General features: G+C 49.0%; 1 protein-coding gene across 1 annotated transcript; it reads right to left on the bottom strand.

The window, feature by feature from the left end:
* Window positions 1-36,458: 36,458 nt before the first annotated feature.
* Window positions 36,459-55,704, bottom strand: LOC103643600 (shewanella-like protein phosphatase 1). Its single transcript, XM_008666763.3, has 11 exons — window positions 55,318-55,704; window positions 55,133-55,236; window positions 54,880-54,993; window positions 39,351-39,566; window positions 39,128-39,263; window positions 38,689-38,864; window positions 38,473-38,564; window positions 38,287-38,356; window positions 37,585-37,688; window positions 37,216-37,337; window positions 36,459-36,831 (listed from the first exon to the last, which is right to left on the bottom strand). The coding sequence occupies exons 1-9, from the start codon at window positions 55,511-55,513 to the stop codon at window positions 37,602-37,604; spliced, it is 1,191 nt and encodes a 396-aa protein (XP_008664985.1). The 5' UTR covers window positions 55,514-55,704; the 3' UTR covers window positions 36,459-36,831; window positions 37,216-37,337; window positions 37,585-37,601.
* Between the last annotated feature and the right edge of the window lie 16,385 nt (window positions 55,705-72,089).

The raw sequence follows: 72,089 nt of genomic DNA, 5'->3' as shown, positions 1-72,089 counted from the left end.
CAGCATTGCAACCACTGCTCAGGCGAAGATGAAGCTGTGGAAGGAGACTTCCAGGAGTTCCAAGACTACGACGAGTTCTAGGTGTGGGTTAGCGGCAACCCCCAGTCGGCTGCCTGTGAAGGCCGCAGTTATCTACGTTTCTTTTCCGCACTTTGATTTATTGTAAGAACTATATGGACGTCTCAGACGCATGATGTAATCAACTATTATTCCCTTTTAATACTATTTTGAGCACTATGTGATGATGTCCATATTATGTAACTGCTGTGTACTTGAATAACTGATCCTGGCACGTACATGGTTCGCATTCGGTTTGCCTTCTAAAACCGGGTGTGACATAAGTGGTATCAAAGCCGTGCTGACTGTAGGACCGCTAACCTAGAGTAGAATGGTCGTTCTAAGGACTATAGACCTCTGTCTCTGCCTTTGACTTTGATATCCCTTCAAAAGTTGGTCATACCGACCAAACCTATGTTCTACTATATACTATACCTTGCTGAAAATCATGTTTATCCTAATCCTTCATTTATTTATGGTTCATTACTTGCTGGTCATATTGATTCTGTTCTTACCCTTTTGCTTGCGATGTCTGTTGTAGATGGCTCAACTTAGACACACTGCACGAAAGTCAGTCATCCCCTTCTTACCCTCCCGCCTTGCTGAGCGTCCGCTTCGCCGTCCCGTGGCCGGACAGTCCAGCCACTTGGAGAGACTGCACCACCGCCTGCATGAAGAGCAGGAGAGTCGACGACAGGAGCAGCAGGGCTCTTCTTTCTCGCTCCACCAGGAGATAGAGTCTGTGAGGAGCTGCTCCCCTGTGCTTCCTCTGGAGGTGCCCCCTGCACCACCACTGGGCGTCCCAGCTTCTGGAGTAGCTGCTGGAGGAGACCCAGACGACGGAGGAGGCGACGACAGCTCAAGCCACGACACCGACTTCTCTGCTAACCCTGAGCCGGAAGGATGGGTTGCTCGACCCATCACTCGCGACGCTGCTCGCGGGTGTCACTTCCACGATGCGCTCGACACCCTGCTACGTCGGGCATTTGACCGGCATACTTGGTCCGTCGAGTATCGCTGTGTGGTCTACCAGCACAGTCGCGGGGTCTACCCGGACCGCTGGGAGGCGACCTGCTTGGTGCGCTGCCCGGAGAACAGTCTCCAGGGTGCGGAGGCCTGCTCAGAGTACTATTCTATCTCTGAAAGGGACTCAGCTGAGGCAGCCATGCAAGATGCTGCACGGCGTGCGCTTTCGCACTACTGCTCGGTTTTCGGTGGGGCAGCTGACGGTCTTGACCTGAAGTATTACCCCCGCCGTCCATCCGGCAGCACAGGAGGCGTGATTGTCTCACCTGTCGGTGAGGGCAATCCTAGGTTGAGCAGCACAGTCAACCTAGCCGCCGTGCTAAACACGGAGCTGGACCATGCATTAGACGAGCTGAGTAGGGCTCGTGCTGAGATCGCCCTGCTGCGGGCTGAGCGCGCGGAACGTCGTCACTTGGATGGTGGTTCCCCCGCTCCCGTCGGGACTCAGCACCCGTACCGCTCACCTCAGCGTGGACACCAGTCTTATGGCAATCCCGACTGCAAGACCAAGATAACTCTAGAACCATAGATCGTTAGAGTTGGATCTTGTAATTAATACGAAATATATACATAGAAGCTTCAGTCTTAGCGTTAGTCTCGGTCTTAGTTAGTCTTAGTTAGACAGGGTAGTTTGCTATATCCTATGCATTCATGTTTGTCATGATGAACTATGTTTGGTTTGGATCTTTGTAATGATTGTCACCAGAGTGTGGGTATCCCCTGCATTTTGGTTTACCTATTATGTTAATGGAGTTAGCTATATAGTTGGGAAACCTTTTTATTCCACTTTCCTCTTTATCTGAGAAGCTGTGTGGTCTGTGTTGGAGATCAGTGAAGATGCTCATCTGTTCAGTGCTGTTGAAGAATTCTATTCTCTTTCCTTATGCTGCAAGATTTGCCAGATCAGTTCTGATGTGTGGTTGCATTCTGCAGATGTCAGAGAACAGGCGCAGAGGAGGAAGGCGTGCTCAACAGGAGCGAGCCGCTCCGCAGGATGAGGTGCCCCAGCAACAGCACCTGCCGCCCCCGCCCCCGATGTCCATCGAGCAGATGTTTCTGATGCAGACTCAGGCAGTTCAAGCCATCGGTCAGACTTTGGCCGCCATTCAGCAGCAGCAGCAGCAACAGCAGCAGGCCCCACCTCAGCCTCAGATGCCTCAGATGCCCAGAGATAAGCGTGCTGAATTCATGAGAGGTCATCCACCAACGTTCGCTCATTCTTCTGACCCCATGGATGCTGAAGATTGGCTGCGCACTGTGGAGCGGGAGTTGCATACCGCTCAGTGCGATGACAGGGAGAAAGTTTTGTATGGTCCCCGTCTATTGAGAGGAGCAGCCCAATCATGGTGGGAGTCTTACCTCGCCACCCATGCCCACCCTGACGCCATCACTTGGGAAGAGTTCAGAGGTAGCTTTCGTCAGTACCATGTTCCTGCAGGTCTGATGACAGTGAAGAAAGAGGAGTTCCTGGCTCTCAAGCAAGGGTCATCGTCTGTCAGTGAATACCGAGACAGGTTCCTGCAATTGTCTCGCTATGCTCCTGAAGATGTCAACACTGACGCCAAGCGACAATACCGTTTCCTGAGAGGCTTGGTTGACCCTCTGCAGTACCAACTGATGAATCACACCTTCCCGACATTCCAGCACCTGATTGACAGAGCAATCATGACGGAGAGAAAGCGCAAGGAGATGGAAGATCGTAAGCGCAAGATCAGTGGACCCCAGCCTGGAAGCAGCAGCCGTCCTCGTTTCTCAGGCAATCAACCTCAGCAGTTCAGGCAGAACCAGCGTCCACCTCAGCAGCAACAGCAATTCCAAAGGCAGTATCCTCAGCACCAGTACCAGAACCGTCAGAGCAATCAGTCAGGAGGTCAGTTTCAGAAGCAGAATCAGCAGGCACCTCGTCTTCCTGCCCCAGCAACTCAGCAGAACAGTCAGGCAGCACCAGCTCAGGTTGGAAACAGAGCATGTTTCCACTGTGGAGAGCAAGGCCACTGGGTGATGCAATGTCCGAAGAAGGCAGCCCAGCAGCAGTCAGGCCCCAATGCCCCAGCGAAGCAGAATGTGCCTCAGTCTGGAGCAGGCAATCGCCCTCAGCCGCGCTATAATCATGGAAGACTGAACCACTTGGAGGCTGAAGCAGTTCAGGAGACCCCCGGCATGATAGTAGGTATGTTCCCAGTCGACTCCCATATTGCAGAAGTGTTATTTGATACTGGAGCAACACATTCTTTCATTACTGCATCATGGGTAGAAGCACATAATCTTCCAATTACTACCATGTCAACCCCCATTCAAATTGACTCAGTCGGTGGTAGAATTCGAGCCGATAGCATTTGTTTGAATATAAGTGTGGAAATAAGGGGGATAGCGTTTCCCGCCAACCTTATAGTAATGGGTACTCAGGGAATAGATGTCATCCTAGGGATGAATTGGCTAGATAAGTACCAGGCAATTATCAGTTGTGATAAAAGGACAATCAAGTTGGTGTCCCCACTAGGAGAGGAAGTGGTGACCGAGTTAGTCCCGCCTGAGCCAAAGAAAGGAAGTTGTTATCAGATAGCTGTCGATAGCAGTAAAGCAGACCCAATCGAGAGTATCAAGGTTGTGTCCGAGTTCCCGGATGTGTTTCCAAAGGATTTACCGGGTATGCTACCAGAGCGGAAAGTTGAGTTTGCCATAGAGCTTCTTCCCGGAACCGCCCCTATCTTCAAGAGAGCTTATAGAATATCTGGACCAGAGTTGGATGAACTTAAGAAGCAAATTGATGAGCTGTCAGAGAAAGGTTACATTCGGCCAAGCACCTCGCCTTGGGCCGCCCCTGTCCTATTTGTGGAAAAGAAAGATGGCACCAAGAGGATGTGTATTGATTACCGAGCTTTGAATGAGGTCACGATCAAGAACAAGTATCCCTTGCCCAGAATAGAAGATCTGTTCGACCAGTTGAGAGGAGCCAGTGTGTTCTCCAAGATTGATCTGAGGTCAGGTTATCATCAGCTCAGGATCCGACCTTCGGACATTCCGAAGACGGCATTCATTTCCAAGTATGGTTTGTATGAGTTCACAGTGATGTCTTTTGGTTTGACCAATGCGCCAGCGTTCTTCATGAACTTGATGAACAGTGTATTCATGGATTACCTTGATAAGTTTGTGGTGGTATTCATTGATGACATTCTGGTTTATTCTCAAAGCGAAGAAGAGCATGCAGATCATTTGAGGATGGTATTGCAGAGATTGCGAGAGCACCAGTTGTATGCAAAGTTGAGCAAGTGTGAGTTCTGGATCAGTGAAGTCCTGTTCTTGGGTCACATAATCAACAAAGAAGGTTTGGATGTGGATCCGAAGAAAGTGGCAGACATTTTGAACTGGAAAGCGCCAACAGATGCTCGAGGAATCAAGAGTTTCATTGGAATGGCCGGATATTATCGGCGATTCATTGAAGGGTTTTCGAAGATTGCGAAACCAATGACAGCGTTGCTAGGCAACAAGGTTGAGTTCAAGTGGACCCAGAAATGCCAAGAGGCCTTTGAAGCGCTGAAAGAGAAGTTGACTACAGCGCCTGTCCTAGTCTTGCCTGATGTGCACAAGCCCTTCTCGGTGTATTGTGATGCTTGCTACACAGGTTTGGGATGTGTGTTGATGCAAGAGGGAAGAGTTGTGGCTTACTCGTCCCGACAGTTGAAGGTTCATGAGAAGAATTACCCAATCCATGATCTAGAGTTGGCAGCAGTGGTTTACGCACTGAAGTCATGGAGGCACTATCTGTATGGACAGAAATGCGATGTTTACACAGACCACAAGAGTCTGAAGTACATATTCACTCAGTCAGAGTTGAACATGAGGCAACGAAGATGGTTAGAGTTGATCAAAGACTATGAGTTGGAGATTCATTACCATCCAGGCAAAGCAAACGTAGTGGCAGATGCTTTGAGCAGAAAGAGTCAAGTCAATCTAATGGTCGCTCGTCCGATGCCTTATGAGTTGGCCAAAGAGTTCGACAGGTTGAGTCTTGGATTTCTGAACAATTCGCGAGGAGTCACAGTCGAGTTGGAACCTACCTTGGAGCGCGAAATCAAAGAAGCGCAGAAGAATGATGAGAAGATCAATGAGATCCGGCGACTGATTCTAGATGGCAGAAGCAAAGATTTTTGAGAAGATGCAGAAGGCGTGATATGGTTCAAAGACCGCTTGTGTGTTCCCAATGTCCAGTCCATTCGGGAGTTGATCCTTAAGGAAGCTCATGAGACAGCCTATTCGATTCACCCTGGCAGTGAGAAGATGTATCAGGATCTGAAAAAGAAATTCTGGTGGTACGGAATGAAGAGGGAGATCGCAGAGCATGTGGCTAGGTGCGATAGTTGCCGAAGAATTAAGGCAGAGCACCAGAGACCTGCTGGATTGTTGCAACCGTTGCAGATCCCTCAGTGGAAATGGGATGAAATCGGTATGGATTTCATAGTCGGATTGCCTCGCACTCGAGCCGGCTACGATTCCATCTGGGTAGTAGTGGACCGCTTGACCAAGTCCGCCCACTTCATACCTGTCAAGACCAACTATAGCAGTGCAGTATTGGCAGAGTTGTATATGTCTCGGATCGTTTGTCTTCATGGTGTGCCAAAGAAGATAGTGTCAGACAGAGGAACGCAGTTCACCTCTCATTTCTGGCAGCAGTTGCATGAAGCCTTGGGCACGCATCTGAATTTCAGTTCAGCTTATCATCCGCAGACAGATGGCCAGACCGAAAGGACCAATCAAATTCTTGAAGACATGTTGAGAGCCTGTGCATTGCAAGATCAGTCCGGATGGGATAAGAGATTGCCTTATGCAGAGTTTTCCTATAACAACAGTTACCAAGCCAGTTTGAAGATGTCACCATTTCAGGCGCTCTATGGAAGGAGTTGTCGAACTCCGTTGCAATGGGATCAGCCTGGAGAAAAGCATGTGTTTGGGCCAGACATTTTGCTTGAAGCCGAAGAGAACATCAAGATGGTCCGAGAGAATCTGAAGATAGCGCAATCGAGGCAGCAAAGCTATGCAGACACAAGAAGAAGAGAGCTGAGTTTCGAAGTCGGAGACTTTGTCTATCTGAAAGTGTCACCGATCAGAGGAGTCAGAAGATTCGGAGTGAAAGGCAAGCTAGCACCCCGCTACATTGGTCCGTATCAGATTCTTGCGAGACGTGGAGAAGTGGCCTATCAGCTCAGTTTGCCCGAGAATTTGTCTGCTGTGCATGATGTCTTTCATGTGTCTCAGTTGAAAAAGTGCTTGCGTGTGCCAGAAGAGCAGTTGCCAGTGGAAGGTCTTGAAGTCCAGGAGGACTTGACCTACGTTGAGAAGCCAGTGCAAATCCTTGAGGTTGCAGACAGAGTCACCCGAAGGAAGACCATCAGAATGTGCAAAGTCAGATGGGACCATCACTCTGAGGAAGAAGCAACCTGGGAGCGTGAAGATGATCTGATGGCTAAATACCCCGAGCTTTTTGCTAGCCAACCCTGAATCTCGAGGGCGAGATTCTTTTAAGGGGGATAGGTTTGTAACGCCCTGAATTTGGGGGTAGAATTTTTTCTTCTTTTCTCTCACCAAATTCGGGCGTTACTCTCTTTTCTCTTTCCCCGTTTGCTCCTTCTTCCCAATTTCAAACCAGTATAGCGGCATGTGTCCGTGTCATGTATAAACCAAAACCTAAGTGTCATGGGTGTTGCATCATGCCGAAGCACATTTCTTTGTCTGATGATGAGTGTTCGTCTCGTTCCGTTCCGGATTTCGGTTCGCGATTTAATTCCGTTTAGTGGTCGCGCTCGTCGTGGGTTTTCGATCCGCGAAGTGGCCCGGCCCAGCCCAACCTAGTCCAGCCCAGCCAGCCGGCCCGGCCCGCCCCGGCCTGTGCGCCCCTGGCGCCTAAACCCCCCATGCGCCCCCCTCCCCTCTCTCTCTCTCATTTGGATCTCCCGCGCAACAACCTCTCCTCTCCCTCTTCCACCTCTCTCTCCCCGTGGTGCCCTAGGATTTGGAGACGGCGATCACCGGATTTTGGACCCCGAGGTGAGCTCCCCTCCCCTCCCCTTCTCCTCTCTCTCTCTCTCTCTCCCTCCTCTTCTCCCCCGCGCGCGCACCCTCCCTCTTCCCCCTGCCCGCGCCCGACCCCGTCCCTGCCCGGCGCGGCGGCGCCCCTGCCCGCCCGCTTGGCCCCTCCCGCGGCGGCGCCCCTGCCCGCCCGCTCGCCCTCCCCGCGGCGGCGCTCGGCTCCCCGCCCCCTGCCCGCCCGCTCGCCCTCCCCGCGGCGGCGCTCGGCTCCCCGCCCCCGGCTCGCCCGCTCGGCCTCCCTCCCGCGGCGGCGCTCGGCTCCCCGTCCCCGGCCTTTCCCCCCCGCTCGACCCCTCCCCGGCGCGGCGGCGCCCGCCCCCTGCCCCTCCCCGCGGCGGCGATCCCGCCCGCCCCCTGCCCGGCCCCGCGTGGCGGCGCCCGCCCTCCCCTGGCCCGCGGCGGCGCTCGCCCGCCCCTGCTCGCCCGCGGCGGCGCCCGCTCGCCCGTGCCCGCCCGGCGGCGCTCCCCGCCCCTCCCCCGCGCGCGGTGGCGATCCCGCCACCCAGCTCGGCCGCCATGGCCGGCTCGGCCGCCCCCGCACCCTGCCCCGTGCCCGCCCGGCTCGGCCGCCCCTGTGGCCGTCCGGCCTCGGCCGCCCCTGGCCGGTTCAACCGCCCCCCTGGCCGGTTCAACCGCCCCGGCCCCAGCTCGGCCGCCCGTTCCCCCGTCCCGGCCTCGCCCGACCGTATCTTCGCTCGCCCGCGCTCGCGGTGATTATTTGTTAATTAGCGTGTTGCGTCACGCGCTTCGCCGCGCGACGGATTTGTCTAAAATTCAGATTCTATCCTGTGTTGCGTCGTGCGCTTCGTCGCGCGACGATCCATTTTGTTTCAGGTTGTTTAAGGTGTAACGCCGCGTGTGTATTCACGCGACGTTCCACTTTGGACTCAGTTTAGTCGACGTATGCCGTCGTGCGCTTCGTCGCGCGACGTTTAACGTCTCCTCATAACTAAGGCGAAGTGCCTCATTGCGTGCTCGGTCGCGCGACGAGTCGCTAGCTTCTTAATTTGTTTTAGAGTGCTTTGTCGCGCGTCTCGCCGCGCGACCATTCTTTTTATTTATCTCCACCTGCTTATAATGATTAGGCATGAAACATGACTTTACTTTACGCTAAACATAGTGTCTACATTAAATTTCCTTCCATTAAGCGAGTGGTTAATTTATAATCATGTAACGTGATCGTTTCTCGACTGTCTTTTCCACTTTCTCTCTTAACCGTACTCGCGAGCCCGCGTAGAACGTCTGTTTACTTATTGCATTCTATTGTATGGTGTACTGTTCTTTTGTATTAAATATGTGGATGTATGTATGTTTGCGCTCGCATAGAGAACGATCCGGTTGAAGAGCCCGAGGAACTCGCAGGAGAAGCCCCTGAGCAGCAGTCGGTTGGTGGAGGCAAGTGTCCCTTGACCTATCTATGTCCTATTCATTCTTTAATTCACCTCCCGCTTTACACATTTATGCCTAAGGATTGACTAGCTTTTGTTATCCCTGTCCTTGATTACCTACTTGGGTTGGATTATTACTGTTTAGCTTTATGCTATTGCTCAAACTCTAATCAATGAACATGATGAGATTATCTATGATACGCTGTTTTCCCTTCTCTTATTATGATGTTGTACTTGTGACCTTCAAGGGGGCTCGAGCGGTTTCTCGAGTGCCTCTCCGTAAGGACCTGTTCTATGGATGACCGCCCGGGAAAACAGTGCAACCATGAGGGTAGAATGGGGTGCCCTTAGCTGAATAATTAGAGGATCCGGGGTGTAGTTCACTTAGCCGTCGTGCCGTCAATGGGGCTCGGTGTATGCGGCTCGCTCTGCCAAGGTTGATTTGTCCCTTGGGGAGGAGTGCGGTACATTTAGGAAACCTAACGGGTGGCTACAGCCCCGGGGAATCTTTGTAAAGGCTACGTAGTGATGCCCTGCTGGGTCACCTTGGTAGTGATCAATGGAGAGTCATGATCTCCGGGCAGAATGGGAATCACGGCTTGTGGGTAAAGTGCACAACCTCTGCAGAGTGTTTGAAAACTGATATATCAGCCGTGCTCACGGTTATGAGCGGCCAAGGGAGCTCCAGTGATTAGTGGTACTTGATCAGAGATACTTTGGTACAGGTGGTTATGAGATTGATGGTTTTGGTTATGACTATGGTGCTGGTAAGTGGTATTCTTTCCGTTTGGAAAGGGTACATCGGGTTAATAACTTGGGTTAATGCTAAAACTTGGCTTTCTACTAGTAAGTAATAATCTGACCAACTAAAAGCAACTGCTTGACTTATCCCCACATAAAGCTAGTCCACTACAGCCAAACAGGATACTTGCTGAGTATGTTGATGTGTACTCACCCTTGCTCTACACACCAAACCCCCCCCCCCCCCCCAGGTTGTCAGCATTGCAACCACTGCTCAGGCGAAGATGAAGCTGTGGAAGGAGACTTCCAGGAGTTCCAAGACTACGACGAGTTCTAGGTGTGGGTTAGCGGCAACCCCCAGTCGGCTGCCTGTGAAGGCCGCAGTTATCTACGTTTCTTTTCCGCACTTTGATTTATTGTAAGAACTATATGGACGTCTCAGACGCATGATGTAATCAACTATTATTCCCTTTTAATACTATTTTGAGCACTGTGTGATGATGTCCATATTATGTAACTGCTGTGTACGTGAATAACTGATCCTGGCACGTACATGGTTCGCATTCGGTTTGCCTTCTAAAACCGGGTGTGACAAAAAGCCTCAACCATGCCTCCATAAAAGGTAACATCCAAGGTAATAATCAAGTCACACTTCATACAAATAGAAATAAGAAGTGTAGTGAATGCTTTGAAAAGGGGCACTTGATTAGATCATGTCCCTATATTAAAAATGGCTTGATTATTAACAAGGATGATAAACTTTGTTTTAAATGTTCAAAGAAGGGACACTTTATTAAATCTTGTCCCCATTTGAAACAAAAAGGCATAGGGCTAGAAAAGAAAATATTTACTAACCATGTAGCAAGCAAGAAACAAGGAAGGAAGAAATCTTCAAGACTTGAAGATCGCCTTTGCTACATATGCCGAAAGAAGGGACATCAATGCAAGGATTGTCCCATTAGTAACAATCCCATTCCTAGCTTATCAATTAATTCTCATGTAACTAGGCAACCCAAAATTGCAACTTGTGTTAGAAAGGTAATGAGTTTACCAAGTGCTAACACAAAGGACTCTTGGGTTCCTAGATTTTTGTTGACTAACCATGATGGACCCATCAAGCGATGGGTACCAAAACATGCTTGATAAGCTTTGCAGGAAAAGGGGATGGTATGAAGCCTTGGGGGCTTAAGAGAGTCAAGACAATTCTTGTTAACTCAAGCTATCAATCTTCAAAGATCGATATCTATGATTGACCCAAGGTTATTTTTCAAATTACTATATCTTAAACTCATATCATCTCGAAGGAAGATATTGATGTTGTAGGAAATGAAGAATTATCCTTGCCAAAAATCAAAACCTACAACATGGAAGAAAGACAAAGGATGATAACATTTATGGTTTTAAGTACAAGAATCTTAGAATATCGTTTCTCATGTGTCTTGTGTAGTCACATTAAAAAAAAGCACTTCAAATGTTTTTAAATTATGTCACCATTCTTTGAAGAAATTCCTCTCATATGGTATATTGCATATTCATCATTTCTATACCATAGCAATCTTCATGCTTTAAATTGTTGTAAGTTCCTCATGGCATGTTTTACACTTATTATCTTATTATTTCCATGATTCTAGATATAGAGAGATATTCCATGTTCCTAAAAGAATAGGGTGTCATGTAAGGAATTCAAATCTCTACGACACCCACAAAAGGGAAGATTCTCTCTATAACTAGAATAGTGAGACCAATGCTTTTATCCAAATAACCCATGTAGTCTCACTAATAGAGAATATGTTTCTCTTTGGAGATGCGTAATTTAACATAAAAGGAAAAGTCAATCCAATGTTTTATGTTGTTTTGCTTCTTGCTTATATTGGATATGATTCTTCTACATCTATCGCTCTCCATGTTATGAATTAGATTTATTCCCATAATCTTAAAAGAACTAACTACGCTTGTTCCATAAGATAAAACTGAGCATACTTCTAGGAATAATCTAGTTCATATTATAAAGTTTCCATGCTTTAGTAATCCACCTTTCATTCCTTATCAAAAATGATTACAAAAGGGAAACTAGTGCTTGTGTTGCTACTAACATTCATCTTGAGATCACTTATGAAAATCTATAAGAGAATAAGTGCAAGTTCAAAGCCACAAGCCTAAAAGGGTTGATCTTCACCCAAAGGAAGAAAGGTAAAAGCAAAGGTATGGGAACTCATCTTCTTAATCAATATAGTTCCCATCAATGGTTGTTTACTCTAATATATCATACCTATGTAAAGAATAGATTCTTTATTGGACCAAAGTCGGATAGATGTGTATTCAATCTCACTCTAATAAAATGCACTTGTCCATTAGAATCTATTTCAAGCCTTTTCTATATTTGTTCTCATATTGATTTGTGTCGGGGACCATAATTAAGGGTACCCTCAAGACGCCTAATTCTCAGCTGGTAACCCCCATCAGCATAAAGCTGCAAAGGCCTGATGGGCATGATTAAGTCAGGGATCAGTCCACACGAGTGACTCGATCACGCTTCACCCGAGCCTAGCCTCGGCCGAAGGCAGCCGACCTCGAGAGACTTCTGTCTCGCCCGAGGCCCCCTTTTTATGGCGGACACATCACCGGCTCGCCCAAGGCCTTGGCTTCGCTCAGAAGCAACCTTGACTAAATCACCACACCGACTGACCAAATTGCAGGGGCATTTAACGCACAGGAGGCCTGACACCTCTATCCTGACACGCGCCTCCGGCAGAGCCGAGGTGACCGCCGTCACTCCACCGCTCCACTGGCCAGTCTGACAGAAGGACAGCGCCGCCTGCGCCACTCCGACTGCAGCGCCACTCGACAGAGTAAGTCTGACAGGCAGTCAGGCCTCGACAAAGGCGCCACGGCGAACTCCGCTCCGCCCGACCCCAGGGCTCAGACTCGGGCTAAGACCCGGAAGACGGCGAACTCCGCTCCGCCCGACCCCAGGGCTCGGACTCGGGCTAAGACCCAGAAGACGGCGAACTCCGCTCCGCCCGACCCCAGGGCTCGGACTCGGGCTAAGACCCGGAAGACGGCGAACTTCGCTCCGCCCGACCCCAGGGCTCGGACTCGGGCTAAGACCCGGAAGACGGCGAACTCCGCTCCGCCCGACCCCAGGGCTCGGACTCGGGCTAAGACCCGGAAGACGGCGAACTCCGCTCCGCCCGACCCCAGGGCTCGGACTCGGGCTAAGACCCGGAAGACGGCGAACTCCGCTCCGCCCGACCCCAGGGCTCGGACTCGGGCTAAGACCCGGAAGACGGCGAACTCCGCTCCGCCCGACCCCAGGGCTCGGACTCGGGCTAAGACCCAGAAGACGACGAAACTCCGCCTCGCCCGACCCCAGGGCTCGGACTCCGCCCTGGCCTCGGCCGAACGACTTCCGCCTCGACCGACCCCTTGGCTCGGGCTCGGCCACGGCAACAGAAGGCAGACTCAACCTCGGCTTCGGAGGAAACCCCACGTCGCCCTGCCTAGGGCACAGACCGCCACGTCAACAGGAGGCGCCATCATCATCCCACCCCGAATCGACTCGGGTCACGGAGAACAAGACCGGCGTCTCATCCGGCCAGCTCCGCCAGAGAGGCAATGATGGCGCTCCACAAGCTCTATGACGACGGCGGCCCCTAGCTCTCTTACGGAAGCAGGACAACGTCAGCAGGGACTCGACCGCTCCAACAGCTGTCCCTCCATCAGGCTCCGCCGCACCTCCAACAGCCACGACATCACGCCAGCAGGGTGCCCAGATCTCTCCGGCTGCCACATTGGCATGTACCTAGGGCGCTAGCTCTCCCTCCGCTAGACACGTAGCACTCTGCTACATCCCCATTGTACACCTGGATCCTCTCCTTACGACTATAAAAGGAAGGACCAGGGCCTTCTCAGAGAAGGTTGGCCGCGCGGGACCGAGGACGGGACAGGCGCTCTCTTGGGGCCGCTCGCTTCCCTCACCCGCGTGGACGCTTGTAACCCCCCTACTGCAAGCGCACCTGACCTGGGCGCGGGACGAACACGAAGGCCGCGGGACTTCCACCTCTCTCGCGCTCGGCTCCGGCCGCCTCGCCTCTCCCCCCTTCGCGCTCGCCCACGCGCTCGACCCATCTGGGCTGGGGCACGCAGCACACTCACTCGTCGGCTTAGGGACCCCCCTGTCTCGAAACGCCGACAGTTGGCGCGCCAGGTAGGGGCCTGCTGCGTGCTGACGAACAGCTCCCCGTCAAGCTCCAGATGGGCAGTCTCCAGCAACCTCTCCGGCCCGGGACGGTGCTTCGTTTCGGGACTCTTGAGTTCATGTCCTTCGACGGCAGCTACGACATGACACTTCTTCCACCGCCGCGCGACTACGACAATGGCGGCCGACAACCCGCCCGCCGGCGGCGGAATCGACGACGTCTACCCCGCGTGGTGGAAGAGCAACATTCGGGCTCGCTCCGTTCTCTCCCCCGCCAACGGAGGAGGAGGCGGGGCCGTCAAGGCCAGACGGGAGGCCACGCTTCGCCGGCCGTCGAGCGAATCGACGCCCCCGACGCCCCGACGGAAGGCACGCCGGACGTCGACCTCGCGTTCGAGACGGAGGCAAGCGCCGTCCCCCCGCGGCACGCTGACCCCGAGCAAGAAGACGACGCCGGCGCGCTCGCGGAAAGCCTGCAGGACGTCGCCCTCGAACCAGAGATGACGGCGCAACCAGTCCCCAATGTGACTACGTCGCTCCACGTCGACCAAAAGGTAACGACTAACTCCCATCTTGCGTCATTTCGACTCGGCCTCAACCCGCCAAACGACCTCGTTTTGGCGGGCGCTCTCATTGAGGCGAGTGCAACCCCACTGAGGTTCTGTATGCGGTCGCCTTGGGACCGACTGACGGACGTCTCGACCTACGGGCCCTCCGGGTCCGAGGAAGATGACGATCCCAGCATCGGTTGGGATCTCTCCGGACATGGCAACCCCAGTGCCATGCGGGACTTCATGACCGCATGTGACTACTGTCTATCCGACCGTTCCGACGGAAGCCGCAGCCTCGGTGACGAGAGCTGCGGCCCAAGCCGCGAATGTTTCCACATCGAGCTAGGGGATCCCACCGAGGGCAACCATCTTGGCATGCCGGAGGATGGTGATCTCCCTAGGCCGGTGCCTCGCGCCGACATCCCACGGGAGCTAGCTGTGGTCCCCGCTCCGGCGGGGGGTTACGACCCACAACTCGAGCAAGTCCGCGAGGCGCAGGCCAGGCTCAACGAGGGAACAGGGGCGCTTGAGTCGATCCGTAGGGGCGCCGGACAGGCATGGGTGGGCCAACCCCTGGCCGGAGAAATACGTCATCTGCCCCAAGGTCTCCAGCACCGCGTCGCCAACGACGTCAGGATCAGGCCGCCGCCCGCATCCAGCGGGGTCGGTCAGAACCTGGCGACCGCAGCGATGCTCATCCGCGCGATGCCGGAGCCGTCAACCACCGAGGGGCGGCGAATCTAGGGAGAACTCAAGAATCTCCTGGAAGGCGCTGCGGCCTGGCGGGCCGAGAGCACTGCATCCCGGAGGCAAGGATATCCCTCGGAACCTCATGCCGCGACTTCCCGATTCATGCGGGAGGCCTCGGTCTACACCGGGCGCACGCGCAACACCGCGCCTGCGGCCCCGGGCCACCTCGGCAACGAGCACCATCGACGCGACCGTCGGGCTCACCTCAACGAAAGGGTGCGCCGAGGCTACCACCCCAGGCGTGGGGGGCGCTACGACAGCGGGGAGGATCGGAGTCCTTCGCCCGAACCACCCGGTCCGCAGGCCTTCAGTCAGGCCGTCCGACGGGCGCCATTCCCGACCCGGTTCCGACCCCCGACTACTATCACAAAGTACTCGGGGGAAACGAGACCGGAACTGTGGCTCGCGGACTACCGCCTTGCCTGCCAACTGGGCGGAACGGACGACGACAACCTCGTCATCCGCAACCTCCCCCTGTTCCTCTCCGACACTGCTCGCGCCTGGTTGGAGCACCTGCCTCCGGGGCAGATTTCCAACTGGGACGACTTAGTCCAAGCCTTCGCTGGCAATTTCCAGGGCACATACGTGCGCCCCGGGAACTCCTGGGACCTTCGAAGCTGCCGGCAACAGCCGGGGGAGTCGCTCCGGGACTACATCCGGCGATTCTCGAAGCAGCGCACCGAGCTGCCCAACATCACCGACTCGGATGTCATCGGCGCGTTCCTCGCCGGCACCACTTGCCGCGACCTGGTGAGCAAGCTTGGTCGCAAAACCCCCACCAGGGCGAGCGAGCTGATGGACATCGCCACCAAGTTCGCCTCCGGCCAGGAGGCGGTCGAGGCTATCTTCCGAAAGGACAAGCAGCCCCAGGGCCGCCCGTCGGAAGAAGCTCCCGAGGCGTCTGCTCCGCGCGGCGCCAAGAAGAAAGGCAAGAAGAAGTCGCAATCGAAACGCGACGCCGCAGACGCGGACCTTGTCGCCGCCGCCGAGTATAAGAACCCTCGGAAGCCCCCCGGAGGTGCAAACCTCTTCGACAAGATGCTCAAGGAGCCGTGCCCCTACCATCAGGGGCCCGTCAAGCACACCCTCGAGGAGTGCGTTATGCTTCGGCGTCATTTCCACAGGGCCGGGCCACCCGCCGAGGGTGGCAGGGCCCACGACGACGACAAGAACGAAGAACACCCAGCAGGGGGGTTCCCCGAGGTCCGCGACTGCTTCATGATCTATGGAGGGCATGCGGCGAATACCTCGGCTCGGCACCGCAAGCAAGAGCGCCGGGAGGTCTGCTCGGTGAAGGTGGCGGCGCCAGTCTACCTAGACTGGTCCGACAAGCCCATCACTTTCGACCGGGCCGACCACCCCGACCATGTGCCGAGCCCGGGGAAATACCCGCTCGTCGTCGACCCCGTTGTCGGCGATGTCAGGCTCACCAAGGTCCTGATGGACGGGGGCAGCTGCCTCAACATCATCTACGCCGAGACCCTCAAGCTTCTGCGCGTCGATCCGTCCTCCGTCCGAGCAGGCGCTGCGCCCTTCCACGGGATCATCCCTGGGAAGCGCGTCCAGCCCCTCGGGCGACTCGATCTCCCAGTCTGCTTTGGGACACCCTCCAACTTCCGAAGGGAAACCCTGACGTTCGAAGTGGTCGGGTTCCGAGGAACCTACCACGCCGTGCTAGGGAGGCCATGCTACGCGAAGTTCATGGCCGTCCCCAACTACACCTACCTGAAGCTCAAGATGCCGGGCCCCAACGGGGTCATCACCGTCGGCCCCACGTACAAACACGCGTTCGAATGCGACGTGGAGTGCGTGGAGTACGCCGAGGCCCTCGCCGAGTCCGAGGCCCTCATCGCCGACCTGGAGAACCTCTCCAAGGAGGTCCCATACGTGAAGCGCCATGCCGGCAACCTCGAGCCAGCGGAGACGGTCAAGGCCGTTCCCCTCGACCCCAGCGGCGACACCACCAAGCAGATCCGGATCGGTTCCGGGCTCGACCCCAAATAGGAAGCAGTGCTCGTCGACTTTCTCCGCGCAAACGTCGACGTCTTTGCGTGGAGTCCCTCGGACATGCCCGGCATACCGAGGGATGTCGCCGAGCACTCGCTGGATATTCGGGCCGGAGCCCGACCCGTCAGGCAGCCTCTGCGCCGATTCGACGAGGAGAAGCGCAGAGCGATTGGCGAAGAGATCCACAAGCTAATGGCGGCAGGGTTCATCAAAGAGGTATTCCATCCCGAATGGCTTGCCAACCCTGTGCTTGTGAGGAAGAAAGGGGGGAAATGGCGGATGTGTGTAGACTACACTGGTCTCAACAAAGCATGTCCGAAGGTTCCCTACCCTCTGCCTCGCATCGACCAAATCGTGGACTCCACTGCTGGGTGCGAAACCCTGTCCTTCCTCGATGCCTACTCGGGGTATCACCAGATCCGGATGAAAGAGTCCGACCAGCTCGCGACTTCTTTCATCACGCCGTTCGGCATGTACTGCTACGTCACCATGCCGTTCGGCCTGAGGAATGCAGGCACGACGTACCAGCGGTGCATGAACCATGTGTTCGGCGAACACATCGGTCGCACAGTCGAGGCCTACGTCGATGACATCGTGGTCAAGACACGGAAGGCTCCCAACCTCCTCTCCGACCTTGAAGTGACATTCCGGTGTCTCAAGGCGAAAGGAGTCAAGCTTAATCCTGAGAAGTGTGTCTTCGGGGTGCCCCGAGGCATGCTCCTAGGGTTCATCGTCTCTGAGCGAGGCATCGAGGCCAACCCGGAGAAGATTGCGGCCATCACCAGCATGGGACCCATCAAGGACTTAAAAGGGGTACAGAGGGTCATGGGATGCCTCGCGGCCCTGAGCCGCTTCATCTCACGCCTCGGCGAAAGAGGTCTGCCTCTGTACCGCCTCTTAAGGAAGGCCGAGTGTTTCGTTTGGACCCCTGAGGCCGAGGAAGCCCTCGGCAACCTGAAGGCGCTCCTTACAAAGGCGCCAGTCTTGGTGCCGCCGGCGGACGGAGAAACCCTCTTGGTCTACGTCGCCGCGACCACTCAGGTGGTTAGCGCCGCGATTGTGGTCGAAAGGCAGGAGGAAGGGCATACATTGCCCGTTCAGAGGCCGGTCTACTTCATCAGCGAAGTGCTGTCCGAGACTAAGATCCGCTACCCACAAGTCCAAAAGCTGCTTTACGCTGTGATCCTGACGAGGCGGAAGCTACGACACTACTTCGAGTCCCATCCGGTAACTGTGGTGTCATCCTTCCCCCTGGGGGAGATCATCCAGTGCCGAGAGGCCTCGGGCAGGATCGCAAAGTGGGCAGTGGAGATCATGGGCGAAACGATCTCGTTCGCCCCTCGGAAGGCCATCAAGTCCCAAGTGTTGGCGGATTTCGTGGCTGAATGGGTCGACACCCAACTACCAACGACTCCGATCCAACCGGAGCTCTGGACCATGTTTTTCGACGGGTCGCTGATGAAGACGGGGGCCGGTGCGGGCCTTCTCTTCATCTCGCCCCTCGGAAAGCACTTGCGCTACGTGCTGCGCCTCCACTTCCCGGCGTCCAACAATGTGGCCGAGTACGAAGCTCTGGTCAACGGATTGCGGATCGCCATCGAGCTAGGGGTCAGACGCCTCGACGCCCGCGGTGATTCGCGGCTCATCATCGACCAAGTCATGAAGAACTCCCACTGCCGCGACCCGAAGATGGAGGCCTACTGCGACGAGGTTCGGCGCCTGGAAGACAAGTTCTTCGGGCTCGAGCTCAACCACATCGCTCGGCGCTACAACGAAACCGCAGACGAGCTGGCCAAGATAGCCTCGGGGCGAACGACAGTCCCCCCGGACGTCTTCTCCCGGGATCTGCATCAACCCTCCGTCAAGCTCGACGACGCGCCCGAGCCTGAGGTACCCTCGGCTCAGCCCGAGGTACCCTCGGCTCAGCCCGAGGTACCCTCGGCCCCCGAGGGCGGGGCGTTGAACGTCGAGGAAGGGCAGAGCGGGGCCACGCCAGACCAAGATTGGCAGGCCCCATACCTGCAATATCTCCGTCGAGGAGAGCTACCCCTCGACCAAGTCGAGGCTCGGCGGGTAGCGCGACGCGCCAAGTCATTCATCTTGCTGGGCGACGAAGAGGAACTCTACCATCGTAGCCCCTCGGGCATCCTCCAGCGATGCATCCCCATCGCCGAAGGTCGGGAACTGCTGCAAGAAATACACTCGGGGGCTTGCGGCCACCACGCAGCACCCCGAGCCCTTGTTGGAAATGCCTTCCGGCAAGGCTTCTACTGGCCAACGGCGGTGGCTGACGCCACTAGAATTGTCCGCACCTGCGAAGGGTGCCAATTCTATGCGAAGCGGACACACCTGCCCGCTCAGGCTCTGCAGACAATACCCATCACCTGGCCCTTCGCTGTATGGGGTCTGGACCTCGTCGGTCCCTTGCAGAAGGCGCCCGGGGGCTACACGCACCTGCTGGTCGCCATCGACAAATTCTCCAAGTGGATCGAGGTCCGACCCCTGAACAGCATCAGGTCCGAGCAGGCGGTGGCATTCTTCACCAACATCATCCATCGCTTCGGGGTCCCGAACTCCATCATCACCGACAACGGCACCCAGTTCACCGGCAAAAAATTCTTGGATTTTTGCGAAGATCACCATATCCGGGTGGACTGGGCCGCCGTGGCTCATCCCATGTCGAATGGGCAGGTAGAGCGTGCCAACGGCATGATTCTACAAGGGCTCAAGCCTCGGATCAACAACGACCTCAACAAGTTCGGCAGGCGATGGATGAAGGAACTCCCCTCGGTGGTCTGGAGCCTAAGGACGACGCCGAGTCGTGCCACGGGCTTCACGCCGTTTTTCCTGGTCTACGGGGCTGAAGCTATCTTGGCCACTGACCTGGAATACGGCTCCCCAAGGGCGAGGGCCCACACCGAACAAAGCAACCAAGCCAGCCGAGAGGAATCGCTGGACCAGTTGGAGGAAGCTCGGGACAGGGCCTTACTACACTCGGCGTGGTACCAACAGTCCCTGCGACGCTACCACGCCCGAGGGGTCCGGTCCCGAGAACTCCAGGTGGGCGACCTGGTGCTTCGGCTGCGACAAGACGCCCGAGGGAGGCACAAGCTCACGCCCCCCTGGGAAGGGCCATTCGTCATCGCCAAAGTTCTGAAGCCCGGAACATACAAGCTGGCCAGCAATCAAGGCGAGATCTACGGCAACGCTTGGAACATCAAACAGCTACGTCGCTTCTATCCTTAAGATGTTTTCAAGTTGTTCATATACCTCGCACCTACGCAAAGTTTAGTTGTGAAGGAAGGGTCGGCCTAGCCTCGGCAAAACCCGACCCTCCCTCGGGGGCTAAAAGGGGGGAGACCCCCTCTGCGTCGAATTTTTCCTCGAAAAAGGATCTCTTTTTAGCAGGATTTCTTTCGTGCTTCTTGACTACTTCGGAAAGAGGATCCTGGAAACGACGAGGTACACGTAAGCAGCCAAGGCTGACCGAGCCGAGGGACTCCTACGCCTCCGGGATACGGATACCTCACTCGTCCCCTTCTGCGATAAGTAACTTGCGCTCGGATAAAGCGACTCCGTGGACCGAACGAGTCATCACGTTCGGAAGCTCTCCTGCCGAAGCAGTCCCTCAAGCTTTCTCGACTAAGTCGGGGACAGGGCCTCATGGACGGGTGAAAGTACGCGTAAGCGTCAAGGCCGACCGAGCCGAGGGATTCCCACGCCTCTGGGATACGGATACCTCACTCGTCCCTTCCGCGAAAAGCAGCTCTTGCTCACACAAACATCCCTGTTGCCGACGAAGTCCAGATGCTCGAAACAGGAGGAAAAAAGGCGCAGCTTCGCAAGTGCAGCGAGGGTGTTTTCTTCTGGCCTCGGCGGCCGCAGGAAGCACACGCTACAAGATGATCGGATCCTGCAGGCTCGGGTCTTCACGCCGAAGGGAGCTGTAGCACCCTCGGCATCGACGACGTCTTCAGCAAAGCCCGACCCAGCCTCGGGCGGCGCCGCGGTCCAGGGGCTCCTCCGGGAATCCGGCCCGAGCAGGCGGCTCAACCGGTTACCCCTGGGGCCTCGGTCAACCGGCTCCCAAGGGCGCCAGCCCGATCCAAGGCCTCGACTGATCGACTTTGGCGTCGGCCCCGCTGACGGACAACACGGCTAGGCTCCGGCCAACCAGGTTCCCATTCTCGAGCCAACTCCGCCTCTGTTCATACTGATATCGCTACCCCCGGCCTCGATCCACCGAAGGGCGACCGAGGGGTCTCTTCAACTAAGCTAGAGGAGCCTCACATAACAAGGCCGAACGGGCCGAGGGATTCCTACGCCTCCGGGATACGGATACCTCACCCGTCACCTTGACACGGGGCAACTCATGCTTGGTAAAGCGGTTCAGATAATCAAACAGGCGAGACCTAGTGCTCGAAAATGAGGAAAAAACACGGCTCAGTGCCGAAGTTACATACACGTTCAGGCCTCGACAGCCACAATGAACGAACAACCCCCCTCCGAAGGGGAAGGCCTGCGGAGTAGCTGAAGAACGATGGGCGGCTCGCTGCCGCCCGTTCCAACCGCGACGGCCACCTCCCCTGCCCCAGACAGCGAAGCAGCGTAAGCAGCAGCCTTGGGGGAGGTGTCACGGCAGAAGGGCTCCCCCCCCCCCCCGCTGAGGACGAGAACCAGCCATTCAGGCAGGGAGATGGGGACCCACGGCCCCTAGCGCCCTGCATATCCTGGCATGGCTGGAGGAAGTCTCCGTGGGGCTCAAGGACGCCCTTCACCCCCGGACGCAGGGGGAAGAAAGGGGCAGCCGACCCACGCGGAGGCGGCCCCCCGACTCGCCTCGTCTTCCATCTTGGCCTGGATGACGAAAATCCTTGAGGCCGGGAGAGGGGTAGAAGCCGCGGCCTGGCCCGTTTTCCCCACCGTCGAACTAGAGGTCACCATCTTGGGTGACCGCCGGTGGCGGGGTATGGCCAGGCTGCGTGATGAAAATCCTTGAAGCCGAACGATGGCTGAGAGGTACCAGCTCCCATGGAGTTGCGTTCCTCCAACGAGGAGGCGGAAAGGCGGCGGATACCCCCCATCCGGGGGCTTGGAAGACGGGAAGACCCGACGCTTAAGGGAGGAAGAAGACATGGTTGCCTTACGAAGGGAGCCTCCCTCCTTTTAAAGGCAACTCCCCCTACGTGCGCCCCCAAGCGCCGCGGACCGAGTCTTCTCCAACACGCTCCAAGGCCCTCCCCTGCGACTCGGGGGCTGGGTCCCGCATGTCATGCAAGCCGGCTCAGGGCAGAAGAAGCCAAACCGCCGCGCATGGTGCGCACGACCGTCCAGCGGTTACAGGCGACCCCCCATTTTCGCCCAGACCAACGGGCGGAAGGGGCGGGCAGCCATGCAGGCGGCATGCAACCGCGCCAGATGGACGCGCTTCTCCGACTTCTGACACGCCAGCCTGGAACCCAGGCCCACGCGTCGAGGAACCGGCACGCCAGTTGCTGCATGCAAGCAACCGCACCGCCACTTGTGCCACCATCGCGCCTCTTCGGTTGCGAAGCCTGTGCCACGACTCGAGGCGACCCAACAGCGCCAGACTGGCGCGTCGGTCAAAGCGACCGAAAGTGGGCCAGCAGTAATAGCGGTGGCAGGCGGGCGGGCACAGCAGTCACGTCGTCAGCCAGGCTCACGTCCCATCCTGAGACAGCAAGGGAGCCTCCTCTCACGGTGTGAAGACGGTGCACCCGTGACCCATTCCTCGAATGGATCGCACGCGCGCAACGGCCGCCCCGCCAACCACTCACCCTATCGCATTAACTCCGTGGCGAGACACGCGACGCTTCTGGCAGGAGGAGCGCGCGACGCTTCACCTTCGCCGTAATAACCGCGTCAGAAAAGGTACGCCACGTCGTCCGATTTCGTATCCTTTTCCGTTTTCCTCTTTCTCTATCTCTTGCAACAGGGACCGGGAAAGGGGGATACCCCGAAAGGGATCCTTCTCCGCGAAGGAACCGGGCTCCGAGCCCCCCATTACTGATCAGGGGTTCGAAGGCTGGCCCCCCGAGGGTTCAACAGTCGCCTCAGATCGCGTGGGCCCGACACCCACTACTGGTCAGGGGTTCGAAGGCCAGCCCCCCGAAGGGCTTCATGGCCGCCTCAGGCTACTCGGGCTCCGCGCCCATTACTGATCAGGGGTTCGAAGGCTGGCCCCCGAAGGGTTCACAGTCGCCTCAGACACCGAGCGAGGGATGACCAGGGGTACGTTCGATACATAACCGAGGCTCGGGCTGCGCTCCCGAGGTACCCTAGGACATTTCCGAGACCAGTGGGAACGATCTTGTAACGGAATCCCATCGGAGGGAGGCATCGAGCCCTCGGACCTCGTCGCCAGGGGACCGGGTCCGGCAAATCACCCGCAGGTACTTTTGGGCGTGCCTCTGGGCCCCTAGCCGACCCCCAACGAACGGGGCACGGACGTCCACTCGGATTACCCGCTTGCAGCTCACCGGAGACACCATGTTCGGTGCCCATCGAGGGTAACATGGCGCACTCCCCCCCTCCTCCTTGCGGAAAGGCGACGTAGGGGCGTATGTAAAAAGCCGAGTCTGTCCCTGATCGTCCTCTCGCCCTGTGCAGAGGCTCGGGGGCTGCTCTCGCAAAAACCGGCTCCGGCCAAATCGTTGACAGAGTCAACATACCAGCCCGAGAGCTTGGGCCCCGACCGTGCACCCGGGCTACGGCCAGTTCGCATGAGGGAACGACCAGACCAGCCAAAGTATTAAGACCTCGAAGGAGTGTAACCACTCCTCCGAGGCCTCGGGGGCTACACCCGGCGGGTGCGCTCGCGCGCACCCACCGGAACGAAATGCAACCGAGAAAGGCTGGTCCCCTTGCGAAAAAGTGCGACAAAAGCCTCCAAGCGAGTGCTAACACTCCCTTCGAGGCTCGGGGGCTACTGTCGGGGACCATAATTAAGGGTACCCTCAAGACGCCTAATTCTCAGCTGGTAACCCCCATCAGCATAAAGCTGCAAAGGCCTGATGGGCATGATTAAGTCAGGGATCAGTCCACACGAGTGACTCGATCACGCTTCACCCGAGCCTAGCCTCGGCCGAAGGCAGCCGACCTCGAGAGACTTCCGTCTCGCCCGAGGCCCCCTTTTTATGGCGGACACATCACCGGCTCGCCCAAGGCCTTGGCTTCGCTCAGAAGCAACCTTGACTAAATCACCACACCGACTGACCAAATTGCAGGGGCATTTAACGCACAGGAGGCCTGACACCTCTATCCTGACACGCGCCTCCGGCAGAGCCGAGGTGACCGCCGTCACTCCACCGCTCCACTGGCCAGTCTGACAGAAGGACAGCGCCGCCTGCGCCACTCCGACTGCAGCGCCACTCGACAGAGTAAGTCTGACAGGCAGTCAGGCCTCGACAAAGGCGCCACGGCGAACTCCGCTCCGCCCGACCCCAGGGCTCGGACTCGGGCTAAGACCCGGAAGACGGCGAACTCCGCTCCGCCCGACCCCAGGGCTTGGACTCGGGCTAAGACCCGGAAGACGGCGAACTCCGCTCCGCCCGACCCCAGGGCTCGGACTCGGGCTAAGACCCGGAAGACGGCGAACTCCGCTCCGCCCGACCCCAGGGCTCGGACTCGGGCTAAGACCCGGAAGACGGCGAACTCCGCTCCGCCCGACCCCAGGGCTCGGACTCGGGCTAAGACCCGGAAGACGGCGAACTCCGCTCCGCCCGACCCCAGGGCTCGGACTCGGGCTAAGACCCGGAAGACGGCGAACTCCGCTCCGCCCGACCCCAGGGCTCGGACTCGGGCTAAGACCCGGAAGACGGCGAACTCCGCTCTGCCCGACCCCAGGGCTCGGACTCGGGCTAAGACCCGGAAGACGATGAAACTCCGCCTCGCCCGACCCCAGGGCTCGGACTCCGCCCTGGCCTCGGCCGAACGACTTCCGCCTCGACCGACCCCTTGGCTCGGGCTCGGCCACGGCAACAGAAGGCAGACTCAACCTCGGCTTCGGAGGAAACCCCACGTCGCCCTGCCTAGGGCACAGACCGCCACGTCAACAGGAGGCGCCATCATCATCCCACCCCGAATCGACTCGGGTCACGGAGAACAAGACCGGCGTCTCATCCGGCCAGCTCCGCCAGAGAGGCAATGATGGCGCTCCACAAGCTCTATGACGACGGCGGCCCCTAGCTCTCTTACGGAAGCAGGACAACGTCAGCAGGGACTCGACCGCTCCAACAGCTGTCCCTCCATCAGGCTCCGCCGCACCTCCAACAGCCACGACATCACGCCAGCAGGGTGCCCAGATCTCTCCGGCTGCCACATTGGCATGTACCTAGGGCGCTAGCTCTCCCTCCGCTAGACACGTAGCACTCTGCTACATCCCCATTGTACACCTGGATCCTCTCCTTACGACTATAAAAGGAAGGACCAGGGCCTTCTCAGAGAAGGTTGGCCGCGCGGGACCGAGGACGGGACAGGCGCTCTCTTGGGGCCGCTCGCTTCCCTCACCCGCGTGGACGCTTGTAACCCCCCTACTGCAAGCGCACCTGACCTGGGCGCGGGATGAACACGAAGGCCGCGGGACTTCCACCTCTCTCGCGCTCGGCTCCAGCCGCCTCGCCTCTCCCCCCTTCGCGCTCGCCCACGCGCTCGACCCATCTGGGCTGGGGCACGCAGCACACTCACTCGTCGGCTTAGGGACCCCCTGTCTCGAAACGCCGACAATTTGCTTCTAAATAATGATCAATAAATTCAATATGAAGAAGTAAATTTTCTATGATTGATCAAAATGTTTAAAAGGTGCATATTCCTCTTTCCTAAAGGTGTGCGCTAATATTAAGGAATTTACTTCAAGTATATGTGAATTTTGGATGATGAATTGCGTTTATCTCCTATCTAAGAAGTCATCCTTCATCATATACTCCCTTGTGCTATTAACATCTTTCTTGAGTATTTTCAATAAGTTTGGAAGGAAAAAGAAACAACTACAAAGGGAGGACACTCACATGAAAGAGAAAGACATCAAGTGCAACAACACCTACTTGGACAATGAGATTTTCAAAACATCAATGGTGTGGTTGTGAGTATTCTAAATCTTTTTCATTGTGAGAATACCAGGGGAGCCTATTTCTATATCTTGATTATATTGAGACTACTACATTCCAATCCAACTTGGTAAAATAATGTCACCTTTATCAAGGATTGTAGCTTTCAATATTAAAATAGCATATTTATTGATTTCTCCTATTTATGAGCTTGTTTGAAAATCTAATGCCTATGTTGTTCTGTTGATCGCATCTGTTGTTTGATCATTGAATAACTTCATTTATCACTTATGCTTCTTAGTGCCTCATGTAATTTCAATTTAATTTCAATCGACATCTATCTTGATATACACTAAGTTAAAAGGAGAATTCATGATACATCTATGCAATTAGTGATCTACTTGATATATAATAACATGACTTAGAAAAGGATCACTAGTTGTAGAACTCTCTCTTGTGCAAAATATTTTCATACATTGTCTTGAGTATAGGTCTTAAGCGACTAAGACTAAGGACAAAGCACAATGAAGAGAGCATCTCTATGTGAAGGTACAAAATGGTAAAACTACTCCATCTCATTCATATATGTACCTAAAATCTTCCTACATTACTTGCATATTGTGTTTAAAAGGAAGAGAAAGCATGTTCATGCATTAACCCTGCTTCATACCTAGTTTAACTTCTCAAACATTCATTCTTACATCTTTGTTTAAACTGGGTGAAGTAATTTTATTGTCAAGGAGCTTAAAGCTTAACCTTGTAACGAGGATAAGCTGCCTTTGTTCCAAAGGTGGATGGTCCTTAAGCCTCTTTGAAATCCTTAAGGGTGAATGCTTGAAATGTTTATAACATGCTTTCATAAGTGCATAAACTGTCATGAGCATCACACCTATACTATGACACAATGCACTTCACATTCTCTATAATATAGACATGATCTCATTAACCTAATTATGTGCATTTGGTTTTTAAGACCAAAATTTGTATTCCTCTCAAAGCACATACTTAGAGGGAGCAATCTGTATTATATAGAATTGTTCAAGCTTAATTGACATATCCTTTTAATCATGTCTCTTTTCTTTGGTACATTTGCATATTTCCTATCTCTCTTTGTGCCAAGGCTAAGACTAATCTGTTTTCACGAGCATCTCATGTATTAAGTCTTAGATTGAAAGGGAAATGGAGTATTCGACAAAGACATCGCTTCCACTCAATTCCATTGGTATTAACCACTCTTTGCCGGTATTCCACCAGTTCTCTAATTTGGTATAATCTTCACTCATATCATTGTTTGCCAAAGGGAGAGAAAGTAGTTCACCAGGGGCTTATATTTCACTCAAAGTATCCGTTTTTGGCGATTCATGCCAAAGGGGGAGAAAGTATTAGCCCAAAGCAAAAGGACCGCACCACCACCTAAATTTAAAAATGATGTTTTCAAATTGGTATCTCATTGTGTTCAAAAGGGAGAAAGTAGTATTTTCAAAATTGATATCTTAAAACCCTCTTGAACACTAAGAGGAGGATTTTATTAAGGGGGAGTTTTGGTTAAGTCAAAAGCATTTGAAACAGGGGGAGAAAATTTCAAATCTTGAAAATGTTTCTCAAACTCTTATTCATTTACCTTTGACTATTTGCAAAAGGACTTTAAAAAGAATTTACAAAAGAGTTTGCAAAAACAAAACAATTTGTGCAAGCACGGTCCAAAACATTAAATATGAAAAATGCATTCATGCAAATCTTATGAAATGATAGATTGGTTTAATTCCAAGCAATCTTTGCACATATATTATGCAAACTAGTTCAATTATGCACTTATATATTTGCTTTGGTTTGTGTTGGCATCAATCACCAAAAAGGGGGAGATTGAAAGGGAAATAGGGTCAAACCTTTCCCTAATTGATTTTGGTGGTTGAATTGCCCAACACAAATAATTGGACTAACTAGTTTGTTCAAGATTATATACACTACAGGTGCCAAAGGTTCAACACAAACCAATCAAAAGAACAAGTTAGGTCTCAAAAGAAAGGAGCAAAAAGGTAACCGAAGGCTGCCCTGGTCTGGCGCACCGGACAGTCCGGTGTGCCACCGGACAGTGTCCGGTGCACCAGGGTGCTTCAGCTCGAACTCTTCACCTTCGGGTTTCCCAGGCGCCGCTCCGCTATAATTCACCGGACTGTTCGGTGAGTCACCAGACTGTCCGGTGCACCAGCGGAGCAACGACTTTCTGCGCGCAACGGTCGACTCTGCAAAGTGAATAGTGGAATTTAGATGTCAGAGCAGCAAGTCAGAGGGGCACCGGACTGTCCGGTGTGCCACCGGACTGTCCGGTGGCACAAGAGGACAAAGCCTCCAACGGTCGACCAGCTCCAAGCCCTAACGGCAGGATGACGTGGCGGCGCACCGGACACTGTCCGGTGGCGCACCGGACTGTCCGGTGCGCCCTTCGCCAGCAACTTCACCAACGACTAGATTTTGGTTGGTGGCTATAAATACCACCCCAACCAGCCACTTTAGGAGGTGGGAGCCCAAGCAACATTCCAAGTCATCTAGTTGACATACTCAAGCCCTCCCAACCACATATATTCATTGATCCATCCTATACACAAGATTTAGACCACTATAACCAACACAAGTGCCACAAAAGAGAGAGCAAGCAAAAGAGAGCTACTCATTTGAGTTTAGCACTAGTGCCTTGTGAGATTCATTGAGAGATAGTGTGTGCTACATCTCTGTGTTCATTTGTGCGTGGAGTATTGACTCCCATTGAACTTCCTCCAAAGTTTTGGAGGCCTTGTAAAAGCTAGCAAGAGACACCAAAGAGTGTGGTGGTCCTTGCGGGATCGAGAGTGATCCTTGAGAAGAAGAAGAGCTCGCCGATCCTTGGGTGATCGGTGGAGAGAGGGAAAGGGTTGGAAAAGACCCGTCCTTAGTGGACTCCTCAACGGGGACTAGGCCTTCAAGGGCCGAACCTCGGTAAAACAAATCATCCATGTCCATTGTGTTTATTGCTTGTGATTTGTTTATTTTCCCTTCCTCTAAGTTTTCTTGCGCTATTCTTTGTCAATATCATTTGGTGTTGCTTCAAGTTAAATTCTCATTTAGTGAAGAAACACTTCGCAAGAAAGTATTGCTCTTCCCATCTAAGCCTTCTTGCTTTATTATTCATATACCTATTAGTTGTATTTATTATCAATTCCTCATTATTTCAAAGCAACATTATTTACAAGCAAAGAACTTAGTTTTTATACTCCGACAATTATATATCTTGTTCTAACCACTAATCAAGGGATCTAGTTGGGGGATAAAGTTTTAATTTTTAGGTTTCGCCTATCCACCCCCCCTCTAGGCGACTTTCACCTTCGGAGAATGCTTCAAAAAAAAGTGAAATTGTGCTAAGACACAAAATAAGTTTTGAAGGAGTACAGCTTCATCAGCTCTGATGTGGAGGAAGAAATCTATTGTTGATGAAGCATTAATGTTTTTACGACGCTTGGAGGATTTTTTTACGAAGCATAAAAGCTCTTCTTTACGAAGCATGAAAAGAAGGGAAGGTGTTTTTTCGCCGAAGGCTCAAAAACGGTATGTACATAAAAGTTTCATGCATCGCAAAGAACTAAATTACAAACCATTCATATATTACATTCAAAACCTATAAGCACTAAATATTACAAGCATAGTTCAGCAAATGTTACATTAACATTCTAGAAATGTTTTTACAAATAGCTATTCTTCTTCCTTCAGGACTTTTTCTGCAGCTTCGGTTAGTAATTTGGTGACAACTTTGTCTACAATAGCTTCGGCCATATTAATAATTTCTATTGTTTCCTTTGTCTCTGGGTCGGCCAGTGGGTCAAACAGCTCTGGGAGAGGAGATAGTTCAGCTGCGGTAGAAGACACGAATTAGTTCGAAGTCACTAAAATAAACAACAAAGTTAAAAGCCATTAAGTAATACCTATCCGTCTTTCAAGTTCCGCAGCTTTTTCAGCCGCTTTTGTTGCTTCTCGAGCGTCATGAATATCATTTTCGCTCTTCTTCATTATTTCATGGGCCATCCCTCGGCCGCCATTTTCCCAGATATCAGTGAAAAATTTTCCGCCTATTAAGCTTGCTTCGGCCGAGGGGTCCTTTGTATCGTCAATAGAGAAAGCAGCTTCGGCTTGGGCAAAAGTTTTAACATGTTCGCACCCTGCCTTCTCTAAAATAGCTGCAACTCCCCTCGCACCAGAGAACGCACACACGTCCCCATGGTCACTCAAAATTTCTTCAAAAGCTTCGGCCTCACCGCTGATCCACTCAATCACGCCCTCAGGATCGCCCCTTATGAAGTTGTCTTCGCTCGAGTACGCGCCCACATTGGCGAAGCTAGTCTTTATCTTTTTTACACATTCTACAGATTTTTCAAAACATCTTTCTTTTGATGAGCAAAGTTCTGCAACTGTTTTTTCACAATAATTTTTCCAGTAATCACTGGCATCTCGTTCAGCTTCGGCAACAGCGCATTTTAATTTAGCTTCAGCCAGTTGCTTTTGAAGATTTTCAATCTCATTTCTTTGGATTTTAGATTGAGCCTTGAAGTTAGCTTCATCTCCCTTTACTTTGTCAACCAATGTAAGTAGGATTTTGTCTTTTTCCAAGGCTTCGTTTCTCAGCCTGATAACCTCTGGTCGAAGGTTGTTGAGAGCAATAGTGCAGCTCTCGTCTTCAGCATTCTTTTGCGCCCTTAAGGCGTTGCTAAGTATTAAGCCCTATACAAAAAGAACGAATGGATTAATATAAGAACAAAAGACTAATTCAAAATTCATAAACCTCCAAATACACAATTTTCGTACCTTTAGGCTGTTGTATGCAAGGCTATCCGCAAGATCGTCCTTCGTCATGGCGCAGAGGCCAGCTTCAAGCTTCGGGAACCCCATACTTCTGGCCATTTCCTGGCAGACGGATAATTCTTTGTTGTCTAGGAGGCAATATAAGAAGTCATCTTCATTTGTGCCATTAAACACTAAGGCCCCTTTCGGATACTTCAGTTCTCGGGCATGGTGTTTAGCTTCAAAAATTTCTTCTTCAGATAATCTTTTTCCCGAAGCGTGTCGAATAATATAATCAAGGTCTTCGGAGGGTGCTTCGGGAGTAGAAGTGGCAGCTTTTTCAGGCAAAATCTGTTCTATAGCTTCTTCCTTCGCTGCCTTTTCTCCAATTTCCGAGGGTTTCTCCTTGGCAGCCTCTGAAGGCCCAGCTTTGGTGCTTGCCTGGCTCATTGTAGCTTTGGCTTCGGTCATTTTTGTTTCGGTTTCAATTTGCACTTTTGAAGCCTTGGCAATTTTCCCCAGAGTAGAGCTTGAAGCCTTTACTGTCTCCAGCACATCTAGTACACTGGCCATACTTTTTCTCATGGGGGTCGCCGCAAGACCTTTTTGTGCCTTCGGCATTGTCACCTCTGCCGAAGGACTTAAAACTTCTAATGTTTTTGTTCCCTCGATTCCTGGTTCCTTAGCTTTATCAGTCTTCGGCTCAGCTAACGTGGCTGAGGGTGCCTTCGGCAGGGTGGCTGGTTCCTCAGCTTTCTGTATAGAAGGAATTGGTTCCTTTGGAGTAGCAGCTGAAGAAGTTTCCCCACCAAACTCGAGCACTGTGGCCGGTTCGATGTAGCGCGGCCGTTGGGTAAGGACCTTTAACTTTTTCCTCTTTGGTGCAGGCTCGCGTGGAGCAGCCGAAGCAACAACCTTTCCAGAAGCTGCACCCTTTCTTTTCTGCCCCCGTGGCGGGTAGCGATAGTCGGGGTACACAAATCCAATAGCATCAAAAACCCTATTTAATATTTTCTTTTTTCGGCTCCCGAAGGCCGTAGATAGTGCATTATTTTCAGACTTGGAATATGCTCCAAGTAACTCATCACTTGTATTTTCAACACACTTCAGCCAGTCATCATCTGGCTCGACGAACTAGTCTCCAAACCTGAAGGTATATTTCAATCGAATCAGACCACCTTCGCTAGGGTTAGTAATGGTTTCTTTTGGCATTTCCCAGATGTCTATCAGTGGCCATATCCTGTAGGCTACATGTTCTTGGACTAAGTCTCTTGTCCCAATAAAAGCGCAAATTATGCTGAAGGCCCTTTGGCATGCTTCGGCTGCCTCATCAATCTCTACCTTCGGCTTTCGGAGGTCGAAGCGGGACCAGATGGGGCGCATGATGATCTCTTTAATGTCTTCTCTAGCCTTCAAATCATTTCTCACATAAAACCACTCTTCCATCCAGGCCCCGGACCACCTCTTCCGAAAAGTTGGCACTGGGTAGCTTGAGCCAGAGCGAGCAACCAAGCTATACCAACCAAAATTATTATGATACTGTTCTTTACCCCAGGGTTTCGTTTCATACGAAAGTTCATGCATACTGCAAAAACATTTTGCACTTGGCTCTAGACCTTGACTTCTCATAGCCCAGGCAAAGATACCCATTCTAATAATTGCTTCGGGAGTTATCTAGTGAAGGAAAATCTGGTATGTCTTTAAAACTTCAACAACAAATCTGCTCAACGGGAACCGAAGCCCAGCTTTGAAGAAGCTTTGGTAGATCACAACTTCATTTTCTTCGGGAGCAGGAACGGCCCTATCTATGTCAGCCCTCACAATAGACATATCTCGAAAATACCTTCCTCTCATATTATCAAGATGACTCTGTTTGATAGTTGATTTCCCGAAGACTGCATGACTTGGTCGCCAGGGCCGATCTTCAGAGTCTTCGCCTCCACTTTCCGCATCGTAGTTGTCGCTGTCATCAGTATCTTCAGACAAGCCTTCTAGTATCTCTTTAGTTATCTTCTCTGTATTTGTTTTCGCAATTGACTCAATAAATCCAACAGTCTTCTCCTCAAGAAGCTTCTCCTCTTCGCTCAGCTTCGTCTCAGCAACAACTTTTTTGTCGTGAAACATCTTTTCTTCGGAAATGGCAAAAATGTGTCCTTAAAACCGAAGCTTAGGAAGTCTAAGAAACTAAGCAAGCGTTGGTAAGCAAGAGCTAAAAAATCGAGCAAACAAAGCAGGTGCCAAGTAGCATACCAAATGTGCTCGGGGTGAGTTCTTATTTATACGCCCAGTGCACTCCAAATTGGAGGGGCCCGCCTGTCATTGACTGTTGCTATTCTAGCAAAGGGAAGGTGTTTTTTCGGACCTTCGGCTTAGGGCCTTCGTCCATATCGCAATCTAAATTCGTTAGTCTAACAAATTAATATTGCGAGGGGCTACTGTTGGGGGCCTTTGTCTTCCGAAGGTCCTCAAAAACATGATTTAACAATGTTTCCGGAGTGTAATACATGAACATGTACCTTCGGACTCGGATCAGAACCACAGTGTGAGAAGCACGAACAATACGAAGGTTGACACAGCGCCGAAGCTACACGCAAGGGAGCTTCGGCATAACAGCTGGAAAAGGAACCGACTTAAAGGGGAAAAGACTATTTAGACCTCGATGGATTATCTTAGAGTCATTAGCAAATGTAAAGGGCATGGATGTAATTTCACATGGGCTGCGTCCCGTGCCTATAAATAGATGAACAGTACTCCCGTACTGTTCACGCTGACTTGGCATTTGCTTTTGCATCACGCTCGTACCTTTGTTTCCTGTCAAGCCGAAGGTACCAAATGTAATTCAATATTGTCCTTATATTAATTTATGTTTACATAGTGAGAAATATATATGATAATGTTATTGTTCACATTGTTTCTTATGCTTTACATGCTTCATTCGTTGTTAATATTTATATTCACATATACATTGAAATGATGAAGGTATGTCCTTCATGACCTTCGTCCGGAGATCATTATAGTCTTGGGGAAATAATGCTTCGAAGGACGAAGGGCATTAACAAGTAACCTGTTTTGGTGTTGCCTTGTTCTCAATTTATAGCATTTGAGAGCAAGTCCCCAACAGTTACTAATCATGCATAAAAGTTGTAACTTGTGTGGTTGAACTTGTGTTGTTGAACTTGATCTGTTTCTTTTTAAGCTATTTGGTTTGTGAACTCAACTTATGTATGAACTTATTCTATATTTGAAATTCTATGTCAAGTCTGAAAAGACGTTTCAACGTTCGTTTAAACGTTTAAATGTTAAAAAGTTGGTTCATAACGTTTAATGTTTTACTGCTTTAATAACCATGCCATATGCAATAGCTGTAATAAAAAGGCAAGCTGAAGGAACAAGTTAAAAAATAGAACTGAACAAGCAAAAAAACAAATTGTATGGATGTTAATGTTGAGAAAAACCTAATGTTTGTTTGTGTCAAAGATGATAGCTCCATCTTTGCCTTCTCAACTACATCTATCAATCGCTAGAGAGCTTGCTTGTCTTTTTGCAACTCAATACTCTAATCATTCTGGAAGTTTCTAGGTAGCCAATCAACAATTCTCATTGCAAAGATAGATTCTGCAGAAGCTTTGAGTTAACTACAAAAGGCATAATAAATAATGAAAAAATATGCTTGAATAGATCATGACCAAAGCATAGGTCTAGATTTGGTGTAGCTGAGCTGAGAACGCAAACCGTGGATATGACCAAAGCTAATCGGTAATTGTAGATCTAGATTTGGTGTAACTGAGCTGAGAACGCAAACCAGCAGATACAAGGACACAAAAAACACCAAAGCTAATCGGTAATCACAGATCTAGATTTGTTGTATCCCCGTGCTTAGATCCACGGTCTCCTAGCTCAATTCAAACCCTAAGATGAAGAATCCGGCAATCAGATCTAGAATCCTGTGCAACATGAAGCAAAGTGATTTTCCACTAAATCGAAACAAAGTAGCTCACCGAGGGCCGCTGTTGCAATAGTTTGGAGGATGGGGGAGGGTGAGGCGGGGTCGCCGCGCTGGAGAGGCATAGTTGGAGAGGGAGCCGCCACCAGCCACGGGACCGCATGCCCGCGTGAGGACCTGGCCATGGTTGAACCGCAAGAGGCAGGGAGGGGCTGATAGAGGGAGGCAGGGTAGGTTGCTGGAGTAGGGTGCGGCCAAGCGACGACGGAAATCGCCGCATGGGGTAGGCAGGGTGTCGGGTTGGAGCGTGGGGCTATGCACTGTGCAACTCTTGGGAATGGGGGGTTGAGGTACGGCCACAGCGATAGAGACGAGAGATGGAGATAGAGCCAGCGCGTCGGAGGTTGGAGATGGAGAGGGAGGCACCATGAGCACACCGTCGGCCACAAGCGTGACACTATAAGTGTAAGTGTGAGCGGAGATGATAGGGTTTGTAGCGTAATGTCAATGTGTCGTTGTATATCCATTATTTAACTTGTCTCTATAGCGACTCACCATCAGTTCTTACAGGCCTTTATAGTGACCAACCGTAAGTCGCTAAAGTTATACAGTTTTAGCGACCAACGGACCGTGGCTACAAACATCTTTAACGACCAACCGTCAGTCCCTAATATTTAGCGACCAATAGTTGGTGCCTAATAAGGGTCGCTAAACTCAATCGTGGTATAGTGTATATGAAGACCATTTTTATGAGCTCGGTGTTACGGATCTTTGTTTTCGTCTACCACAAAAGATTTATCTTGCTCAATCAGGAACGTAAAATATTAGCCATTACAAAAGAGAAAACTTATTATTATTTTGTTGATACCTATTGTTAAGATCTGAAACAAAATAGAATGACATTAAACTTTAAATGATGATTATTATATTTTTGTGAGCTTGACGCCATAATCTGTGGCGCTGAACTAGACGTCATGTAGGCGCCAGCACAGCACGACGCCCCATATCTCGGCATCATAAGTTATGGCGCTGAGCTGTGTTACGTCGACGTCGTGGCTTGTGACGACGAGCAAAGGATCTAGAAACGAGAATAAGTATTTTAGAGGGCCAAAAGTAATTGTTTTAAAAGAAGTTATATTAGTCCGGGGCACCTTCGTGGCCTTTGATCGGCCTAGGCAGAGAAGCCGGCAGTTGTGGGAGAGGTAGAGAGAGAGGAGAGACTGGCTCTGATACCAAGTTGTAATGGAAAACTCTAACCCTAATTAGGATGGGAGTATATATATATATATATATATATATATATATATATATATATATATATATATATATATATATATATATATATATATATATATATATATATATATATATATATATATATATATATAAGCTAAGAATTGGGTCAAGCCCATTACACAGAGGGGTATACGATAATTACATTGGGTCTAACCAAAACCCTAACATGTGATTCTAACAATAACATTGAAGTTAATTGTTACCTAGGTAACGATTAGTTCTTATAACCAAAGATGGTTTTACTAGCAATACTAGATAGATGGTTAGATAGCCTGAGGAGTACCACTCAAATCCTGAGTTCAACTCCTCGTGAGATTGAATTTTAGGCTGAGGTAAAAAAATCCTTTCGTTTGTCTCACGCCAAAGCATTGGTCTAAGATCTAGTCCCCGGTCACGGTCATTCTTATATGGGCTACAATATCATTGTGTATAGGTGATGTAGAGGTTCCTGAATGTTCTCGGTCTGTGTTCGAAGAACTTAATATAATGCTTGGGTTGTCTTACCCCACGGGTTGAGTTTGAACAATACTAGATAGAGTCAAAATCGCCAGAAAATGTATCGAAAAACTTGTTAACGATCAAAATAAAGATGAGCTCCATGATATGTTCATCTGTCGTTTGTTGTAATGTTGTTACAGTACCGCTTCAAATCATATACAAATCATTCTTTTCGAATTTGTTGTCGGTAACACGTGAAAGGAAGATACCTAATTTACATGAGAGCTCAGCATATTCATTTGTTCTCCATCTCATTCTACAACTTGCACGGTTCCTGATGCCCACAGCTCTTAATAAGGCTAGAGTCAATGTTTGAATGCTGATACAAATAAGCACCACTAAAACTTTGGTCTACCATGGCAAATAAAGCGCCTTTGGGCTTTTGATCTATGTTTGCATCTGGTTTCAGACAAACGGTAACCTACATAAAAAAATTAAAGATTTTGTTAGTATGGTGACTAAAACTGATCTTGTTTATGGAAATATTCTACATTAAGCACTTAAAAAGTGCCTTAGGAAAATCCAAGACAAAATATCATAATATTTTTCCTATAAAGAAAAATGCATGTACTCGAGGAAATTGTTGCTAGTACTTGGACATTTAATTCTGTGGATAATAATGGTTCAACTCTCTAAGTGTTACTTTTTACGGGATACTAGAATAATCTTGAATTTTTGTTGAAATAACTACATATCATAGCATACATGCTTAAGACATATGTAGTGACCTGCAACCTGTAAAATTTGTATGCAGCACAATTTGATTCAAACATGTATAACTTATAAGTGAAGGAAACGTACTAACCATAGTGAAAAAACCTTCCTTCTGATTATATCTCTCTCTCTGTAGCATGTTGCGTACAGTATTCCCACTCAAATTGTCTGAAACGATGATTCTCAGGACAATTAATGTTTTCTATTATGTACCTGCAGTCACATGATTATTTCTGCTAAGAATTTTTTGTCTGGCAGAAAAATATTCCTGAATTTATGATGTCATTCCAATGTAAATAGAAACCTTTCATATATCAAAATAACTATAAAAAATCTCAAGAACAAAACAGAATAAGTTTGGTAGACAGTCTATATTCCAAATGCTGCACAACCAGCATGCATGGCAACCTTCATTTTTTTCATGTATGAATGATCAAGGTTGAGATGAAAGAGTGCTTACATAAGTTTCTCAAGGTTTTACAAATAGTCCAACACTTCCATCTCATCATATAATTCTCTCCGCTCCTTCAAAACCCTTGGTCTGTCATTGACTATTTCTAGGACCTATATCACAAAAGTCATACATCAGCGACCAAAATAGTGTTTTTTCTTCTGAAATCTGGGCCATCACATAATAAGGGGGAAAACATCTGTGTGGGCATCAAGTATAGACAATCATGAAGGATGGAACATTTTAGATGGAAAAAGAGCAAGTCATTTACTTAAAAAAGGTTTCACTGCCAGAAATGATGTCATTATTTGGACATACAGGTTACATAAGAAAAAAGATAATACTAATGATGTAGAGGATCACCAAATACAGCTCTTGAATAGGTTAGCACCATGTTCAAGTGTCAAACAACTACAAATACTCCCTCCGTCCCAAAATAGTAGTCGTTTTAGCTCTAAATTTTTATGTCCATATTCATATGGATGATTATGAACCTAGATATATATATACAACACATATATTAATTATTGTATGAATATAGTAAAAAGGTAAAACGAATTTTAATTTGGCACGGAGGGAGTAGAATCTTTTGACGAGAATCAGCAGTTAAGCACAGTGTTTTAATGGTAGTTATTAAGACATCTCAAATTTTCATTGTCTTAAGGAATCTTATTTTTCTAAAAGATTTCAATCTCAGCGGGAAGACTTCACCTCTGGCCTTGAGCAAAGAACACCACAGGACATGCCCACATCCACGCACCAGACTTTGCCATCACATTTACTGATAACAAAATAGTAGTCAACCATAAAGTTATCCATCAGTTTAATTGGTTTATAAAGCTCCATTAAGATTCTTATCAGATCAAATCACTGATTGAGATTAAGAGAAATGGATACCAGGTCACCCCATGCGTCTGTGGTGTGTGCCCTACAACCATCCCTTTGGCTCCTACAGCTTCTAGCGTTTGTTCAGCAGCAATAGAAGATAGCTGAAACCAACATGAACATTTGTATAATAATTTGTGAAGTTCAGAATATTTTTTGAGATCTCTGACACTCATCTCCATGGACCATTATACATGAGAAAGCATCATATAGTTAACGATTTCTTACCATCAAAGCGCGTCGTGTTCTTTCGGCAGGGTCTTGCGAGTACATTCGACTCCACACGACGCTGTCATAACCTCTAGTAGCTATGAAGGGGATGTCTGTCTCGTCACCACTGTCTTCGCCTGAACATTTCATCCACATTGATACCTCCCTGTTCATACGCTCAATCCCATATTCAACTGCAAATAGGAAGGGAAAGGAATTGAGGTACTTCGGTTCACTTGGTGCAATATGTATTGTTAAAAAGAACATTTGTGATTAAATCTCAAGGTTCCTGCTTGATAATGGTAGGCTCAAGCAAGAGCCTATCCTGCATTTTGGTTTATGCAGTGCTCCTGTCGGGCAGGTTCTGACCTTGAACCAGATTTATGTTTTAGACTGAGATCACGTATGCAAATTGCCAAGGGTAACAAGGATGCCAAGGAGAGGTGAAGGGTCTCACCATGGTGAGGAAGAAGGCCACCATGACAAAAAATCCAGTCATTGATCTTGAGGACAACAGGATGCCGAGCCAATTCATGAGCTAGCGGACCACCTCGCTTGAGAAGAGATGATCTTGCAGCAAAGCCTTTCTGCTTCTGTAACAATATCGGACGGCCAGCATTTCAGAAGCACAAGAATATATAGATTGTCTATCAAGTGTCCAGCACAAGATTCTTGTTTACCTTGACGAAATTCCAAGGACCCCAGTCACCATTAGGCAAAGCTACATACTCTTTCTTCCGTCTTTCACAGACATTTACCCAGTTGAGAAATGCGTTATCCCAGTTGCCATCACATTCATCCAAGTAGTCAAGGAAGCGCATGCACTCATCAAAGCCTCCCGGATCACAGTACCGGAAATCACCTTCCACATTCATAGTTTCGTGGTTTCCGTTAACCTGTCCAAAAATCAGGGTCCATGTATGTCAGACCTAGTTGTTAGAAGATAAACTTGTTGCTCAGCTCTGTTAATTTACTTTACTGTCACGTTTTGAGTTGGTCAGGTGCATGCCTGAGTCCACGGAGTGCATGGTGACCAGTTGTGTGCCATGGAGACCGTGGCGAATATAGTTCGTGGCGTCCGAGTTTGTAGGAATAACGGTAGAATCACTCCCACAACTCTGCATGTGCATGCTTTTTTGTCCAGTTGTTTCAATTACAATCAACAAAAAAAAACTAAAAGGCAGTGAGTTAGTTGCTGCAGAAAAATCCTCTGTGTTTGTGTGGTTGTTCGTTCTCGAGAACTTGCCGGTAGGGGTGCCGCTGGGGTGGTAACGACCTTTAAATTTTACACTATAAAATTTAAGGATCGGATCAGATTAGAATCGAACTCTATTTCTATCGTTATTAGAATTTAAGGATCAGATGGGATTAGAATCGGATCGGATTAGTAATGACCACCACGAAGGCCACGAACACGCGAGGTCATCATCAAGAAAATCACGGCTACCCAACCGTCAAACCACCCCATCCTCACTAAGACCAACTACAATGATTGATTGCTCATTATCTATACCCCCTATATAACTCACTAGTTAAAACATCACTAAGTGAATGCAACAAATTACTCCTAGCCAAATCCCACCATTAAAACCAACGCTCCAGGTCGCTTCATTTACCTCCTCTCCCTTAATCAATCGCATCCAACAGTCAATGTTTTTTGGATCATCCCTCATCTCTCACTCGCCTCTAACCTCCCCAGCCCCCGTGATCAATGCCACCACCGCCCTAGCCCCATGCCCACATCTGCCTAGACAAACACCAGTGCCCCCGCCCCCACTCCTTTGCGTCGTCGCGGTCTTCCCATGAGCTGCGGCCTTCTTGTTGCTCGTGGCCTCCACCTCACTTTGTTGAGATGTGGTGTGCCTGTTCGCCGCCGCGGCCTTCTTCCTGCCGCTTGTGGCCTCCACCTCCCTTTGCTACGTGGTGGCATGTATGTTCGCTGTTGTGGAGCAAGGCACGACCAAGGAGGTCGTGGAGGTCATGCTCGTGGGAGGTGAGGGGAAGGCCAAGGCCAGGCTGTTGCAGGTGATTGGCGAGGCCAACACCAGCGCGTTTGGCGATGGGCTCGGCAACGTCCAAGTGGGATGCTTCATCCGTAGGTCCGTGAGGTGAGGCATGGATGAGGACGACGAGGAGGTCGTGTTCGTCGGCACGCTGGCGCCCTGCACGGTGGGCTTCGTCGGCACCGATCACGACCAGTGTCGCACAACGCTAGGGAGAGTAGCTCGCGGCAATGCGCGTGGACCGCCTGGCCAAGGGCGTCTAGGACAATTACTTCGGCAGGTGGTCCAGGTGGCACCACATTGACCAGCATGCAGCCCCCTGCATCCGAGCACTGTTTGAAACAAAGCATCTAGGTTACCTGTGAAGCAATAGCTAGTGCGGCCCCCTACTGCGCTCCCCCGATTGTTCGGCTTCAAGCGCGATGGATAGCTGGAGGTTGTGGATCTGCGATGGAGCGGTCCAGTTCAGCGTGGGAACAGGACCGGACGAGGAGGCGTGGAGAGGACACCACAATCATGAAGCGATCACGGTCATGGTCAATGATCAGGAGAATGAAGAAGATGTGACCATATGGGATGTTGTGGGAGCAGGCAGAAATGATGCTGAAATCCTCAACACAAGAAACAGTTTCTTCGACATCGAGGATGACGGCATAGCGAGCACCTCCCCTAGCTGGTGTCGATGGGGGGTGGGGGCTAGCTCTCCGCCGGGATGTGCGAGGACGGAAGCACAACGAGCACCTCCCCCAGCGGGCATTTTACTAGTCAAGGTAAGGTTGTAGGCCATGTGTCTCTAGAACACTATTGACCCTAGCAACATCAAGTTCCACGTCGACCGCATGGCGCTTGAAGGCATCTGTAGCGTTGTTCCTCTAGAGATGGTCTCCTCGTTCACCACCAAGTTGTCCATGAGAGTGGCGTGGGAGAGCATCAAGATGATGAAATTGGGCGATGATTGCATAATAAAAGGCGACCAAGTAGATGTTGATACGTGAGTACGAGTTACTTGCACTCAAGGATGGAGAAGTTGTTGAGGATTTCGCCATGCGCCTAAATGGCATTGTCAGCTAGCTCGAGGCGTTGAGTGATCCTGAACCTGAACCATGAGTTGTGGGGAAATACTTGTGCATTGTAAGGCCCAGGTATAAACAACTCGTTCTATCAATTGAAACCTTGCTTGATGTGGAGGAACTCATAATCGAGGAGGTAACTAGATGTCTAAAAGTTGCGGAAGATGATTTGGTTGAGCCACTAACGTCAGGAGGCAAGCTCTATCTAATAGAGGAAGAGTGGCTAGCACGTAGCAAGAAGAACGAAGAAGAGGTGTCGAGGCATGGTAATAGAGGTGGTTGAGGCAGTTGTGGAGGCCGTGGCAGCCAAAGAGGTCATGGGCAAGGTGGACGTGGTGATGGCAGACGCGGTGATAGCGTTGAACCTTCAGTGGGTTGTGGTAACTGCCATCACTGCGAAAATGCTAGCCACTGGGCGAGGAAATGCAGAAGTAAGCCAAAGAGGGATGAACATGTAATGGTGGCGCAGGAGGAAGAACAGGCTTATGTTCGCACAAATTGGAGATGAACCCAAAGAGGTCGTACATCACCTGATGGCATGGTGCATCCTGTAGAGGAGAGGGTGTTTGCGGCCTTGGATGGCAAAAAGAATGACTCATATCGATGGGTGGTGGATACTGGGGCCTCATATCATATGACGAGATCTCGGGCTGCATTCTCCAGCATTGATGGTGGAACTTTTAGAACCATCAAATTTGTTGATGCTTCAGTGGTAAAGATTGAAGGTCGTGGCTTAGTTCTTCATGAGTGTAAGAATGGGGAGCATCTTACACTTGCCAATGCGTACTATATTCCTGACTTACAACCAATACTATTAGTATTGGTCAACTTAATGAAAAGGGCTTCGATGTGCGGATCTAGGATGGCACCATGACGATAAGAGATGAGAATGAGAAGCTTCTAACCAGAAATCCCCATGGTCTGAGAAGGTTGTACAAGCTAGAGCGTCAAATCGCGTGACCGGTGTGCTTGGCGACATGCGTCGAGGAAGATGTATGGCGTTGGCATGCTCACAGGCACAGATCCAGTGGGTGGGGCTCTAGCCCCCCTACCGCTCTCAAGTCTATGGAGCCCCACTAAAGCCCTTCCTAAAATTTAAAACATATATAATACAATCTCATTATGTATTTTATAGTTTTTATCGTTCATTCGATGTTTTAAATATAATACTAGCTCAATGTTTTAATATAATATTCCTGCAAACTGTTATATGTCTATTGTGAGTGATGTATTATCAATGTAGAGATTTAATTTAGACTCTCCTGATTTTTTTTCTGGCTCTGTCCCTGCATGCTCGCTTTGGGCATGTCAATTTTACTGCTCTGAAGAAGATGAGTTCGGGGGCTTCGTGTGTGGGCTACCTGCACTGACATAGGAACAAGTCTATGAGGCTTGTTTGGCGAGAAAGCACAAGTGCGCATAGTTTCCTCAAAAGGATGCCCGATATGATGTGCGACATGATCATTGGAGCTGCTACATGGTGATCTCTATGGACTGATCAGTCTAGCTACACCAAGTGGAAATCAGTATCTTCTGCTTCTTCTTGATAATTATAGCAGCTATATGTGGATAGCTCTTTTGTCTACCATGGATTCTATAGCCATTGCTATTAAGAGAATTCAAGCTACAACTGCAAGAAAGAGTGAAATCTCCTTGTAGCTCTTCGGATAGACGGGGAGGTGAGTTCACCATAGGAGATTTTAATGAATACTAACATGATCTTAGGATCAGAAGGGAGCTGACAACACCATATACACCTCAGTAAATAGTGTTATTAAGCGACGAAATCAAACAGTGGTGGCCACAGCTAGGTGCATGTTGAAGGCAAAGAAGCTTGTTGGCATTTTCTAGGGGGCGTTGAGAATAGTCCCACATTGTCAGTTATGGGTAGGCAAACATGTTTTATATGGTTGAGGGTGCAACCCTTAATGGGCTAGCTTTTTGGGAAGAGTGTTCGTCCAACAGACCTAAAACTCGTTGCTATGCGTTTGGGTGAGTGTGTCGCGGCTCGATGGCCTATGTGTGTGCGGGTGTGCTGTATGTGCGGGCGACTCAACGAGCGAGCCGTGTGTCGACAAGCTGGTTCCAACCACTGGTATTAAAGCTCAGGTCAGCTCAGTGCATTCTCAGACAAATCTCATCTCACAATGTGTGAGGGGGAGATTGTTGGTAATAGTCCCACATTGTGAGTTGTGGGTAGGCAAACACGGTTTATATGGTTGAGGGTAAAACTCCTAATGGGCTAGCTTTTTGGAGGAGTGTTGCTCCAACAGACCTAAAACTCGTTGCTATGCGTTTGGGCGCGTGTGTCACAGCCCGATGACTTATGTGTGTGCGGGTGCGCCGTGTATGCGGGCGACCCGGTGGGCGCCCGTGTGTCGGCGGTCCGATTCCAATAGGGGGAAGCAATTAATTATGCATTGTATCTACTCAACAGAATATTTTTTAGTATTGGAGGCAAGACATCATATGAGCTCTGAGCTGGTAGTATTCCTAGTGTGCAACACTTGCGCACAAATTGTTGTATAGATACAATGCATAATTAAGAAGCTAGAGGATAGAAGCAGGAATATGATATTTGTGGGTTATGAGCTAGGTCCTGCTGCATATAGTTTTTTTCTCGAAACCGCAGGGGAATTGCGCCTTAAATATATTAAGAAGAAGAGAAAAAGGTCTATAGAAGACCAGAGGTTACAACATTGAACTCCTTACGGAGGCCAGTAACGCACATAAGTGAAAGAGTCCAAGGAAACCGGACTCAAAAAACTACTAAAGAAGAAACAGGGGGGGGGTTCAGTCATCAGGCAAAGAAGCTGCCAAGAAGGAGATACCCTTGGCTCCAGCTAATTCTCAAAGTCTTCTCTCATCGTCAGCCTGCTGAAGGATAGAGGGGAGACTGGGAGTCTGGCCATCAAACACACATCTATTGCGGTGATTCCAGATCATCCAGGCCCCCAAAGAGATCAGAGAACTCAGACCTTTCTTGACCATTCCTTGAACTGTTTCAGAAGCTGTCTCCCACCGGTCCAGGAAGGATGTCAGGCCCGGCTGGGGAGCCAAGTTATCCAACCCAAACTTTCTGAGCAGGTTATACCAGAAAATCCTTGCAAACACACATGAGACCAGCAGGTGATTAATAGATTCAGGTTCTTGGTCACATAATGGACAACTGCTAGGATGATTGAGCCCCCTCTTTGCCAATCTGTCAGCAATCCAGCACCTGTTATGGGCTACCAGCCAGAGGAAGAAACGACATTTTGATGGAGCCCAAGTTTTCCATACCCTCTTATAGTGGCCAAATGTGCATGATCCCAGGAAGAGACCCTTGTAAGCTGCTTTCGCCAAATACTTTCTATCTGGGGCTACACTAAAGATATGTCTGTCTTCAATGAGAGGGTGCAGCTCAATTCCGGAGAGACAGTCCCAGAGCTTTAAGTAATCTGCCAAAACTCCAACAGTAAGACCACCTCTAATGTCATATATCCATCTGTTGTTTAACAAGGCCTCATGAACTGTTCTACTTTTTGTTATCTTCTTTGGGATTATAGAGTATAGTCTAGGGGCAATGGTCGAGATGCTTTTACCCTGCAACTAGTTATCAGACCAGAAGAGGGTACTATACTCATTTCCCACCTCCGAGACAAGGACCTTACTGAAGAACACTCTGGCTTTACTTGGAACCTGAATAGGAAGCCCTGTCCAAGGTCTTCTAGAGTCGGATTTTTGAAGCCACAGCCATCGCATCCGGAGGGCCCATCCAAGCTCTGGGAGGCTAGAAATTCCCAGACCTCCAAGCTAAAGTGGACGACACACCTTGCCCCAAGCCACCAAACAATGCCCCCTTTAGCTTCCTTTCTTCCTCTCCAAAGAAAGCCCTTTCTTATTTTATCAATAGCATCAACGGCCCAATGGGGTATATCAATTGCCATTGCAAGATACACAGTCATACCTGTAAGAACATGTTGCACTAGGATTCTCCTGCCTGCTCTGGTCATCAAATCAGCTTTCCAATTAGGAAGTTGGTCAGCAAATCTATCAACATACGGCTGGAAATGATGCTTGGACAACTTGTGCAAGGATAGAGGAAGCCAAGTATTTGCAAGGAAAAGCTGTGATTTCACATGGTAGCAGACTTTGGACTTCCAATAGAGTTTCCTCTGAGCACTGTATGGGGTAGACATTAGATTTTTGCACAATATTCTTTAGACCAGAAGCACTGCCAAAGAGCTGCAAGATATCCAAAGTAATGGAGATTTCATCAACCGTATGGTGTAAGAAGAGGGCTACATCATCTGCATAAATGGAGACTCTATGTAACTGTCTTCTTGCTGCTAGCTGTTGTAGTAAACCTGCCTCCTCTGCCTTTAGAAAGATGTATCCAAGGACATCCATGACCAATATGAATAACATCGAGGAAAGGGGATCCACCTGTCTAAGCCCTCTTCTATGCTGAATTTGTTGTCCAGGAAACCCATTGAGCATGACTTGTGTGGTGGAGGAAGCAAGGAGACCACAAACCATGTCCCTCCAGATCTGTCCAAACCCAAGCTGCTGCATGACTTCAATTAAAAAGGGCCAGGAGACTGAGTCAAAGGCCTTGGTGATATCAAGTTTGAGGAGCAGCCGGGACAATCTTTGTTGATGAAACAGTCTTGATGTATGTTGTACTAGCATGAAGTTGTCTTCGATGAATCGCCCCTTAATGAATGCACTTTGATTTAGGGAAACCAATTCATTCAGCCTTGGTGCCAGTCGGTTCGCGAGGATTTTTGTAATCAGTTTTGCAATGCTGTGGACGAGGCTAATTGGCCTGAAGTCCTTAACTTGCTCAGCCCCATCTTTTTTGGGCACCATAGTAATGTAGGCAGTGTTAAGCTTCCAGAAATAGATGGCCTTGTAATAGTTGGTGGCTGCATCAATTGAAGATTTCAATAATCCGATGAAGGCCAAGTTTAAAATGAGTGATCTCGGGCTGCCAAGTTTCTGTTTGGGCATTGAGGTACATCAAGCCAAAATTAAAATAACTCTCAGTAAATCTGCTTATGCCAAGAGCATTATGGAGAAAGCAAGGCTTAATGGTTGTAACCCTTTTGTTATTCCAATGGAGCCTAGAATTAAATTGAGCAAGGAGAGTGTTGCACCACCGGTTGATGGAACAAGGTATAGGAGTTTAGTTGGGAGCCTTAGATACCTAGTAAAATACCAGGCCAGATCTTGCCTTCTCAGTGGGGTATGTAAGCAGATTCATGGAGGGACCTACAGAGGAGCACCTTGCGACTTGTAACACCCCGTCCACTCCCGAACCGGCGGTACTTACTCCTGGCAACCCTCTAGAATCATAGACCATCCCCACAGACCATAGACTATCCCCACAGACTCATGTTGGTCTGTGGGGATGGTCTATGATCCTAGAGGGATGTCAGGAGTAAGTACCGCCGGTTCGGGAGTGGATGGGGTGTTACAAATGGTATAAGAGCCGACCCTCGCGGTTTCACGGGCGCGTGTGGGCTAGGGATTCGGGCATATGGCGCATGTGAGCCCAGAGTAGTCTTCCAAAAAAGACTTCCTGGTCGGACACATAGACGTGGCCAAAAGGGGAGGTTTCTGGCTTGGGGTTGACTGACGAGGACATCGGACTTCTAAGGGGGGTGGATTGTGATATCCTGGCCCCGGTGGATGGTGATATCCTGTCCCAAGGCTTAATAGAATTAATAGAGTACTCATACCAACAAGGTGCATCTTCTTTTTTGGAAGTCTGACTCGAAAGAACCTCTAGGTTAGGCGTGCTTGGTCCAGAGCAATATTGAGATGAGTGACCGACCAGGAAGTCTTCTCGGGTGCGCATGAATGAGGACAAAGTGCACACAAAAGACTTGTGTTGGTCTGTAGGGATGGTCTATGGTCCTAAGGGGCCGCCAGAAGTAAGTACCACCGGTACAGGAGTGGACGGGGTATTACACGACTATAAAGCTCATTATGAACTATGTGGCTGGGACAGTGGATTATGGGTGTGGGTACGCAACGAGAAAAATTGGAAGTTGTTGGGCTATATGGATACTGACCTAGCTGGTGACGTTGATACAAGAAAAAGCACCTCAGGCATTATTGTGTTTTTCCTTGGCAACAATTTGATAAGCTGGTTGTCCCAGAAGCAAAAGGTTGTAGCTTTATCAACCTGTGAAGTGGCATACATTGAAGCTGCCTCTGATGCATGTCATGGCATATGGCTTGCATGACTGCTAGGTGATTTGAGGAATAAAAAAGTTGAACCTGTTGATCCTAAGGTGGATAACAAATCAGCTTTGGTGCCGATCAAGAATCCAGCTTCTCATGACAGGAGCAAGCATATTCAGACAAGGTTTCACTTCAGTCAGTTGATGAGGGGGATATCTGTCCAGATTATATTGGCAGTGAAGGGCAACTTCCAAACATCCTGATTAAGGCGCTTCCAAGGGCATGTCATGTACGGGCGCTCGTACGCCAGGCAGCGTCGCGCCCGTGACAGGCGCCGCGCACAGGAGCGTGCAGATCGCCAGGAGCGCGATCTGGGGGGGCAGATCTGGGAGATCAGCAGGAACCTATGGAAAGTAGTGGCCAGGAAGGAAAATAGAAGAATGGAAAGTTGAGGGAAGGAAAGGAGAGATTGATTAGTGATTGATTGGTGATTGATTACTGATTGATTAGTGTTACCATGTTTAGGCTTGCCTAAAATAAAGGCTCCAGGACAGCAGGCCAATGGCTATATATGCGGCACAGGGAGACAGGAATAAAGGGCAGCAAACAAGTTATCTCCTCTCCACCTCTCTCTCTACCATCTAAGCCTACGGCTGTGGGGGATAACCATGCCGGAGAAGACGACGAACCGCGGCTACGACCTTCGTAGCCGAGGGCCCCCTGCTCTAAACGCTCAGGCCCTTGACAACCTGGTATCACGAGTCAGGCGATCTTCGTCCTCTCGATCCCACACCTCCGATCAGTCCCTCGACGTCACCCAACCACCACCCAGCCCTCCACCCTCACCGTCGTCGGCCTCCTCCATTATGAGCACCAAAACCAACGACGATCTGGCTGCGATGATCGAGAAGCTCACGAGCATGGTCGCTGCCCTCCAAAATGACGTCGAGTCGTTGAAGAAGGACAAGGGGCCTTCCTCCTCGCCATCCGGCAGCGGCGGCCACGACGGCCAGCACCACATCGATCGGCCACCAAGGTTCCAAAAGATCGACTTCCCGCGTTTTGACGGCAAGTCGGACCCCATGCTCTTCGTCAACCGTTGCGAGTCCTACTTTCATCAGCAGTGAATCATGGAGGAGGAGAAGGTTTGGATGGCTTCTTACCACCTCGAGGGCGTGGCCCAGTCGTGGTACCTCCAGCTACAGACGGATGAGGGGACTCCACGCTGGCATCGCTTCAAGGACATCCTCCAGCTGCGCTTCGGGCCTCCCCTACGCTCGGCGCCACTGTTTGAACTCGCTGAGTGTAGGCGGACGGGCACCGTGGAGGAGTACCAGAACCGCTTCCAGGAGCTACTACCGCGCGCCGGACCACTGGAGGAACGCCAACGCGTGCAACTCTTCACGGGCGGGCTGCTGCCACCGCTCAGCCATGCGGTGCGCATCCACAACCCCCATTCGCTCGCGGCGGCTATGAGCCTCACGCGACAGGTGGAGCTGATGGAACTCGACAGGGCCCCAGCGCCAGCACATATCCGGCCTGCCGCGCGCGGCGTCCTACCTCCTCCGCCGCCGAAACCGGTGCCTATGGCGTTTCCGGCGCCCCACGTTCCTTTGGCGCTCCCGGCACCACCGGCGGGCGCAGCTTCGGGTCGTGGCGAGGGCAGAAGGCTCAGCACTGAGGAGATGGCCGAACGTCGTCGCCTCGGATTATGTTTCAATTGCAATGACAAGTATTCCAGGGGTCACAACAGGTTCTGCAAGCGCATTTTCTTCGTCGAAGGCGTCGAGATCCTGGACGAAGACGGCACCGACCACCCCGACGGCCCCGACGCGGAGGCGCCGTGCTTCTCATTGCAGGTCGTCTCAGGCTGTCCCGTGGCCGACACCATGCAGGTGGCCATCATGTTAGGGGCCACCCCGCTCGTCGCCCTCCTCGACTCGGGCAGCACGCACAATTTCATATCCGAGGCAGCGGCACGGCGTTCCGGCCTTCCCCAGCAACAGCGCCCGCGCCTTTCGGCCATGGTGGCCAACGGCGCGCGCATCACTTGCGTGGGCGTTATCCGCAACGCGCCCCTCACCATCGGCGGCGACGCATTCCCGGCCGATCTCTTCGTCATGCCGTTGGCCGGGTACGACGTCGTCCTCAGCACTCGCTGGTTGAGCGCGCTGGGGCCCATCGTGTGGGATCTCGCGTGCCGGCACATGTCGTTCCAGCACCACGATCGCACGGTCTGCTGGAACGGCGTGCCCACGTCCTCAGCGCCGGTGCTGGGCGCCACCACCGCGACCGAGCCTCTGCTCTCGGCTCTTCTGGACACCTTTGCGCACGTCTTCGCAGAGCCGGTCGGTCTACCCCCGTTGCGCGCCCATGACCACCGCATTATCCTCAAGCAGGGCACGAAGCCGGTGGCGGTCCGGCCCTACCGGTACCCGGCGGCGCACAAAGACGAGCTGGAACGCCAGTGCGCCGCCATGATCGAGCAGGGGATCGTCCGTCACAGCGATTCGTCGTTCTCGTCGTCGGTCCTCCTCGTGAAGAAGCCCGACGGGTCATGGCGGTTCTGCGTCGACTACCGCGCGCTAAACGCGGTCACCATCAAGGACGCCTTCCCGATCCCGGTGGTCGACGAGCTGCTGAACGAGCTTCATGGTGCCCAGTTCTTCTCCAAGCTGGACCTGCGTTCCGGGTACCACCAGGTGCGCATGAGGCCAGAGAACGTGCACAAAACGGCGTTTCGTACACACGACGACATGTACGAGTTCCTGGTGATGGCGTTCGGGCTTTGCAACGCACCGGCAACGTTCCAGGCGCTCATGAACGATGTTCTCCGTCCCTTCCTGTGCTGGTTTGTCCTTGTTTTCTTTGATGACATCTTGATATATAGCAAGAATTGGGAGGAGCACCTGCACCACCTCAGGATGGTCCTCGAGGAACTGCAACGCCACCAACTCTTTGTCGAGCGCTCCAAATGCGCCTTCGGAGCCCCGTCCATCGCCTACCTCGGTCATGTCATCTCGGCGGCGGGCGTGGCCATGGACCCGGCAAAGGTGCAGGCCATCTTCGACTGGCCGGTGCCGCGCTCGGCTCAGGCGGTGCGCGGGTTTCTTGGCCTGGCGGGCTACTACCGCAAGTTTGTGCCCAACTACGGCACGGTCGCCGCACCGCTCACGACCCTCCTCAAGAAAGACGGCTTCGCCTGGGATGACAAGGCAGCGGCGGCTTTTGGCGCCCTCAAGGCCACCGTCACCTCGGCACCAGTCCTCACCTTGCCGGACTTCACAAAGACCTTTGTGGTTGAGTGTGACGCGTCGTCACACGGGTTTGGCGCCGTGCTCACCCAAGAGGGACACCCGGTGGCATTCTTCAGCCGTCCCATCGCTCCTCGTCACCAGGCGTTGGCAGCCTACGAGCGCGAGCTCATCGGCCTAGTCCAGGCGGTCCGGCACTGGCGGTCGTACCTCTGGGGGCGGTGCTTCGTCGTCAAGACGGACCACTATAGCCTCAAATACCTCCTCGACCAGCGCCTCTCCACGATCCCGCAACACCATTGGGCCGGGAAGTTGTTGGGCTTTACTTTCACTGTGGAGTACAGGTCGGGCGCCACAAACGTCGTTGTGGATGCTCTTTCCCGCCGCGACACGGAGGAAAGCGGGCTGCTAGCAATCTCCGCGCCCCACTTCGACTTCATCACGCGCCTTCGTCAGGCCCAGGCCATGGACCCGGCTCTAGCGGCCATCCATGAAGGAGTCGGCGTCGGCACCCGCGATGCACCGTGGGCGGTGGCTGACGGCATGGTCACCTACGAGGGGCGCCTGTACATTCCACCGGCGTGGCCCTTGCTGCAGGAGATCGTGGCCGCCGTGCATGACGATGGGCATGAGGGCGTCCACCGCACCCTTCACCGCCTGCGCCGGGACTTCCACTTCCCCAACATGAGACGCCTGGTGCAGGACTTCGTACGGGCGTGTACGACGTGCCAGCGGTTCAAGTCGGAACATCTACATCCAGCTGGCTTGCTGCAGCCGCTACCGGTGCCCTCGGCGGTCTAGGCGGACATTGCGATGGACTTCGTAGAAGCGCTACCCCGGGTGCACGGAAAAACGGTCATCCTCTCCGTCGTCGACCGCTTCAGCAAATACTGCCACTTCATCTCCCTAGCGCACCCGTACACGGCGGAGTCTGTGGCACATGCTTTCTTCACCGACATCGTCCGCCTCCACGGGATACTGCAGTCCATCGTCTCCGACCGCGCCCCGCTGTTCACCTCGTCATTCTGTAGCGAGCTGATGCGCCTCATGGGCACCAAGCTCCTCATGTCATCGGCGTTCCACCCGCAGACGAATGGCCAGACGGAGGCGGCCAACCGTGTCATCGTCATGTACCTACGCTGCCTCACGGGGGATCGTCCTCGCCAGTGGCTTCGCTGGCTTCCCTAGGCGGAGTACGTCTACAACACGGCCTACCAGTCATCCCTTCGCGACACCCCATTCCGGGTGGTCTACGGCCGTGATCCGCCCTCCATCCGCTCCTACAAGCCCGGCGACACAAGGGTGGCGACGGTGGCACAAGAAATGGAAGCACGGGAAGCTTTTCTGGCTGACGTCCGCTTCCGTCTCGAGCAGGCTCAGACGGTCCAAAAGCTGCAGTACGATAAGCACCACCGGGAGGTCACATATGAGGTTGGGGACTGGGCATTCCTTCGCCTTCGCCAACGTGTGGCGGCGTCCCTACCACGAACCATCACCGGGAAGCTCAAGCCTCGCTACGTGGGACCCTACCGCGTCACCGAGCTCATCAATGACGTGGCTGTTCGGCTAGAATTGCCGCCCGGCGCGCGCCTGCACGACGTGTTTCATGTCGACGTGCTCCGGAAGTACGTGGGCTCACCACCCACCACACCGCCGCCTCTACCGCCTCTGCTCAATGGTGCGGTAGTGCCTGAGCCTGCAAGAATAGCGGGGGCTCGCTTGTCGCGTGGCGTGCGGCAAGTCCTCGTTCACTGGAGCGGCGAACCAGCTTCATCAGCCACCTGGGAGGAGTTCGACGACTTCCGCGCCCGATTCCCAGCCTTCCAGCTCAAGGACGAGCTGGTCTTCGACGAGGGGAGAGATGTCATGTACGGGCGCTCGTACGCCAGGCAGCGTCGTGCCCGTGACAGGCGCCGCGCACAGGAGCGCGCAGATCGCCAGGAGCGCGATCTGGGGGGGCGCGTAGATCTGGGAGATCAGCAGGAACCTATGGAAAGTAGTGGTCAGGAAGGAAAATAGAAGAATGGAAAGTTGAGGGAAGGAAAGGAGAGATTGATTAGTGATTGATTGGTGATTGATTAGTGATTGATTGGTGATTGATTACTGATTGATTAGTGTTACCATGTTTAGGCTTTCCTAAAATAAAGGCTCCAGGACAGCAGGCCGATGGCTATATATGCGGCACAGGGAGACAGGAATAAAGGGCAGCAAACAAGTTATCTCCTCTCCACCTCTCTCTCTACCATCTAAGCCTACGGCTGTGGGGGATAACCACGCCGGAGAAGACGACAAACCGCGGCTACGACCTTCGTAGCCGAGGGCCCCCTGCTCTAAACGCCCAGGCCCTTGACAGGGCAAGATTTCAGGTGCTGCAAGATCGAATTGGTATGTGTAGGATAGGGACACAAGTTTGGTAGAAGATAAACATGTTGGTCAGCTCTGTTACTGTTAGTTTTCCTTACTGTCACGTTTTGATTTGGTCAGGTGCATGCCTGAGTTTGGTGGCCATGGGTGCTGGGGGGGGGAGATAGTTCCTGGCCTCTGAGTATATAACGGGAAAATCGCTCCCGCAACACTATATATGTGCATGGTTTTCGTCTAGTTGTTTCAAATACAATCAACAAAAACAACCGAAAAGCATGCTTATTAAAATGACGTTAAAACGACGTTTAAACGTCGTTTAAACTATAAAACGCTGGTAGAAACTGAAACAACAAAACGTTTTGCGATTCTTTGTAAAACGTCATTTAACGCCGTTTAAACGTCGCGTTTTGACATTTAAACGCGGTATAGAGTGAAACGTCGCGTTTTGAGCGTTTTATTTGCCACCTGCTAGAATTTGGCCCAGCCCAATTCCCGCCCAGCCGCCCAGGTCTAGGGTTGGCGCTCTCTGGTCGCACTCCAGGCCGCCGCCTTCTCCCCGTGCAGCCTCCTCCCTCCCCCGGCCGCGCTCCAGGCCGCTGCCTTCTCCCCCGTGCAGCCTCCTCCCTCCCCCGTGCTCAGTCGCTCAGCCCCGCCTGTCCGCTCGCCGCCAGCCCCGCCTCCTTTGGCTTGCTGTTGCTCGCTTGCTGTCCGACCGCCCTGTCCCGCACTCCCGCTGTCCGGCCGCCGCCAGCCCCGCCTCCTTTGGCTTGCTGTTGCTCGCTTGCTGTCCGGCCGCCCTGTCCCGCACTCCCGCTGTCTGCCCGCCGGCCTATCCCACTGTCCGCTTGCTGTTGCTCGCTTGCTGTTGCCCCGCTGTCCCGCACTCCCGCTGCCCCGCTGTTCCTCGCTTGTTGTTGCTTCAATATTAGACATCTCATTCCACTTTGTTTGCAGTTGTCGACTTGCTATTAGTTGAACTTGTGTTATTGTGGTAATGTGGTTGTGGACATGTCATTTTGCACAATATTATTATGTGAACTTATGTTGGTTGTTTGGTATTTGACTTGATATAATTGTCTGAAATTATGATATATTGAAATTTCCCTATGTTGTTTAAAACTACGTTTAAACTTTATTTAAACCGTTTAAAAGTTAAAACTCACCCATGAGCGTTTCAACGTTTCGTCGTTTTAATAACCTTGCCGAAAAGGCAATGAGTGTGAGTACGAGCAGTTGGTAAACAAAAATCCTCTGTGTTCGTGTGGGTTGTTTGTTCGATGGCTGGGAGTTTTGGCTGCACAATGGTGGCGTACGAGCAGTAGCAGAATGGTTGACAAGACGAACCTGGAATACAGCACCGCCTTGAGATTTGGCTTGCATGTTGAGTGAGCTCAACAGTGAGAGTATGGCAATTTCATCTTCACCACGATCAAGGATGTCACCAACTTGAACAAGTATCTATCAAGAAAGGCAGGGGCATATCATATATTCGGTGGGGAGGCAGAGTATACAAAAAAGGTGCGTGCAAAGCCTCAGCTCTCATGAGAAATGCAGTGTCCCTCTGGTATTTTCGGTGGGCAGGCAGGAGGAGATTTACCGTGCGTCCGCCTGTCCACACGTGGCCCTCTGATTCCGTGCTCAGGACGCCGGCGAGCACCAGCGCGGCTCTCGTCTGGGAGAGGTCACCGTGGGCATCGCCAACTAGTACGAGTAATGAATGCATATTAACTGATGGAATAATGGATGGATGGGAAAGCTAGAGCAGACTACTGACGTACTTACTGGCGACAATGCGGCGGCCGGGCGCGGAGACGACGGTGGGCGGGTCCCCGTCGACGGTGATCGGGCGCGAGGGTCCTGCAGCTACCCCCGCGTTGGCGACGGCGCGGGAGGACGGGGGGGAGAAGGCGAACCTGCCGCTGCTGGTCCTAGGATGAGGCGGAGCCACGAAACCAAGCCTGAGCGCAAGAACGGCCATAGCAAACCGTTTCTTGCCAAGAAGGGCTAGCACGAGCTAGGGAAGAGAGGAGCGAAGGCGGCAAGCAAGGCGAGAGGCGTGCAGCTGATGCTTCCTGCTCTGCGCTGTAAAATTGAGCGGCTGTGAAGTTAACTGCGCAAGTTCTTGGTGCGGCGGGCGAGGTGACCTGTGAGCCAGTCGTTTGCAGATTGAGTTCTTTCTCGGTGCTCGCTCGCTCGCAGCGGAAGAAGGATCCGGGTGGGCTGGGCTAGGCTAGGCTCAGCGTAGAAAGCCCAGCCCAGTTCGCAGCTCCAGACGCGCGTCGCCCTCGACTTGCAGTGTCGTATTGCGTTCATCACCGTTACGCCAGCAATGCTCCGGCATCCTGTCTTCTGCTGACTCTCTCCCCGACACCTTTTCTCCATAGAGGAGGAGAAGGACAACCAACGATCAATCCCTCACAATGGATCAAGATTCTAATGTCACCCGCTACCATTCAAGTACTGAGTACATATGATTGCATCCCAAGAAAAAGTTTCTGAATATTCTACCATGCACTATGGCTGCCAACCACACAATGCATATTTACGACAGAATGGATAGGAAATAATTTGCAACAAGTCAAACGCTGCAAGATTTATATATAACCAAAAATTAGTTGAACCACAAGCCCACGATGCTTAGGGTGTGTTTGTTTCCTTCCTAGATTATATATAAGTTAAATTATGGTGGAAAGTAGAAGAGTAAAATATCACTTTATGACAAAAAATAAACTGAAATAAGTTAGTATTAGGTAGCTTATTGCGATCATAAAATGGTATTTTACTCTTGTATCTTTTCACCATAATCCAACTTAGGTCTCATTCGTTTCGGGCTGTTTTGGCTGTTCCAGGCCTCTTTTCCGGGTGGAAAAAATTATCCAGTTTGGAATCCGGCTCTGAGTTGTTCATTTCAATCCGAAATAAAAACGAAAGCGGCTCGGCTGTCTGGATCAAATTCTAGGTTGGATTGAGTGGTCCACTGTTTCCTGGTCTGGAACCGTTTTCGGCCTGAAAGCCTTCCCAGGCAATCGAACGGGCCTTAATATAATCTACCAGTTCACCGAGGCTCAAAAAAACTTGACACCAACAATGTATTTTGTACTTGATGTTTGGACTATTTTATATTGTATTTATATTCTAATGTATGCACTTATGGACTTAAATGTTAAATCTATAGTTTTATATGTTATTCTTATCTTCATATTATGAGTTGTGTACCAAATCATTAACGATTATATAAATTATTTATGAAAAAAAATTCTTATAACATACACCATGAAGAAATCATAGCTACGCCACTGCTACTTAGTTTTGGTTTAAGACAACAACCCATACTAACATGAAAAAATATCTTGATTAACGATTCTATCAAAGAATTGGTACTGCAGTTCGTCGGTACTCGAGATCTCTAAATGCGCAAAAATAGAGATACCTTTTTTATTTAAAAAAACCGATATTAAAATTACAAATATTTATATATTTAATAGTGCAATACTCTCTTGATATGTATATATTTAACAATTTGCACATATTTATTTATTTATTGTGCGTCAATATTAATTTGTATGTACCAATTTTTAAAAAATAATTTCAATGTCAGATCTTGTATAAACCTGAAACCAAAGGTCTGCCTTTAGTATCTGTTCTTGTATAAGACTGGTACTAAAGGTCAATCTTTAGTATTGTTTATTGGATAGAACTGATACTAAAGACTTAGCATTTGTATCGGTTGAAAACACAAGCAGTACTAAAGACTCAGCCTTAGTACCGGTTGTGTACACTAACCGATACTAATGGCCATACTTTATATACCTAGCTCATCCCCGGCCACGAAACCCTAGCATTAGCACTTCGTGACACCATCCGCCTACCCACGTGTCACCATTGGCTGCACCTGCACCACCGTCGAATGCACCTACACCTCCGTAGACCGCACCTACACCGTCGTATGCCACACGCCCTCCCCGTCACTCAAAGGCAATGCAAGCTTCATTTTTTGATAACGCTTAGGAAAATGCTTCATTTTTTGATAGATAAATGCTTAGGGAAATATAAGCTTCATTTTTTGATAATTGACCAGAAAATGCTTTCATTTTGGATAAACCTTAGTAGGCACTATAAACAATGCTTCATTTTTGTATGGAGAAATGCTTTGTTTTTGGATAATTGAATAAGAAATGATTTCATTTTAGAAATGCTCAATTGGTACTGTAGACAATTGCTTAGGGAAATGCTAGATTTATTTTGGATAGTTCAAGAAGAAATGCTTCCTTCATTTTGGAAATGATGAGTATGCACTGTTTAGTGAAATGCTTGATTTATTCTGGATAAGTTTCAACAAGAAATGCTCTCACTAATTTATATCTTTTAATCATATAAGTACTAGTTCAATTGCCCCAGCTAGTGAAACTGAAACACCAAATAAAATGTGTTTCTTTGGGTTCTTGCTCCGCCATAGGTTGTATGTCTCATCGCTGATCTGCATCTAGACACCGAACTCAGTTGTCTAACATCGGTCGTGCGCAACCACCCCAAGCCACTGGTTGTGTTAGTCCTCACCAATGATGTCAGTCGTCGTGCACCAAGATCAGGTAACCCCCAAGATTACATGCATTAAACTCGAGTTTTCAATTGAAAAGTTGTTCCTTTTAGTTGACTTGAGCTGTTCAATCAAATGTGCAGTCGAAAGGGAAGGTTTAATAATGCCTTTGATTTGTATAACAATAATATATACATATTTTCAAAAACTTCTATATGATGTAAGTTTCTTTTCATTTTTATAGTGAACTAATGGAAATCCAAAGAGATATGTCTTGATCTCTACAATCACAAGTTTATTTGTAGAGGAGACGAGGCATGGGGATCTACTGCTATTATTGTATTAGAATGGATAAAATTGCATGATTTTGTAACAAACTTGAGTCTAGACAAAATAATAGAACATAATATTGAAATGTAAACGAGAGTCAAAGATCATAAGGTAACAAACTAACCATGAAATTTATACTATAATCCCAAACTTATTTTCACCTTTAGACCCTTTCCAATTACCATTCTTAATGAAGGAACAAAACAACTTAGGGAATGTGATGACTACATAGATATCTATGTTCGACTATGTCTTGCATGACGTTGTCTCATCATCTCCAATTGAAGTCGTCCCAACTGCTTCTAAAATTCATATTCCATTCAACCTAAAGAGGTTGAAGACGTCCCACACAGGTAGTAGTTTCCAAACGAATTCAAGTATTGGTAAATTATTTTCTAGGCTGCTACAAGAAGACAAAAAATAGTATAAGATATTTTCATTGGTCTAACAAATATGGTGAAGTGTACTGAAAAAATTTAAGAGGTGTGGTTTTAGAGGCAAGTTACTTCATCTGTACTAAAAGAAGATTGGGACATCGTCAGATATTCATGACGATATAAGATCCTGAAGCAAAAGACTATCGCTTATCTGCCATTGATGCTTAGCTAGATGATGTTGTGTGGGTGTTGATGCTTTAAACTATGTATTGATTGTGAACTTTGAGTTGTTTTAATTTTGAATGTATATATGCTGCATGTTGCGAACTCTGCATTGGTACATATGTACATAACAGAATATAAATACATAGAATAATATCTTTGGATCAACTTTTAGTACCGGTTGAGTTTAGAACTGGTACTAAAGTGGGTCTTTTAGTACTTGTTGGTCACTTGTTTTTGGTTACTGTGAATCAAGAACATGGCAACACATTTGTTAAACGTTAAAGACCTTCATCATTCGAAGCATTATTCCCCTTCGAGTATAACGAATCTTGGACAAAGGTCATGAAGAACAAATCTTCATTATTCACAGATATAAAAACATAGTTACCAATGTAATATCATGCCATATATTCGTTTCGTACTAAATGCATTGATAATATCAAAGTTCATGTTACATTGATACTTTCGGCTTGTTTGAAGGCAATGACGTGAATGCAGTTACAATTCAGCGTGAATAGTACGGGGGTACTGTTCATCTATTTACAGGCAATCGTACAACTTTGTACAATATTACATTCATACCCTCAAAAATTACATACAAGGTTTACAAATGTCATAGGGACATTATTGTCATTTGCACTTAACAGCTAGAACAACACCTTCTCCCTACGTCTTCTTCCTGCTTCATCGTGACGAAGTTTGCTTCGTCGTACTTCCATTGATCTATGTCGAAGCTTTTCTGGTTACAAAGCTCATGTAATACTTAATAATATGCTAAAAACAAATGGTTAGCCGTGTTTTTGAGGACCTTCGGAAGTTGAAGGCCCCCAATAGTAGCCCCTCGCAGTATTAGTTTGTTCCTTTGTAACAAATCCAGACTGCGAAATAAACAAAGGCCTTTAGCCAATGGTCGGAAAAAACACCTTCGCTTCACTAGAATAGCGAAACTTTCTGTATCATGGGCCCCATCGTGTAGTGGTGCTTTGTGTATATATATGAGAGTTGCGATGAAAAATATTTTCCGTGCTATCAAGCTTGTGTTGGGTTTGTTGTTTAGCTTGCGGATTCTATAACCACGATTGCTTTGGAGCTTCGGCTTTTCATTTCAATCAACGCCGAGATGGTCGAAGACAAGAGAAGTGAGGACCCTGCACTAGCTGGTTTTTACGAAGCTATAGAAAGGACCAATGTTGAAAAGATTACTGATAAAATTTTAGCTAGGTTGTCTGGAGATTCTAGTGACAGTGAGGATTTTGATGTTGAGAGTGACAACGATGATGCCGAAGATCGGTCATGGAGGCCAAGTCATGTTGTGTTTGGAAAATCCACTATCAAGAAAGGACATATTGAGGCGATAAAGGGCAAATATTTTCGTGATACAACTATAGTGAGGGCCGAAGGAGAGAACACTGTTCCTCTTCCTAAAATTAAAGAAGTGGTAGTTTGCATAAGATGCTGGTCAAAGTGCTTAAAAGATTCGAGATATACCTTCATCAGCTTACCCCTGAAGCTTTAATTGAAATTGGGGTTTTTATTTGGGCAATGAGGAGCCAAGGGCTGGAACCAGACGTCGACTATTTCTGCAATATACATGAATTATCTTACCAGACGAAGACGATGGGGAAGGAACAATATCATAACAACTTTGGTTGTTATTCATTCATATACCGCTCTGATGCGAGACGCCTTGTGCCAATATTTCGGAAGAAGTGGCGAGGATCCTGAATGATGCAATGGTTTTATGTTAAAATTGATTTGGTTGATAGGGAGGATGTGAGATATATAATTCAACGTCCGATACAATCATGCTTCGGTATCCGAAGGCCTTCGATCTTGAACAGTGATAAGGCTCAAGCCTGCCTAGTGGCCTTCAACACTTTGTGTAGCTACATTAGCACCAGAGACTTGGTCTAAGAGCACATAGTTTTCAATTTATGGCCCCTTGTTAATGAATGGAAAATGTCGAAGGAGACCACTGACAGTTCAAGTGAAGGTGGTCTAGTTTATTTGAAGTATACATACCACTACAAAAGTTAGTTTGGGGAGCTAGATGATGAATGGCTTGAGGCCATTGAGGCGACTACTGATGATTTGTTGGGGGCATACTCAAAAGTTGAAGATGAAGCCATGAATACTGCCTTTGGTGCCCGTGGGAAGAAAAGGCTGAATAGAGTATTTGATGTCATTGGTTTGTCTATCCCGATTACTACTTTTCGACTCGAAAGCAAGAGACGAAAAGGAGAATTGCATCAACGACCCCTTCTGTCGCATCGAAACCAAAGAGAATGAAAGTTTTAACACACCGGTCGAAGTCGTATTTTTTGGAGAGAGCTGCTATACTTCATGCTGCAGGGGTTTATAGGAAATAGGCTGCTGAATCCGCCGAAGATACCCTCTTAGCTGTGGAGGTAATACTTTTTTCCTTTTTCCTTGCTTTAAATCGAATAAAATTTGATCTAATGTTTCTTTTGGAACTTTTTTTTGAATAGATGACAAAAATACCCGCTACAACAGCCGAAGTTCCCACCATTCAAATGGGGAAATCAACAACAGAGAGTACTAAGACCGAACAACAGCCGAAGTTGCAGAGTTCTCTGGTGGAGCAAGGGCTATCACGGATAACATCCGCTTCGACATCAACACCTAAACAAGGGAGAAGAATGGCCAGCGTTCTAGATGTTGTTCTAAGGCCTTCGAAAATAGCCTCCCCGGCTCCTACTAGAATTTCCAAAGACAAACTGGAGATTTGGAAAAAAGCTATCGAAGGAAGTGCTGCTCCTGATTGCACTAAAGCTGGAGCTTCATAAATTAGGCTAACAGGACAAGTAAACGAAAGTTTGCGAAAGAAAATATCACTATCGATACCCGAAGCGGTGTCGACCAGAGATCTTAAATTCATCATCTGTCACACTTCGAGAAAACAACTGACTCAGAAGCAAATTTTCGAAGCTCAGCATTACCCTAGAGATCTGAAGTATCCTCGAGGATCCCTAGTGTATGAAGGTGATGAAGAGAATGACTTCCTATACTGCCTTCCTGACAGCAAGGAAATTGATGTCTACCGTGAAATGACGGATAACATGGGCTACCCGAAGCTTGAGCTCGAGCTATCTTTAATACCGAAGGACCATCTGGCAGACTGCTTGGCATACAATAGTTTAAAGGATTTTGCTTTAGTTGTTAATTGAAGTATTTACTTGTGTTAACTCTTGATAATTGTTTTATTAAAGTTTTTACTTGTTTTTTGTCGTTATTAGGGTCTTATTTTAAGCAAAGCTTTGAAAGCACAAAAGGTTGTGAGGATGAGAGCACTAAGATAGCCTTCGGTAATCTGCACTCGAAGATTATAACACTTCAGAATGAGGCCCTTGAGAAGGATAAAATTTTGCTTTCTTTGGTCGAAAGGTTAAAGGCAAGCAAAGCTAATTTGGCCAAACTCTTTGAAGTGGACCAAAAGATTTTAAAATTTGAGAAAGAAAAAGAAGCAAATGCAAAACGTATAACTGATTTGTAATATGCTTTATCTATTCAAGTGGGATTGCATAGATCTGAAGTATCAGAACTGGAAAAGAAACTTGATGAAGTTATCGAAAACTTCAACGTTGAGCAATCGAAGCGTGAGACATCCGACACTGAACGATCGAGGGTTCAAAAGAATGTTGAAGAGCTTCGGCAAGCGAAGGAGGAATGCTATAACGTTTCTATGCAATGTCCGGACAAGCTAAAAATGCTTTTACTAATGTTGGCGCATTCTCGGCTAGCGAAATTTCATTCGTGGTGATCCCGATGGTGTGATCAAATGGATTGAGAGTGAAGTAGAAGCATTTGACGAAGTTCTAACTGGCAGGGGAGATTTTTGTGCCTACGTAGACGCTCGGGGGACTGTATCACTACTTGAAAAGCTGGATGTGAACATGCTAAGGCTGTAATTCAGCCAGACTTCTCAGCTTCAGCAAATGACATTAAAGAGCCTTCAGCTGAAGCTACAACATTTGGTGGAAAATTCTATTCTGAAGTGTGGATGAACGACGGCCGAGAGATAGAAGACGAAGCTATTAGGAAAAGCGAAGAAGAATCTCATCTTGCCTCCGAAGAAGCGAGAAAAGCTAAAGAAGCCACTGAGCGCGAAAGACGTATATGTATGTTTGTCATATTTTAGCTTCGTATCTGACAAAAACTTATATTTTGGTGTAGCTGAACTCTCTCCTCCAGAGCTATACAACCCTGACACCGATCAACCCTAAAAGGTACTTTCGATGAAATCAGAATAGTGAATGCAGCAATAGATGAAGCTGTAGAAAAACTTCTAAACGAAGCTGCTAAGGGAGTCCTGAAGGAGCAGGATTAAACTGTGTGTAAAAGACATTCACAAGATTTTGTATGCTGCTTTTATGTAAAAACAATTGCAAACTATGTGATTCATTATGTAATATATTTCTTTGTGTAGCGTGAAAGTGTCATATGTACAGTTTTGAGTAGAAGGCGAAAAAACAACTTCCCTTCTTTTCACACTTCGTAAAAAAACCTTTTTTCGTCGAAGTGACAGTATTAAACTCGAAGGACTTGTCGTAGGTCTTGCATAAGGAATATTGTTGCCGAAGTGATAGTATTAGTCCCGAAGGTCTTGTCATAGGTCTTGTATAAGGAATTATGTATCGTTTAATAGCAATGGGTAGAGATGCAATATCCTTTCATAGTTCCTTGACAAAAACACGCTTAGTTTCGAAGGTTAACCATTGCAGATGAAGGAGCAATTTCCCTTCTTTTCTGGTTTTTGAATGATGCGATTTTATGATGCAGAATGATGCGATGTTATGATGCGGCAAATGTTAATAGAAAACATTTTGCAATAGTAAGACTCTGCATCCCCTTAGGAACGACTTTGGAGTCTCTTCACCTTTAACTTAGGTGACATTTAAGCTCTGCATCCCCTTAGGAACGACGTTGGAGCTTCTTCACCTTTTACTTAGGTGGTATTTTAGCTCTGCATCCCCGTAGGAACGACTTTGGAGCTAAGCTCTGCATCCCCTTAGGAACGACTTTGGAGCTTTTTCACCTTTGCTGTTACACTCGATGGTGTAACCACAAATTTATTGCAAGATGTCGAAGGTTTGCACCTTCTCAAATTGTTTCTGAGGCAAGAACATGAAACAAGAGAAATGAAAATTACAATAGGTGCATATGAAGTTTTTAGCCCAGCCCCTCTGTAGCTTCAGTAAATGTGCCTCAACTCTAGAAAAGTGTTGTTAACTGTCCGAGCTTCGGACTCTTCTCTTGCATCGCATTGCTACTGAATTTGGTGCTACCCTTTAGGCTGCTGGTTGTGGGACGAAGTTGGAGCCATGACTAGTGGTTGTGGTAGGGCCCATGCAGCTGGAGAGTTGCTTGTTGAAGCTACTGAAAATGTAGGTCGTGAAAATGGCTGTTGATTGCCCACATACTCTGGAATGTATGGGGAATAACACGAAGCAATACATAGGACTTGCTTCGGCTGATTCTGCTGTGCTTCGACCTCAGCTATCTCCTTTTGCTTCTGTATTGTAACTTGGCAGGTTCTAATTATGTGCCCCTTATTCTCTCCACAGAACAAGTAGAACATCCTTCTTGGTTGTGAGTTGAATCTTCTTCGAAGCTTCTTCCTCCTCTGCCTCTTGGGGCTGGCGGTCTAAAGGAGCTTTGTTGTGTCCCAGTTGATTGGGAACTGTGCTGGTGCCCTTGGTTGTGATTGCCTCTGTCTTCATTTTGGCTGGGATTGTGTATCGTTCTGACATGCCTTGGGTGGAGCCTTCCTCCGAAGCCCCTGGTCATCTCAGAATATCTATAAGCTGCCTCCCTTCTTTGCTGGAAGTTATTGTCGGCTCTGATGTACTCGTCCATCTTATGGAGAAACTTCTCCAGGTTTTGTGGGGGTTTACTTGTGAAATATTGCGTTTTTGGACCTAGACGAAGTCCCTTGATCATGGCTTCAAGGACGATCTCATTTGGCATCGTTGGCGCGTGAGCTTTGAGACGCATAAACCTTCAGACGTATGCCTGCAAATACTCCTCGTGGTCCTGTGTGCACTGAAATTGGGCTTGAGCAGTCAATGGCTTTGTCTGAAAGCCCTGAAAGCTGGTGACTAACATATCCTTCAACTTCTGCCATGATGTGATTATTTCTAGCCTAAGAGAAGAATATCAGGTTTGAGCAACACTCCTGACTGCCATGACGAAGGATTTTGCCATGACAGCGGTGTTGTCATCATATGATGATATGGTTGCTTCATAACTCATGAGAAACTGCTTCGGATCCGAATGCCCGTTATACATGAGAAGCTGTGGTGGTTTGTATGAAGGTGGCCATGGGGTAGCCTGCAATTCTGTAGCTAGGGGGAAGCATCATCAAAAGCAATGCTATCATGATGAAAGTCGTCATACCATATGCCATCATGGCTTGGGCTTTCTTGACGAAGCTCTCTCTGTTGCGGCTTATGCCTTTGTTCGTTGTCTTGTGTGATGTGTTGCATCTCTTCGGCTGCTTCATCAATCTTTTTTCTAGAGCTCAGCCAGCCGAAGCATCTTCTCCCTTCTCTCCACTTGTTGACAAATAGCTTCTAGATCCCTGATTTCTTGATTCAATTCTTCTTCCTATGGTGTTGGGCTAATAGCTTTTCTCTTCTGGCTTCGGGCCTCCCTTAGAAGGAGCCCATCTTGATTGGTGTCAGGGGTGCAAGGACAGCCCCTGGCGCCGTTGTCTTCTTCGGCGGCATGACGAAGGTGGTCGTTTGAGTTCTCTTGACGAAGGTGGTCGTTTGAGTTCACCGGAGGTGAGCGCCAATGTTGGTCACTTGTTTTCGGTTACTGTGAATCAAGAACAAGGCAACACATTTGTTAAACGTTAAAGACCTTCGTCCTTCGAAGCATTCTTTCCCTTCGGTATAACGAATCTTGGACGAAGGTCATGAAGAACAAGTCTTCATCTTTCACAAATATAAAAACATAGTTACCAATATAATATCATGCCATATATTCATTTTGTACTAAAAGAATTTATAATATCAAAGTTCATACTACATTGATAACTTCGACTTGTTTGAAGGCAATGACGTGAATGCAGTTACAATCCAGCATGAATAGTACGGGGTACTGTTCATCCATTTATAGACAATCGTACAACTTCGTACAATATTACATTTATACCCTAAAAAATTACATACAAGGTTTACAAATGTCACAGGGATAGTATTGTCATTTGCAATTAACAGCTTGAGCGACACCTTCTCCCTACGTCGCCTTCCTGCTTCATCGTGACGAAGCTTGCTTCGTCGTACTTTCATTGATCTATGTCGAAGCTTTTTTGGTAACGAAGCTCCTGTAATACTTAATAATATGCTGAAATCAAATGGTTAGTCGTGCTTTTAAAGACCTTCGGAAGACGAAGGCTCCCAACAGTACTAGTTGAAGCCAAGAACCGGTACTAAATATGGTCTTTTAGTACCAATTATTAGCTTGAACTGGTTCTAAAGGCTTTAGTACTGTGTGTGTTGTAACCGGGACTAAAAATTGAGACCTTTAGTCTCGGATGCCCAGTCCCAGTTAAAAATTAGGTATTGTAGCCGATTCAAGACCGGTACATATGGTCATTTCTCCAATAGTGCATGTTTATCTTTTTTTGACGCGTGAATTTGTATAAACAATATTTATAAAGAGTTATGTATACAATTATAGAGGCGGCTCACCCAACCGCCTGAATTTGTGTTTATAAATCATGGATGTACAGAAGCAGTTATCCACATTCATTTTTAGATGGATCAAGGTAGCTGGCCTAGGGGTATTTGATTTCTAATGACTAATTTTTAGTGCATCAATTCTATTTTATTTTAGTTTGTAAATTGTTAAATATGAAAACTAAAACTTTATTTTATTTTCCGTATTTACTAATTTAGGGACTAAAATAGAATAAAATAGAGAGAAAAAATTAGTCACTAGAAACCAAACACTCCCTAGCCACCTCTATCTATTTCTCTTTTCTCCAAACCAAGGATTTGCAGAAGCAGCTATCCAGTTGCAACAAGAAATTAACTTGTACAAGTGTTTGGAACATGATACACCTCTACAAATCGATTTTGAGTCATCTCTGAAAAAAAATCATTTTCTACAAATCACTAATATAGTCTAAAAAATCATCGTGAAGGCCCTACCATGGAGATCCAGTTCCCACGCGTGTCGCAAGTTATGAGTCACACGATTTGCGACGGCAGAATTTCAACCCATGCATGGAAGACTCCTTTGCCGAGTGGAGGACTCTTTGCCGAGTGCCAGTCCACCAGACACTCGGCAAAGAAGACTCCTTTGCCGAGTGCCTACGAGAGCTCTCGGCACAGGGACTGGCGGTGGGGCCCACTGGACCCGTCTTTGCCGAGGGCCTCTAGAGCAAACACTCGGCAAAATTAGCCTCTTTGTCGAGTGCCAAAGAAGACACTCGGCAAAGGATCTGTCACCGTCACTTAGCGCCGTGACGGTGACTTTTCTTTGACGAGTGTCATGGTCACTCGGCAAACTCTTTGCGAAGTGCCCGACAAAAAGTACTCGACAAAGAGGCTGTTGCCGATGTACAGTTCGCCGAGCGTTCTTTGCCGAGTATTACACTCGGCAAAGCCTTTACCGAGTGTAAAATAGCCTTTGCCGAGTGTCTGCGACACTCGGTAAAGAAGCTGTGTCCGATAGTGCATGGAATACACATGCTTAATATTAAAAAAAATACTCGTGCCTCAAGATTATGCATGAACGACAAATAAAGAGGTAATTACTCTACTCGTAATTAAATATAGCACTTTGGAGCAAGTCAACGAAGTAGTGATTGGTCGTCGATCCGTACAGTTGTAGCTAGCCTAGAAGCGATTTATTACCAAGCGGTTCTCATGTCTTAATTAATTATGATGTTAGTGTTAGCCTTTAGAGAATCCGATCCACTCTATCTAGGGATGAAAACGGTCGAAAACGATCGAAAAAACATTGATATTGGTTTTGGTTTTGTTTTATAACAACGGTACGAAAACGAAAACGAAAATGTTAGGGTCGGTATACGGTATCGAAATTACCGGTCATTCGAAAACGAAAAATTCGAAACGAAGATACGTCGAAAACGATCGACATACGATAAACTTGAGTCGGTAATTAACAAAAACAAACAATAAACTGAATGACTTAATCCAATCATTAATATATATTAAGTTCATAGCATCAACATAAACACATAATGATATTATTTGAGTGAGAAATTATATCTACACTCATGTCACATACAAGTATACTGATAGTTTGACGCTATGGCACAGATCATATGCAAACAACAAAAATGAAATATGTACAAATAGCTGCCAGGGACAACAGACATTTAGTTTATCCAGTTTATCCAAAAGTAAAACATATACTGAGTTGTCGCTGCCCTTTAACAATTCTATGTGCCTCACCGCACGACCTGCTGCAACTGGCCAACTGCAACCTCAAAGACTGCTGCAACCGCACGACTTCAAAAGCTAGTCACCTCACCTGCACCTGCTTGCAAGCCAAGACCGAGGAGGAGCTAGCCGCGGCCCGCGTGGAGACAAAGCTGCTTCCTGCTTGCAAGCCAGCCAGCCAGGAGACAGCCGTGACCCGCGAGAACCGAGAGGGACCGTCGTCCGTCGAGGCGTCGACCGAGGTCCGAGGCGAGAGGCGGTTGCGGCTTAGCAGCTGGGCAGGAGCCACGGGCAGGGGATAGGGATAGGTTTCATACTGCGTTCAGCTCTCCATATTGGGCTTGGGCCTTGACGCTTGGGCTGTGCTTGGCATTGGACTGCTGGAAGAGTGGAAGACAAGAACTGAAAGGACCAAAACCGAATAGCCTAAACGGTATGAAAAACGGGATTTTCCCGAACCAAAACGGTAACCGCAAAAACGAACGAAAAAAACAGTCTGCTCGTTTTCGATACCGTTACCGAAGACCATCTACCCGTTTTCGTCCCGAAACCGAAAAGTACCCGAAGTATACGAAAACGATCCGAAAAAACGGTAATCGGAACGGGACGGTACGGGATTTTCCCGTACCGTTTTCATCCCTAACTCTATCTATGTTCACTCCCGCGTCAATCTGTCATCAACTGGGGGTGAAGCAAGAGTGGCGGGCACAAAGCGGAAAAGGTGCACCACCACGGTAGGTATGAGAGAAATAAAGATTCCGTTATGGGTGGCAGCAAAGCGGCAATGGAGAGCGCCCCCGCGATCACGGCGCGTCCCCGTCCTAGCTATCGCAGAAAGCACTGCTGGCATCCATGCTCCTTTCCTTCCGTGTTATTATTTTTATATCATGGATTCGTGGTGTAGGATCCGCATGCAGAAACGGTCTGGAGAAAAAAGAGATCGAGAGGATCGGAACTCCATCCACGCTCATCGACACAGTTGTACGCATTATCAAGGTTATCTGTCCACCAAAGAAAAGTCAAAACCACTACTACATACTCACACATGACGCGCGTTTGAGTGAATGTGTCGCGGTTGTGCACCACGACACTTTTATTCCCTTCATTGTGGCCACATTTTCCTGTCCGCGACGATTTATTAGACATATTTGGGAGCGAGAGGATTGATTGAATAGTCAGGCGATATTAGCCTCTTCGATCTCCTTCGAATCATTTTGCTCTTAAATAAGCCTTAATAATTTAGGATTGCTTCTATCCATGGGGAGCAGACCTAGGACTCCTCTGGTTGCCTGCAACGATTCTCAACCGAAAAAAATGGCGAATGAGCCATTACTGTTAGAGCAACTCCAATAGTTATGTAAATTTTAGCTCTCTAAATCACAGAAATATAGGTTTGGGAGTAAAAAAAATGTAAGTTCTCCAATAGTTTTCTAAATATAGGTTGTAGTTTTGTTTTGTATCTATCCACATAAAAAAAATAAAGTCAAAAATGTCATCAATTACCTTCATTATCTACATAATGCAGTAAACATTTTTGTTTAGGGAGTTGCTAAATGGTTGCCAAATGTAGAGAGTAAATAAAGTTAGATGAGAAATTGTTAAATTTAGAAAGTTCATTTAGAGAACTGTTGGAGATGAGCTTTTGTGTTAGCTACTTAAATTGTTGATTTAGGAAGTCTATTAGAGAACTACTGTAGTTGCTCTTATTGGTCCACTACTTGAGAACAGGGTTCCGTCCCTTAATTTCGATATCAGTTTCCTAAGAACCGGCGCTAAAATTAAGGAAGAGAGTCATCATAGTCGTTTTAATACTGGTTTAATTGTTAAGAGATTTAGTATCGGTGGTGGTACCTACCGGTTTTAATGTTTATATAAATCTACACATTTACATACATATTGTTGGTGGCTTTACTCTTCCGAAGGTCCTTAAAAACATAACTAATCATCCGCTTTCAGCATTACGTGGATTATTATAGGGAGCTTCGACTTCAGGATGAAAATTTTCTCATAGAGCAAAGGTGCATAGGACGAAGATATAGCTCAAAGATGATAAGAACGAACGCTGAAGCTATAGCCAAAGAGTAACATCTTCGGCTTAAGACGATGATGGAGATCAAACATGATGCTGGTCCGAAGAAAAAGACTAGCCAGTCACTAATGATTTATGTTATAGTTGTGAATAAATGTTGAGGACACAAATGTACTTTTACTCGAGCTGCGTCCCGTGCATATAAATAGATGAATAGTGGCACCGTACTGTTCACGTTGAATTGTAATCGCTCTCGCATCAATACCTTCGAACAAGCCGAAGGTGTCAATGTAATATGAATTATGTTATTACACATATGTGTGTTATGGAATACATATGTGTATGAACCAATAGATTACATTCATTGTCTTTTCATACATCAATTATTATGAATTATGAAGGCATGTCCTTCATGACCTTCGTCTGAAGATTATTGTATCCGAGAGTAGATAATACTTCGGAGGACGAAGGTCCTTGACCTTTAACAATTGTGTTGGCTTGTTCTTGATTCATAGCATTTGAGAACAAGTGACCAACATTGGCGTCCACCTCCGGTGAACTCACTTCCACAACCTTCGGCAAGCATTCACCTTCGACATGCCGTCGAAGAAGGCAATAGCGCTAGAGGCTGCCCTTCAGCCACTGGACACCAACCAAGAGACTCTCTCTTTGAGAGAAGCCCAGAGCCAGAAAAGGAAGACAACTAGCCCAACACCGCAGGAGGAGGAGTTGGACCAAAAAATCAAAGACCTGGAAGCCATACACCAACAAGTGTAGAGGAAAAGAGAGAAGATGCTTCGGCTAGCCGACCTTCAGAGGAAGATCGATGAAGCTGCCGAAGAAATGCATCACATCACCCAAGATGACCAAGGACGAAGGCCTCAACAAAGAGAGCTTCGTCAAGAAAGTACAATCAATGATGATGAATGGTATGATGACTTTCATCATGGTAACTTTGCTTTTGATGATGCTTCTCCTCCAACAGCAGAATTGCAGGATACCCCATGACCACCATCTTACAAACCACCGCAACTTCCTATGTACGACGGGCATTCGGATCCGAAGCAGTTTCTCATGAGTTACGAAGCAACCATATCCTCATATGGTGGCAACACGGCTGTCATGGCGTAATCTTTCGTCATGGCAATCAGGAGTGTAGCTCAGACGTGGTATTCTTCCCTTCGCTTGGGAACGATCACATCATGGCAAAAGCTAAAGGACATGCCAGTAACCACCTAAGCCTTATTCCAATGTGCGCAAGACCACGAAGAGTACTTGCAAGCACATGTCCGAAGATTTTTGCGACACAGGGCCCAGGCACCAACGGTGCCAAATGAGATTGTCATCGAAGCTATGATCAAGGGGCTCCGACCAGGCCTGGCAGCATAGTATTTTGCTAGGAAGCCACCACAAACTCTAGAAAAGCTCCTTCAGAAGATGGACAAGTACATCAGGGCTGATAATGACTTTCGGCAGAGAAGGAAGGAGGCCTACAGGTATTCTGAGATGACTAGGGGCTTTGGAGGAAGGCTCCACCCTAGGCATGTCAGAATAATCCACAATCCCAGCTCAAATGATGACAAGGCAAACCACACTCAAGGCAACCAACAAAGCTC

This window comes from Zea mays, chromosome 1, assembly GCF_902167145.1.
Source record: "Zea mays cultivar B73 chromosome 1, Zm-B73-REFERENCE-NAM-5.0, whole genome shotgun sequence".
Lineage (NCBI taxonomy): Eukaryota > Viridiplantae > Streptophyta > Magnoliopsida > Poales > Poaceae > Zea > Zea mays.
This window is presented reverse-complemented; position numbering and strand designations above follow the sequence as displayed.

Bases quoted from the DNA above. Each gene is read 5' to 3' on its own strand.
- LOC103643600 (XM_008666763.3), bottom strand. From the start codon at position 55,513: ATGGCCGTTCTTGCGCTCAGGCTTGGTTTCGTGGCTCCGCCTCATCCT. The intron at 55,237-55,317 runs GTAAGTACGTCA...TACTCGTACTAG, and splicing joins CGGCCGCCGCATTGTCGCCA to TTGGCGATGCCCACGGTGAC. The intron at 37,689-38,286 runs GTGAAGTCTTCC...TTTGTGATATAG, and splicing joins TTCTTTGCTCAAGGCCAGAG to GTCCTAGAAATAGTCAATGA.